The 68,880-nt window shown below is 43.9% G+C and overlaps 4 protein-coding genes, 1 long non-coding RNA gene and 1 pseudogene across 11 annotated transcripts; all 6 read left to right on the top strand.

Annotated features, from left to right (window-relative positions):
• Positions 1–2,502: 2,502 nt before the first annotated feature.
• Positions 2,503–8,957, top strand: LOC308058149. The gene is made up of 3 exons (XR_013925684.1): positions 2,503–5,132; positions 7,086–7,781; positions 7,944–8,957. It is a non-coding gene; the product is annotated as an uncharacterized lncRNA (long non-coding RNA).
• Positions 8,958–9,408: 451 nt separating this feature from the next.
• Positions 9,409–18,954, top strand: LOC308058139 (ankyrin repeat domain-containing protein 26-like). 5 transcript variants are annotated; one of them, XR_013925679.1, is made up of 6 exons: positions 10,936–12,415; positions 13,720–13,875; positions 14,297–14,431; positions 15,500–15,638; positions 16,018–16,159; positions 17,664–18,954. XR_013925679.1 is itself a non-coding variant. In XM_080412128.1 (4 exons), exons 1-4 carry the CDS (start codon positions 12,218–12,220, stop codon positions 15,632–15,634), a joined length of 624 nt encoding a protein of 207 aa, XP_080268254.1. In that variant the 5' UTR covers positions 10,936–12,217; the 3' UTR covers positions 15,635–15,928. The 5 variants fall into 5 exon arrangements, 2 of the variants coding, with proteins under 2 accessions (XP_080268254.1, XP_080268253.1); XR_013925678.1 differs by lacking the exon at positions 15,500–15,638; XM_080412128.1 differs by lacking the exons at positions 16,018–16,159; positions 17,664–18,954 and having other exon boundaries at positions 15,500–15,928.
• Positions 18,955–33,568: 14,614 nt separating this feature from the next.
• LOC308058129 (ankyrin repeat domain-containing protein 26-like) lies at positions 33,569–52,579 on the top strand (annotated as a pseudogene). The gene is made up of 6 exons: positions 33,569–34,143; positions 44,497–44,627; positions 46,581–46,794; positions 48,959–49,142; positions 49,600–49,746; positions 50,912–52,579. The product of its transcript is annotated as an ankyrin repeat domain-containing protein 26-like (transcript).
• On the top strand, positions 35,979–43,437 carry LOC308058141 (uncharacterized protein). The gene is made up of 4 exons (XM_080412129.1): positions 35,979–37,805; positions 38,497–38,582; positions 41,994–42,220; positions 43,067–43,437. Exons 1-4 carry the CDS (start codon positions 37,673–37,675, stop codon positions 43,236–43,238), a joined length of 618 nt encoding a protein of 205 aa, XP_080268255.1. The 5' UTR covers positions 35,979–37,672; the 3' UTR covers positions 43,239–43,437.
• On the top strand, positions 39,584–41,298 carry LOC308058138 (uncharacterized protein). The gene is given in 10 exon segments (XM_080412126.1): positions 39,584–40,233; positions 40,235–40,285; positions 40,287–40,572; positions 40,575–40,625; positions 40,628–40,668; positions 40,672–40,757; positions 40,759–40,825; positions 40,829–40,918; positions 40,922–40,953; positions 40,955–41,298. Coding segments are annotated over 10 exon segments (1,137 nt in total). The 5' UTR covers positions 39,584–40,077; the 3' UTR covers positions 41,232–41,298.
• A 770-nt stretch (positions 52,580–53,349) lies between the features above and the next one.
• Positions 53,350–61,203, top strand: LOC308058146 (uncharacterized protein). 2 transcript variants are annotated; one of them, XR_013925683.1, is made up of 3 exons: positions 55,590–55,624; positions 57,480–57,761; positions 59,434–61,203. XR_013925683.1 is itself a non-coding variant. In XM_080412134.1 (2 exons), exons 1-2 carry the CDS (start codon positions 53,767–53,769, stop codon positions 57,708–57,710), a joined length of 351 nt encoding a protein of 116 aa, XP_080268260.1. In that variant the 5' UTR covers positions 53,350–53,766; the 3' UTR covers positions 57,711–58,202. The 2 variants fall into 2 exon arrangements, 1 of the variants encoding a protein (XP_080268260.1); XM_080412134.1 differs by lacking the exons at positions 55,590–55,624; positions 59,434–61,203 and adding an exon at positions 53,350–53,886 and having other exon boundaries at positions 57,480–58,202.
• The last annotated feature ends 7,677 nt before the right edge of the window (positions 61,204–68,880 follow it).

Genomic DNA, 68,880 nt, shown 5'->3' with positions numbered 1-68,880 from the left:
GGCACGTCTGCAGCTTCCATTGAATACCCTCCTTTCCTTTGAAAGCCCTGCCTCCTTCTGGCGGGTGGGGTTTGCTCATTTCCATGGGCGCTTTTGCAGGTGGTGGTGACATGGGAAGGAAAGGGACATACAGTGCTGGAGGTAAAGAGCCGCTGCGCGTCTGTTTACACTGTGTTTGTACAGCTGAGGTGGATACAAATCGGGGGTGGCTTTGCTGGAGAACTTTGCCAGGGATATAACTGACCGCCTGTTTGGGAGTCCCAGAGCAGCACGTTCGGTACCAGGAGATCGCTGCACTGCCTGCCCTTGCCGTTGCTCTTGCGCATGCGGCAGTAAATACCTCCTCTGCACAAAACTGAGTCCGGGTAGAGTCCACGGAGACAGTTTTGGTAAGAATCCCAGGTGCTGCAGAAAAGCAGTCTGAGGTCTCAGCTGAGCTGTACTGCTTCAGAAGGGAGATTAGCCATAGATAGGTACGTGCTTTCTTTCTCAAAGAGGGGAAGGATGGTGTGGGATAGTCCTTTGCTCGGTGGTCCTGTGGGCATGTGTACTGGAGAGGAGCCATCACAGGCCACCTCTTCCTGAGCAAGCCACCACTGTGGGAGGCACTGAGATGCTCAGCAGAGGCAGTTTAGGAGCGACAGGGGTGGTCTGTCCTGCTGCTTGGAGGTAATCCCCTCCATACAACCCTGAGATGCAACGTACCCAGCTAGAAGGAATCCCAGTAGAGGTGGACAAAAAGATGAACACGTGCAGGTATTGCTCCCCAGCAACATGCGAAAAAATTCATCAGCAGTACATACCCTGGCATGTATCCGTTCATATGGAAGGTGAATATTTATGGTTTTTAGTGTAAGTCAAAAGTTGTTGGACAGTCTGGTTTGCCTTGGAACGAAACCATACAACTAAATTTCGCGAAGCAACCCGTGTTTCAAATCCGTGGACAAGGTGAAATGCCATGTGCATGAGAGCGTTTCTCATCAGCGCGGATCTTTGCTGTCTCTAAAGCAGTGCAGGCTGGGGCTGTGGGTGCTACTGGAGATACACAGCCCGCCTGCACTGCAGGAAGGTCATTCTGGTCTGACTGTCAGATGGAGCTGTATGTTGTACAATATTGTACGTGTTGTGCCAAGCTTTCTGCAGGTAAAGAAAGAAGCAGTCATGTGTTTGACAACAGCAATCATAGGTGATGCTGTGAAGAAATTCAGGGAAAATCTGCGGTGCATGGGATTTTGACTACAACCAAGCTGTAGTTCTGACTTGTCTTGGTCACTTTAATTAGTAATGTGTCATTAATTTAAAAATAACCGGTGCAGTTAAAGAGCATGGGTGTTGGTCAGAAATGCCTGGTTTCTCATGTGTAAATTCAGCAAGTCAGACGCACTGATGCAAGTGCCTGGATGAATCGGTAAAACAGGGCTGGGCTAGCCAGGGTTGGCACGGGCAGCGTGTGCAACATGTAGTTGTTTAGGCAATAGCTCTAATTCAGAGTTATGATGGAGGTGCTGAATGTGCTTGGTTTTGAAAGCACGCAGTGTTCGTTAGCTTCAATGGAAACTGCAGGATCCTGCTGTCCAAATCAATGAAACTGTGAGATACAATCCACTGTTCAGGAAAGTCAGAATATGTTTTTAAGGAAGTCTCTGTTGGTAGGTAAAACCGCTGCTGAAGCGATAGCAGCGATGGAGCGTGTGTAAAAGAGCCTAGGGAGACCTGCAGCCTTCTGGAGCCAGGCAGAGTATTTCCTGTTCACTTTAGCTGTTGGTCACAAAGGGAAGATGCTTCCTACAAATTGGGGTTTGTTCTAATGGAAATAGGTGACTTGTGAATAAAGAGGGCAGTGCAGAGTTGTCTTTTTTCCCCATTTTTGGAAAACAGAATGCATTATTGTTCCAGTTTAACAATAGGTTAAATGGTTCCAGTGCAAGTAGTTATCTCTTCATTGCCATAAAAAGAAATCCATAGAACTCTATCGGTTCTGATTCTGAATCAAAGAATGAAAATAGCTTCTGAACAGGGTCCTGACTAATAATTCATGTGCTGTGATATCTGCATGGTGTTTCTTCATTGCCTTTCACTAAAATTCCTCTTTCCTGTGAAACCAGTTGTGTTTGTGGGTTTGGGATCTTTTTTTCTTTCCTCCCCTTGTTCGCAGTTCCACTTGATTTTTTTCTGGTGGTGTTACAACGAACATTGTGCAGTCCTCCTAACGCTTTGTCCATCAGTACTGTTTTCACTTTTTTCTTGTTCATGTTTTAAGAGACACTATTGTTTTCTTTCTAAGGGCTGTATTTTTGTTATGTCTTGCATCATGAGTGAATTCAAAGTACTTTCAATGGCATAATACACTTTGTAGTGTAGTTTTGTGAAAATGCTTCTCTATGAATTAAAAAAAAGATCATTTTATATTATTTCATGGGTAAACCCTGAATTAATCAATCTTGGATGTGGTGTTTCTGTCTTCTAGAAATACGTGAAGCTTAACTTTATTTTTATAGGTTAAGAAGGAAAAAGACAAACAAAGATGTTCAAAAGTGCAGGCCGTGGCAAAACAGGAATGTGTGGATAAATTAAATAACATCACTAATCGGCAAATGAAACAAAAGATTACTGTAAGGAAGAATGACTGTTTGAAAATGGAGAATGAAAACACGATAGAAGAAAAAGACAAAAAGAGTTTTTCATCTGGGGAGAGCTCAAAATTGATTAAAATGCCAATGAAAGGGTAAGCTAAGGAAATAATCTCTAGCTCTTATTTGTAGTACTATGTAAGTGTCTTAGGTTTTCTGATACTGTGGTAGTTGAAGTAGTTTCCTTAGTGGTGAAAGCCATAGTGAGTAGTCCACTGCTTCTCAAAAAATGAAGAAAAATTCTTTTTAGACAAAATGAAGCGCACGATGGAGGTTCAAATTTATTGCCTGCTCTAAAAAAAGAAAAGGGGAAAACAAAAGAAAACGCCCACCTAAATTCCTGTGATTTCCATGTCAACACTGAGGTAAAATGCATCTTCAAAACCAGAACTGAAGACTGGAAAAAGCAGTTATTTTTGTAGGAAATGGCCACCTAGAAAAGAAAAGTAGGAACTTGGGGTTTGCTACTACTCCCTTTTCTAGGTGATTTTAGTGATCTCCGTGCAGTTGGTGTTTTCCTTTTCATTAAGTTAATATGCCCTTTGTCGGGAGAGGGGAAAAGATGATATTACCAAACCAATCTCAAAAGTCTAAAGAAGGCACACGTATTTTTATGCAGACCTAAGCAGGAGCTTTTTCTGTCTGTCCTTCAAAGGAATCTCTGCTCTAGATGCTTTCTGTAACGTGGCTGTTGGATATAGTCCAGCTTAACCTGGATCCAGCTCAGATTCCACGTGTCCCCCTCACTCTAGGGGAAGGGTTTTAAATACTTGGGCATATTCCACGATCTTTACAGTCAAGTCTGTGATTTTATCATAGCTATTTTTTTGTCTCGGTTGTTTCTGGACATCATCTTAAGTATGTCTGTTTCACAGAAATATTTTTTTATAAACCTACTCACTTGGTGTTTTGTTTTTTTTCTTTCTTTCTGTGTAATGCAGTAAAATTGCCCTGAATGCCAAAGGTGCAAAGGAAAGTAAAAGACAGCCTTCAAAGCAGAAGGCTCATCAGCAGATGAGCTCTTCCAGTGGCAATCATGGTCAAGTACCGGATGATAGCACTTCCAGTGAAACATCTGAGGATGAAGGAAGGTATGCATATAAGGAATGTTGAAAATAAAACTCACTTAATGATAAAAATTGGCCTGAGAGCTAGAGGCAAGTTTGGGTTTTTGTTGTGTGTTTAAGGTTTTTTGTAAACCTGATGCATATGAAGATTCTTGTTCTTTCGTGTGACCACCTGATGTTCTTTCTTGTTCTTTCTTGTTCTTTCCTGTGACTACCTGATGCGCTTTGTGTTGACAAACACTTCACTTCTGTTTAGAGTGCTTTTGAACATGCTGGCCAAGTCAACAATAAGGTCACGTGCACGAATTCTGATTAATTACATGAGTGTGTGTGCACAGGCATAGAAGTATTTCATGTGTTTAAAAAGGGTGAGGTATCTCAGTTTTTTCACTGCAGGTATCTCAGGATTTTTTGCCCTGCTCCCTGCTCCACCTTTTCTCTTGCAGCTGTGTACCCTCCTGACTTCTTGCCCACCCTGAACTTACTTGTGTGGGTTGTGGCAAAGTGAGAAAGAGAAGTTGTTGACACTGTTCAGCCCTAGCTAAAAATCTGGTGTGTTATCAACACTGTTTTGGTCAGAAATCTAACACACAGCCCTGTGTGGGCTGCTGTGAAGAAAATAAACTGCGTCCCAGCCAGACCCAGGACACCAGAGAATCCAAAATTACAGTTCTTTGACCTGTAGGAGAAGGATTCTCGGTACTGAAGAGAGCTAAACCCCTGGTATTAAACAGGGAATGCACGTAAGCGTATAGCTACATGTCTGTAGCTGTAAGATTTCTGTCACTTTGCGTGAAGTTTAGGGAACAGTTATTTCAACTATTTGCTTAATATCTTGCGGAAAAATTAGCCTTCCAGTAGACGTTAATAGCACACAATAATTGTTTCAGTCTTGAACTATATCTAGCAAAGTTACTATACCAGATTTTAGTTTAATTCAGTTCTGCAATTAAGTTTTCAAAGCAACTGTAGGTATTATTCATAATGCAAAGTAAGCATTTCAGTACTGAAATATATTTCTTGTTTTCTAGACCTGCAGCAACAACCAGGAGTGAAAGGAACGAGGTACTGTAAAACTAGTTTCTTGATAAACAGTCTCTATCAGCTTTTAATCACTTAGGTGGGAGCAGTGTTTATGTAGTGATCAACCAGATGTACAAATTGCTGCTGGTATGCAGCTTTATTGTATTTGAGACAAATCTGTGGGCTGTGAAGGAGAGAATGAATCATTCCTGCATTTGTAATGGTCTGTAATACTAGACAGTGGAATTACAGAAAGTACTGTATTTTTTGTAGGTCAGCATACCAGTGGAAGTAACTGATGACCCTGGTTTAACTCACTCATCTGACCCACCTTCAGAGGATGTCTGGTTACAAGCTTCAACCTACAAGGAGACTATGCTGCTGTTGGAAGAGCTTAGTGTGGTTCATATGGGTATGTTTTCAAGTCTCTGTCTTCAGCTGTTACAAGTTCCCCTTAAAACATGATTTCTTTGTATGCACTCCAAAGTATGTTAATTTCATATTTTGATATAGTATCTCTTTGTGACTAGAGATCCCCCTCAAAAGCTGTGAAACTGTCACTTAACCTGAGATGTTGCCTGCATTGCCAGCCGACGTGCCTTACGTTATCATTGGTTCTCTGTCTAGTCAGAGCTGGAGAAGCAGTTTCTTGCAAAGTACAGTTCAGCTCCTTCTAATGCGGTCATCAAAAGTCAGCAAGAGCTTTTTCTTCTTTATATCCCCTTGATGTGGTTTAAGCCCAGCCACACCTAAACACCTAAGCACCACACAGCCACTCACTTGTTCCACCCCAGTGGGGTGGGGGAGAGCATCGGAAAGGGAAAAGTGAGAAAACTCATGGGTCGGCATGAAAACAGTTTAATAGCAAAAGCCACGCACGCAAGCAAAGCAAAGCAAGGAATTCATCCAGCACGTCCCATGGGCAGGCGGGTGTTCAGCCATCTCCAGGACAGCAGGGCTCCGTCACGCATAACAAATACTTGGGAAGACAAAGTGCCATCACTCTGGATGTCCCTCCCTTCCTTCGTCCTCCCCCAGCTTTATATGCTGAGCATGATGCCGTGTGGCATGGCACGTCCCTTGGGTCAGCTGGGGTCAGCTGTCCCAGCTGTGTCCCGGCCCGGCTCCTTGCGTACCCCCAGCCTGCTGGCTGGTGGGGTGGGGTGAGGAGCAGAAAAGGCCTTGGCTCTGTGTGAGCGCTGCTGGGCCATAAGGAACACATCCCCGTGCTACCAACCCTGTTTGCGGCACAGCTGTAAAACATGGCCCTGTACCAGCGACTGTGAAGAAAATTAACACTATCCCAGCCACAACCAGCACACCCCTCAACAGCTAATGAGAAAGAGTACAGCAAAATAATGGCTTTGCTTAAAAATAATAAGTACATATATATAACAAATTTCAACTGTCATAAGATGCTTGCATATATGCACAAGGCATTATATAAACATAAGCATCACTTACTAGGGCTCTTAAACTATGCTAAAATTTCATTAGGCAAGTGTTAACCTTGGCTGAAGGCCAAACTCCCCGCCCAGTGCTGCCACTGCCCCTCATTGACGAAACGGGGTGAAAAAGCCTGTGGGTCAGTGTGAAGGCAGGGCTGTCACTTCCCAGTGACTGTCACTGGCAAAACGGACTCCACCGATTAAAATACATTTGGATAGTGAGAAACAAAGACCCAAAACCTGAGAAGGACACGTCGGCACCCCCCCTGCTCAAGCTCTGCTGCGCTCCTTCCCCGCCACCTCCCCAGGCAGCACGGGGAGGCTGCGGTCTGCAGTCGGGACGTAGCAGTTTCTCTCTGCTGCTCCTTCCTCGTCCCTTTTCCCTGCTCCAGTGTGAGTCCTCCCCCAGGCTGCAGTCCTTTGGGGAAAATCTCCTCCAGCCTGGGCCCTCCATGGGTCGCAGGTCCTTCGGGAAGGATCCGCCTGCTCTGGCACGGGGTCCTGCGCAGCACTGCGCTGTGGGTATCTGCTCCAGCATGGTTCTCTCAGGGGCTGCAGGGGAATCTCTGCTCTGGCACCTGGAGCAGCACCTCTCCCTCCTCCTTCGCTGACCTGGGTGTTCGTTTGCGGGGCTGGTTTTCACATGCTTTTCCCCTTCTCTGCCCGTGTGGTGGTTTCACCCTTTCCTACGTTTGTTTTTCCTGAGGAGCTGCCAGCACGGCTGAGAGGCTCAGCTGTGCCCTGCGGTGGGTCCATCGAAACCGTCCATGTCCAGCACGGGACGACCCCTGGCTCCTTCTCACAGGGACCTTCCCGCTACCGAGACCTGCCACCTGCACCTAATGCAGCAAAGCATTGAACAGCTTGTACATTGGGCAGTATTTGTGCAGCTTTGTGTCTTTTCTGTCTCAAAACAGGTTCTGCTACTTTGTTGAAAATGCAAAACATACTTCTTGAATATGAACAGAGAATAGAACGTCAGAAAAATCAGTATAAAGCGCTCTCAAGAGAAGTAAGGAAATTGGAAGATGAAAGGGAGGAGTCACAGTTCAGAGCGGAGAAGACTCAAGATTTGAAATCCGTATTGGCTCACCAAGCAGCAGAATGGAAAAGGGAAATCCAAAGCCTTAAGTATGTAAATTGTGGTCTGATAATGTATTATCTTGTCAGTGGTTTTGTTCCGAAAGACACTGATGGTGCAGGCAACAGGATGAGAAGTTTCCAGTCTTTTGGGTTTGGGTTTTTTGAATCCCGTGGGCCAGTTATGCTATGAAGTAGATAATGGGAGAGGGGAAAAACGTCCGGATACCAGCTCCATGTACAGTCTTCTGGATGTTGTTCTAACTTTGTTTTCTAGCAAGAAAAGAGCAAGAGAGTGTGTATGGGGAAATCAGATTTATAAGAGAGATTTGAGAGATGGTTGGGTGGTGGTTTTTTTTTTTCATTTTGTCCTTGCAGCTTCAGTGGGCCTATAATACTAGGATTTCTGGTAACTCCACCCAGTGCAAGTCAAACCAGAGCTTAGAGCATTTGTTTGCTTACCTGTTTGTTTGTTGGAAAGGTCAAGTTTGGGATTGCCCCTTTCCCCACACTCCTGAGCTAGACCCGGAGGTGTGAGGTTTCTCATCGTTGTTGACATCACGTCAGACAGGCGTGGCCAGCAGGCACCGTAGGCAGTTCAGCAAGGACAACTGCAGAGCCCTGGCCTGGGAGGGGAGATCTCCTTGTGGTGATCCCCGGTGGGACGGCGTGGCTGGGGAGCGGCCCAGGCAGAGAGCGAGCTCAGCAGGAGCCACCGTGAGCTGGCAGCTGGGGCGGCCCGCAGCGGCCTGGGCTGTATGGAGGGCAGCAGTGCCAGGGCCCTGGGGGCAGTGAGTGCCCACCCCTCCGCAGGGCTTGCTGAGCTGTGTCTCGAGCCCGGGGCCCGGTGTTTGGCCGCCCAGCCCAGGAGATCTTGCCCAGTCCGTGTGAGGTCGGCAGGGAGATGCCGGGCTGGCCCGGGGGCAGGAGCACCAGCCCTGTGAGGGGAGGCTGCGGGAGCTGGGCCTGGGGGAGTTGGGCCTCCCAGCGCGGGGGAGGGGGGTACGAGGAAGACGAGGCCGGTCCCAGCTTGACCTGGGTTTGACTTCAGCAGGTGTTCAAAATCCTCAAACATCTGTCAAGTATAAAGAAGTAGTATTTTCATTCTAAGTGAATTCTCCAAGCAGCGTTAAATTTATACTTTCAAAAGTTACACTTTTTGCGAAATTACACTAGAAATTACATGTAAAGCTTTCTCCTTGCAATATACGCCATTCAAATACAAATGTTTCTGTCAGTCTTTCAAGTAATTTTAGTGGTGGTTGATTCTTGTTTTGCGGAATTTCTAAAGCAGGCTTTCAATTGGCAGTTCTTCCCTTAGGTTGACACTTGATTTTTTTTAATTTTTTTTTTTTGTCCACTATTGTGAGTATATGGGAAAAAATAGTCAAAATAATGATCAAACGCAAAGCTGCTTTCTTGTTTGGGTACCGTGGGCACACCATGGACCGTTTTTTACCATGTCAGTGCTCATTGCTGATTGTTTCAGTTGGTAAAGAAGCTGACCTTCCATAAGGCTTTCCTTGTAAGTCAGCTTCAAAATGAAATTGCTGTAGTTTCTCCCAGAGGTAGATCCAACTGAGGTTTAAAACTGTTTTTAATCGTATTCAGCTTAAACCCCATGCATTTCTGAATCTGGTTTTGAACACTGACATCCTTCTTGAGTAAACAGAAGCTGCTTGTTCTGCCTGTGGGCAGCAGTTGTTTTAGACTTACAGAAGGCTGCTGAAAAATTGTCGGGTCTGCCATAGGTAAGTGGCGTGCTGATTCACCAGTATTACTTCTGGTCACTGAATCCGTAACATGTAGGCAATGCTAAGTATACTAAGAAAATGTATACTAACCATAGTAAGTTTACGATGCTTTGATCTGATGAGACAACAAACTCCTTTTTCAACAAAATGGCTGTAATATGAAGATGGGTTTTTTTAATTTTATTTTTCTAGTGTGCACACTGGTGTGTGTTTCCCTATACAAACTTACAAATAACGGATAAATCACTCAAAGTTTTTTTTCTCTATCTTGTACAACTGATACCATGCACAACGGAATGAAGTTAGAATTCTTTAAAAAGTTGAAAAGTACAGTAAAAATATGAACTCTGAAAACATTTAACATTTTTTATGGTTTGAGTTCTCTCTGCAAGTTCATCATGTTGGAATATCTACTTTTATATCAGTGCTTTTGTTTCTCAAATCCTCCGTTAAATCCCAGATGTTCTTTGAAACAACAAGAAGAAAAGAGGCTCAGAGTAGAAGTGCTGTGTGAGAAAATGAGAGAAGACCTCCGAAGGAAAGAAGATCAATATTGTAAAGAGATGGAGGAGAAACAGAAACTTGAGTTACACTCTAGGAATTTAGAAATGGAGTTAAGAACACTGAGAAAGCTCTTGAAACAGGTATATTAAATAATGAATTAAAGTCTTTGTCTTATTTTCTGCTTCTTTTCAATTGTATTCCAGTATGCCTAGAGAAGGAGGCGCTTTGTTCACGGAAGAGGCGTTGGATAACAATTGTCAGGTTTTGAGAACAGTAGGGTACAGTTGGTTCACAATTGGGCTGGTTTTTTTTTTTTTTTGCTTTGCAGTTTATTATTCCTTTTTTCCTTTTTCAAAATTGAGGTTTCATTTGTATTTCAGGCAAAGCCTTACATTTTTTTGAATTACTACAAAACATCCTGTATTTCGCCTTCTTAAATTTTCATAAGAAAATTTAAATTTATTTATTTATAGGTGGATTATCATAACGGTGGGGAATCAAAAATGTTTTCAAGTATGCAAGGGAGAATGGGAAGATGTATTGCTAGCTCTGTTTTTTCTTCAGATGCAAGCAGTTTTATTGTATTACTGTAGGTTGAAGAGGAACGTGATGAAACACAGAGACAGCTCTCTCAGGAAAAGAGGGCCAGAGCCCTTCAAGAAGGAATTTTGAACAACCACCTTGGGAGACAAATGGAACTAGAAGAAGGGACAAGAAGATCTATAGGAAAAAAATCAGAGGTAAGCAGATTTTTTTTTCTAATAATAAATTAAATTTCACCATGTTTGTTTTAAAGTCATAATAAATCTTACATAACTTTTTCTGTTTCTTGATGGTTTATTTACTGTTTACCAGTGTAACTTATCTGGGTAAATACCTTTCTTGTTTTCTCTTATGTCTAAAAGTTCTGGAAAGCAGCATCACTCCTGTATGTACCTGAATTACTTGTGCAAGTAGGAAACTAATAGAAGACACTGTTTACACCGTTTCTTAACCTATCTGTTATTTGTCATTTCACAGACATTTCGTCATCACTTTTTAGGCTTTCTAGCAGTGAAACACCTAGCTACCTATGGCAAGGTTGACCAGGAAGAAAGTTGTTTGACAGTGTTTGTGTTTCCATTGCTTTTTTTTTTTTTTTTTAAATTAGTTATTCCCTTATTGAACTTACTTCAAGTATGCCTTTCTTTTCCACCTCCACATAACTAAAATTTTATGATCGAATATCAGCAATGAATTCAACTCTCTGTAAGAGTTAGAGTAACTGGAGGAGAAAAAGCAATCATAAACACTGTATTAAAAAAGATCTTGAAAAGAGTTTACTGAATTTCCTAAAGAATGTGCAGTGCCTGGAAGATCTTGAAAAGAGTTTACTGAATTTCCTAAAGAATGTGCAGTGCCTGGAAGCCTTTTTGTTCTTGGCTGTGCTGCCCAATAAATGTAGAATGAATGTGTTTAAGTGGAAAAAAGTTATACATAAAATAAAGAGGAAATATACAGGACTATTGCATTCCGGGGGTGATTGAGTTTTATAGCTAACTTCCAGTAACACAAAAGGATAAGTGTTCAGAAGACATTTGAGAAGGAAAATACCCTTTCTAGCCTTGTGTTTACCAGATCTGTAGCACAACTAATTCAACCTTAAAGGCAGTATTATAAAGGCATGCACATACAAGAAAGCGCTGTCATTTTAAAAGCTTTGGTTGCTGGTTTAAGGGGGGAAAAAAACGTAACTGTATATTTGGGATGTTCATTTAGGTTTTAAGGATATGTTGCACTTCCGTTGTGTACGTACGTTGTACATGTGCATGGGTTCACAGAGTAGCTTATTGCCTGAAACTTCATCTTTGAAGTCATGCTTTAGTACTAGAAATGTTAAAATGCAGTTTATTGCTGCAGGTTTTTTGTAGATTCATTTCCCAATTGGCTCTTTATTCATTTTCCCTGTCCTTCAGGAATCCAGCACTGACAGAGAACAGGATCTGTTGTACAAGAATCAGTTACTACAAGATGAGATTGCTATGCTAAGGCTAGAACTCACTCAAGTAAGACTTAGGCACCAGGAGGAAGAAGGAAAATATTTAAAGGAAAATGAGACCTTGAAAGAAAAAAATGAAGCTCTCAAAAAGGAACTTAAACTGAACAAGGAAGCGTTAAGACAAATGTTTTTTCAGTTCAACACGGAGCTGGACTTACTAAAGACAGAATCTGCAGTGCTGACTTCCAAACTTGAGCAGACAAACAAAAGCAAAGACAGACTAGAGACAGAAATTGAATCATTTCGTTCCTCCCTGAACGCTGCAGTTCAAGAACTTGAACTTCATTTGTCATCAAAAAGCAATGCTGAACGAAGATTTCACAGAGAACGTGATGAATGCCTTTGCTTGCAAGTCGAGCTCCATCGTGACCTCTCTGGCGTGCAAGAAACCAACAAGAGCTTGTCTCTGCAGCTGTGTAAAGCTAAAAGCAAAGCTAATAGGCTAGAAAATGAGCTTCACCAGTTGAAGCAAATGCTCAGAGAAAAAGCTTTGCTTTTAGAAATGGCAAAAAAGAATTAAGTCAAGGCCAGTGTCGGGCAAAGGAATGTGATCATGCTCGACAACTTGAGAAAGATCCAGTAAGCAAACCTGTAATAAAACAGGAGTCCTTGCAGGAGCGATTGGCCCAGCTCCAGAGTGAAAACCTTTTTACTCCATCAGCAATGGGAAGAGATGCAGAACAAGAGGATCATGAAAGAAAAAATAGTGGATTATGTGCAGCACTGTTTTAATGACATTTTCAGCAAACTTAGAGCTGATACAGAAAAGCAAGTTTATCTAATAGAAGAGCGAAACAAGGATTTAAATGCCAAGTGTACTGATTTAAGGGAACAAGTCTTTAAATATGAGACTGACGTAGTAGAAAGACAGGTAAAGTATATGCATAGAAAGAACAATTTAAAGTTTGTCCATTCTTGAAATTAGTTTGTTCCTAATGTATCCGGTGTAAGTTCCATGCATGGGACCAAAGAATACTGATTTGTTCTGGTTTGTTATGTTTCTCTCGGAATTGCGGAAAGTTTTGGCAACGGGGATATTAGTCCTCAGATCTAAGCAGAGAACAGAAAAAAGGTATCCAAGTCTAAGCTTTGATCAAGAAAGGTGATTCTTCTCTAGAACTTTTTTTCATCTATTTTCCTTAGTCCATGTTATGCCCTATAGAATAGTCTTAAGTATTTGATGGTGTTGATGTAAGTATTGCACTGATGACATGAATGAGAGTGGTATAAAAGGAGGAACCATCCAATACACGAGGGCTGAGAAATGAAGGTACAGAGAAGTGAAGTGGTTGGGGATAGATTTATATGAAGCTTCTATAGAGGGAAAAAATAGGTTCTCTGTAAGCTGCTATCAAGATTGAAGAGTATTAGTAATGTCCAGCTGTTGATTTCTGTATGTGTTTTGAGGGTTCTGAGGGGCCTACCTGTTCCTCAAAGTTCATGTCAGACGGTGACCTTAAGCTTTCCCTTTTATGATGTGTAGCCACACTCCAGCAGTACTGTCAATCATTGTAAACTGTGACTTGCTTTGTATTCTTACTAGCAAAATAATGGGTTCCTTTTGAAGATCATGTGAGAGAGTGTGTGTATATGGATATAGCTATATATATATATGAGCTATGCAGATTTTTGTAAACCTAATCTATCAGTACTTCTAAAACGAGCTGAGTAAGAAGACTACAAGAGGATGTGATTCAACATACCCTTAAAGTGTATCTCAAAGGGGCTTTCAGATATTTGTATTCATTTAATTGTATTTGTATAGTGAAGAAACAGAAGAAAGAACAATCTAACACAAAGTCCTGCCTTCAGTCACCAGAGTAATATTTGCAGTCAAACTGTGGCTCTTAGATCACAACAGATTTCTTTGGGTTTTGTCAGGAAAAAAATACCTGATTGCAGTGTGTTCCTGTGTATTGTTCAAGGAAGAACGATACCTGAGCCTTTTTTATGTGTTAGGAAACAGAAATCCTCGTGAACAGCTGCTGATAGTCAAAGGTTCTCAGCTGAGAAAGATGACGAGAGGTCATCATCCATGCAGATGCCTGCTGCTGGCAGGCAAAATTTCATACTTTTGGGTTCAATCTAGACAGGTCTAATTGTATAATAAAATAAGTTAAAGGCGTATTTCATGTTCTTAGAACTTTCTTCATGCTAATTTAACTGTTTCATTAGGGCATGTTTGGACAACTGCAGCAGGAGCTTGCTGATGCACCTAAAAAGCAATCTATGCCAGAAGCTTCACTTGAAGTTACTACACGCTACCACAGTGACCTGGAGAGAGACAAGCTGCGCTTGCAAAAGGAGTTGGAAAGAAAGTTGAAAACTAAGGTACTTAATGTCTGTAACTATATGAATAAATCTGAGTGTAGCTGTTTAAAGTAGGAGCGAATGTTGTCCTTTTGCACCACCTTTTGCAGTGTTCTTACGAAAACTGAAGTATAGAGGGAACCAGAGGAGCTTTGCAGGAAAGCTGTAGGGTGATTTTGTGTGTGTGTGCATGTCATCTTATCCCCCAAAGTTGTAACCTCATCCTGTCGCTTCTAGAGTATTCCTTCTTCCCACCAGCTCCAGCTGCTGTTCTTGGTTATGGTTCCTAAGGTGTGTTTTACACTCCACATCAACCTTGGCCATAGGTCTTGGATGGGTGGAGGAGAGCTTAGGCCTGTTTCTGTGTAAGTTACTGCATTCTCCTGCGCTCTTGTCTTTTCCGGCCACCTTACTTTTTCTTCTGCCACTGTTGCCTTCACAGACGCAGAAGCAGAACATGCTGGCTCTGACATCCAAGGACTTGCACAGCACGTGGGAGGAGCACTTGAAGTCAAGATCCCACCTTGAAGAGCGCGTTGCTCAGCTGGACGAGGAGAAGGCTGAACTGTTGCAACAGGTGAGCCCAGAAAATTCTCCGGGCACCGGGCCAATACCCAGGAGAACCACATGCACCTTCTGGTCAGGTTCTTACATATCATTGCTTTCTGTTATCCCTGCCATTCAGGCTGCGAGTACCTTATCGTTTGGGGGTCACGGAGGAAGCAAATAAAAGCTAGATGGGTATCTTTGTGTAAGTTCTGGAGTGGCTCTGTTGGGAAGAGTTCCCAGTGTGGTTTGCTATCAGTTGAGCACATCGAGCAAGGCCACAGTTCCCAGTTCTTCCTTGGATTTTGTGTGGTCATCTTCTGACCCCTTGGTTTCTAGGCAGGTTTATGTTTCCAGTGCGTGTATGGAGGAGCTGCTGTATGTTTTCAGCGTAGCGGGAGCTTAAAAGCCTTGCAGAAAAACATACTGAAGGAATGCTGGGTAAATGAACGAGTGCTTGGGAAACAAGCAGCGCCTGCCAGTTGCCAAGGGGCAGCCTTCCCCTTTTCTCCTTTTCTGTAGAGGGAAAATGGAAGAACAAAGTCAAAACAGCTGCCAGCTCTCCTCTGGTGTGGCTGAGAAAACACCAAGAGGAGGAAAACCAGCATGTGGCTAAGTAAATGCCCACACAGAAGAGGTGGAGGTAATGGCCGAGGGGAATAAAATGTTGAAGAACTCCAAAAGATCAGATTCCTCCACAAGCCCCTGCCTGCTGGTTGGTGGAAGATCCCATGAAAGCTTTGGATGGATTGATGTTCTCCCATGAAGTGCATACCTACATAATCCCTACTATGAGCAGAGGCACTGCCAAAAGTGTTCTCCAGCATCTTTTCCACCTGTTATGTCTAGAAGAGGATGGCCTTTGCTTCAGGCGAGGGCATCTGTTTCTGTAGTTACATATTGGTCTGTTTGATGTGAAACCTGAAGTGATGGATGGAATAGCCTCGGGAATTCCGTCCCATGGCATTCTGTGGAACGTGGCTAACGGATAGAGATGTCCAGCAGCTTCTCTGTGGAGAGCGCTAGATGCACAGACTGTACGTAGGTATTTTTCCTGTGCTCTGTGTGCGTGATACATCTTTCTTTTCTCTTTTGAAAGTGCGAGAGTGAAAGAAAGGAAGTGAAGAAGCTGGTAGAGTTGAAACGCCCAGTTGAACTACGTCTGGCCCAAGTAATGAAAAGAAACCTCGATCTGCAGAAAGACTGTAAGAGGTACGGCTTTTTAGCGTGGTGAAGAGGTATCCCTGCGTAGGAGTCATGTTTTATTAAACTTTAGTGTAAAAATAGGTGTACCTAACTGTGAGCAGATGCCAGCCTCGTGTTAGTTCTTGCAAGGTACTTCTGTACACCAGCCCCTGGTTTTCAATAGCTGCCAAAACAACTGCAGATGCAGGTTGCCCTGCAGTTCTCCTGGGAAAAAGGGAGTCTTTCATTCCTCTTTTCAGGTGAAATCTGGACTCTCCAAGTGTATGTGGCACAGGAATACTGTTTTTTCCTGGTAATTCCTGGTGCGTCAAGTACATTAAAGATAAAGCAAGCTGTGTCTGTGCTGTTTACATGAGAGTATGTGAAAAAGTCCAGTTTTGTTTCTTTTTGCTTCATTGTTTTCATGACTAGTTTGCTGTGCAGGTTGAAGAGGCTGCTGAGCAGAGCTACGAAGGAACTAAGGGTGTATGAGGCGAGAGGGGGACTGTCCCAGCTTAATTTGCAGGGAGAAGTGAAGAAAATGGTCAATGAAATTGGCAGATTAAGAACAAAGGTGAGCTTTATTTTGTTTGGGTTATTGTGGTGGTTTTTCTTTTGTAACCTTTATTCTTTCTTTATACTTCTTTTCATGTTGTTGATTTTGACTACTTTTTTCTTGGCTGTATTTCTGAAATTATTTGGCTGGTTTTTGATGTTCCTTCTATGGTCACAGTAGTAGGCGACTGTAATACTGATGTAGCTCTTAGGGGTAAAGATGGAAGTGTTACGTACACAGCAGTATCTGCGAGGGCGCATCAGGGGTAGGCTGTCCTGCAGAGGAAGGGCAAAGCAAGAGCCACAGCAAGGCTGGCAGGGTCTGTGACCACACAGGCCAGGGATCAGCCCCACAGGCCCTCACCAAGAAGAGCAGAAGAGTTCTGGGGACAGTTCTGGGGACAGTAAGCAGAGTCCTCCAAGAGTGCAGATCACCAGGCCGGTCCATAGGGATGGGCAGGTCTGCAGTCCTACTGGGACGTCACGTCCATGGGTGAGGGCCAGGGCTGAGAGCAGTGAAGGCCCAGCACAGGCCTGGCTGCAGCTTGAGGCCGTGGCAGCATCGTTGGGCTCCGACGGATGCATTCCCTCTCGGAAGAGAGGGGAGTAACGCCACCATCACTCGGAACAACTCTGTGCAGTTGGCCTTGCCCAAGGTCACCCCCTGAAGCCTGTCTCGGGCACGAGTTGAGCAGGAGGCAGGTGGGGGTTTGCTTTTCGGAATGGTGTCTTTGCTTCCCAGGGCACGATGCAGTGTGAGGTGATGCGGAAAAAACCCTGTAACTTGTTGCTTACTAGTAGCTGACTCAGTCCGTCTTTCCCTTGTCATGGAGACCCAGAAGTAGAGTTCCCAGAAGTGGTTCTGAGGTTGCTCTGGGTAATAGATTCTAGTTTTTAATTTTGCATCCTTTCTGTCTAATAATAAACAAACAGTTCCTGTTGTGCCCATAACACTATATCCACAGGACCCATCAGCACTCTCTTACCTTCCAAGCCTGAAACTGAATTTCAGCCCAGCCAGCTACCAAAGTCCCTACCAACTAAAACTGGGTAATCACAGGGGGGTTTAATACCATTCTGAAACATTTGACATTGCACAGGAACTGTAGGGTCTCCTGGTCTTGGCTGGGGAGTGACCTGTAAAAAACCCAAGTTTTTGTGGCTGAGCATGCGTGCACTTGGAAAAGGACTGGAGAAGAAATACTTCCTCCTGGAAAGAGCACAGAGATGGATTGTGTTTACTCTGTATTGCCACCTTGTATATAAATTCCTGCCTTTCTTCTAATGTTTGGAAGAAAACAAATACACCCAATTAAAAAGTGCATTTTGCTCTCCATTCCCCCATTAAATGGTCAGACTGATTACAGAAGTGCTCTTGAAATGGCTGCTGCTCATAGCCATTTCCCAAAACTCATACAATTCAGGTTTTGCAACCTGAATTTACTTGGCTGTGTTTTCAACAAAAGTCTTTTTTCTGTCTTTTTAAAATTATTATTATTATTTATTATAGCTTTTCCTTCTAGAGATCACGTCTACAATAACAGATCGCTGCTAATACATTGAGGATCAGCTAAGGAAAGTGACTGTACATCAGCCACTTTGGTCGGGAGAACACTGCCAGAGTGAACAGGCTTGATAAAGCTGTGAAGGCTCATTCCAGAAAGGAAACTGAAGGTTTTAGGAGCTGTACCATTATTAGCAATGAAGAAAAAGAAGGTATTTCAAAGGGCTGAATCTTCTCCCTAAAAAGTGGTACCAGATTCCTGTCCTGTTGTAATCAATATTTTCAGCGCTAATCACAGTGAAGTGTGTCCCTCTCTCTGATTTAGGATTTCTTTCCCATCTCTCTGTTTTTCACAAACTCATTGGCAAGAGACAGTTTCTAAGAGGAAGTAGTGTGCTGGCAAGGTGTTCCATGAGTCAAACCATCTAGGGTATACTGGACTGTGACATCACCCCAAAACCTTATGGTACTTATAATAAGGTTTCACCACGCTGAACTACCTAGCGGCATCACCGCAGCAGTACAAAAGTTGGGAACCATCCTCCTAATCTATACCAAAGGCATGACCTGTCTTTTGATTTCTGGACCACGTTTCCATACCCTCAGTGCGCGTTTGTGTTCTTTTGTGGCAGTGCCAGCTCAGCCACATTTACTGGAAAGTAACTTTCTGACCCTGTCCTGGCAAGGCAGGTAACTAGATGATGCCTACAGCCCCCCCCCCAGCCCCCCTCCCGCTATATTAACCCTTGCTGTTCGTTCCTTTGGCATCCATTTGCCCAGGGCTAACGATGGCACACAAGCAGGACTGCTCAACAAACTAGGAGGCGAATTGCTCGCAGAGCTGTTTTGGCCATAACTCCCTGACGAGATGCCCTTGCCCTGAACGACAAGCGCTTTCCCAGTTTGAGCCATTTTCTTTTAAAACCAACTCGCCCGAGCCCCCCAGCGTGCTCGCAGCGCGGGCCCCGCCGGGGGCCAGCGGGGAGCTGCTGCTGCCCGGTACGCCGGCACCCCCCCGGGCTTCCCGACAGCGGCCCGAGTGCTCTGCGGGGGGCGCAGCGCCGCCGCCACCCGCCGGGCCTCTCGCTGCCCCCGGCCCCGCTCGGCAGCGCCGCGGCCGGGCACCGCGCGGGAGCCGCCGGGCACCGCGGGGCAGGAAGTGACGTCACTCGCGCTGGACTCGCGCTGGACACGCGCCGGAGCAGACCCCGCCCCCGCCAGCAGAGCCCGCCGGCCGTTTAACCGCCGCGCTCGCCGCTGAGGGAGGCGCTGTCCGCCGCTGCCGCGCTGAGGAGCAGCCTGTGCGCTCGGCTTCCTGCCCTCTGGTGGTTCGCTCTGTAGACAGCCGTACCGGGCCGCTACCCGGGGCCCCGATCCCCCTGCCCCGGGGGCCCCCCGATCCCCCGTCCCTGCCCCGGGGGCCCCCCGATCCCCCGTCCCTGCCCCGGGGCCCCCCGATCCCCCGTCCCTGCCCCGGGGCCCCCCGATCCCCCCCATCCCCCGTCCCTGCCCCGGGACCCCCCCGATCCCCCGATCCCCCGTCCCTGCCCCGGGGGTCCCCCGATCCCCCGTCCCTGCCCCGGGGCCCCCCCATCCCCCGATCCCCCGTCCCTGCCCCGGGGCCCCCCGATCCCCCGTCCCTGCCCCGGGGCCCCCCGATCCCCCCATCCCCCGTCCCTGCCCCGGGGCCCCCCCGATCCCCCGTCCCTGCCCCGGGGCCCCCCGATCCCCCGTCCCTGCCCCGGCCCACCGGCTGCCTCCCGCCGTCGCTTCGCTGAAGCGGGACCGTGCCGCGGGATGAAGAGGTTTTTCAGGTTCTGGAGGAAGAAGAAGGGGCGTCCGGCAGCGTCCGGCAGCTCCGCCAAGCCCTTCCCCACCGGTGCCTACGAGCTCCGGCTGAAGGACCTGGGCAAGCTGCACCGTGCGGCCGCCCGTGGCGACCTGGGTCAGGTGCGGCAGAGACTGAAGAAATACGGCATCGACGAGCGGGACACGGCGGAGCGGTAAGCGGCGGGGGGCAGCAGCGCCGGGCGGTGCTGGGGCGGGGTGTGGGGGGGTTGCGGGCAGCGCCGGCACCCTCAGGTGCAGCTGCAGCCACCGGCAGCTCAAGGGCGCTGGGAGCCAACGGCAGCATCGCTGCGGGGAGCCTCAGCCTGGGCGGGGAGCCAGGGCTGTGCTGCCAGGTGCCCTTGGAGTCGGCCGAGCATCCCCCGTCTTGTCCCGGTCTTGCCCCGGCCCCCTCCGTGCCCTCGTTCCCGGGGGTGTTGCCTTGCCTGGGGGCGCAGGAGCTGCAGGGGGCCGGCAGCAGCCTGGCCAGGGCGGGTTGCAGAAGGAGCCTCACGGCCATTCTCCAGGCACACTTGGAAGGCAGAGTGCAATTGCATTACCCCTCTGAGGCCTCAGCATGGGGGGTTAGTAGTTGAGCTGAGCAAGCTGCACTGCCTCAGCTGGGAGTAAAAGAGGGGTAAGCACTGCGTTTAGGAAAGGGTAAATGTGCTGTGTATTGGTGCTGTGTGGACGGTTGCCCGATGTGCCTTTTGTGACTCTGATGTTGCAGCCAAAGCAACATCAGTCTGATTTTAGGTGGCAGTTACTTTGCTGTTTGCTCTGTGGCCTTGGTACAGCTAATTAGTGCCTTGGTTTGGAAGATCTGGGCAGTGCCATGCAGAGGAAGCTGCTGCTTCTGGCAGGTGTTAGGATATGTGCTTTTGAGTCGAGCACAGCAAGTACTTGGCAGTTGTATCTTAAGGAGAAGCCCTGGGCTGCAGCATAGCTCCTCATGATCCACCGTAAGCCTAAGGGAATCAGCTGAAGGTTTTGGGTCTTGTATGTGTTGAGCTGTTAATGCCTTTTCTGAAAAGACTGAGTCAAAACATCCATGACATTCAGAGGAGATGCTGGTTTAATCAGAGTACTTCAGCATCCTGGGCTGTCTTTTCTGAAGACTGGACTTTTGCCAGCCAGCTAGCTTATTGCCCTGAAAACACCTGGAACTGTCTAGATTTGTAGGAAAAGCAATGAAGAATGCAGTCCGTCAGCACGTGGGCTGTGTGCCTGAGTGTTGCCAGCCAGTATTAGTTTATGCAGCTGGAGGGTGGGTGATGCTGGCTAAGGTGGCTCGAGTGCACTTTTGTGCATACTTAAGCTGCCAGAGTCAAGGTGCTCGATGGCATTTATGGAAATAGTTCTGAAAGTCTCTCTCTTTTTCTTCTTACTGCCTTCCCATTCACTGTGGCTGATTCAGTCATCAGTCAGTCACCAGCTCTTAGCAGACCCTGGTATGAAATTGAGCTAGTTTTTGTGTTTCAAGCTCATCTTGTCTAGAAAGCTTTGTTTCCCCTGGAAAGGTTTCCTTCTGTGTGCCAGGCTATTGTCAGTGTTATAACAGGACAAATAAAGTCACAAACGGTAAAAAAAAACAAGCCAGGGCCGGGGGGGGGGGGGGGGGAGGGTAGAAAAGGCAGTGTACTATGATGAGCACTGTGGTGGTTTTGCCATGATAATGCCCAGTGCTGAAAAGCTGCTGAAAAGCGCGGCTGAGAGCAATTCAGTGGACAGAGCCTGCCTGCTTGCTGCAGCCACTGCCCTCTGTACCAGCCATGGGGGTTGCAAGGCCACCTGTGCCCTCTTAGTGCTTGTGGGTGTGATGTGTGTTGTGAGTGACCACTGGATACAGCTGCATTTCAGGGCTTCATCGTGTTGGAAGACTTGATATCATTGGAAGTAGAGGTGAAGAATAGGAAATAATGCAAAGTAACGGCAAAAATGTGTGCATTGGTTGTATGACTATCTCAGGTTTGCTCCTCAGGATTTCCAAAAGCAAAATCTTGCACCAGGAACATGGCAAGTATCACACATACAAGTTCCTTCCATAAAGTGGGTCCTGTAGCCCATAAGACCTCCCGAAAGTGTGCTTGATGCAGCATCAGTTAGGAGCAGGCAGCTTTCAGAGGTGGTCTAGCAAAACCCTCAGCCTCACTGACAGAGACGGGCAAAAGTCAGCACAGAGTTGGAAGCACTGCAGGCACAATGCCAGCTAGTCACGGATCCTGGGTCAGAGCTCATCGCTAAGGGAGATTTACCCTGTCAGCTGCCTGTCAGACTGAACTCCAGCGCTTTCATTGCTTGGCTTGTAGCTGCTGGGTTGTCGGCTCAAGGGCCATTCAAAGTGCGTACTGCCAACCTGCTGTTTCCCAGTGGGGTTGTTTCGTGGCTGCTCAGCATCAGCAGTTCTCTTCTACTCTGTAGGTGATCAGCGTAGCAGCAGCAGGAGCAGGAACAGAATCTGGGCAGTGTCCCCAGGGTTGGGTGGCAAAAGAAGTTCGGTGTTACTGGAGGCCTCTTGCAGGGACAGGCAACCCTGAACACCGGTGTTCTCTGCCAGCCTGTTCCCTGAGTGGATCTTCTGTGGAGCACAGCAGGCCTTGCTCCAAGCAGAGCCGTCTCCTGTTGACAGACTGAGAGGCTTGGTTGAGGAGGACAGCAACAAGTCCACAAGTTTTCTGAAGGCTTTTCTGTTTGCAGAGCTGATAGTGACTACTTCACGTCTGTCATGCTTCCTAGTGGTTGGTAGTAGCAGCTTTCAGATGATTGTGGACTCCTTCATAACCAGTCCTGGTTAGCTTTCAGATAATCTCAGCCAGTCATTTCTTCAGAGATGAAGGATCCTGCATGTTTACATGGGAATTTCTCAAAAGTGGTGGTAGTTGCTCTTGAGCTACTCCTCTGTCAGTGCTCCAGTCTGTTCCCTGTCTGTAGCAAGACATTACAAGTGCTTTGAAGTTTTATGTATTTCTCTCATCCTCATCTTTGTTGCAGTGGAGGAGGCTTTTCAGCTGCCCTGTAACAAGTATCTGTGTTACAGATTACTGTGTTTCTGCATCACCTGCCACTGCATTTGTGTACCTCTCCCTTTCCATTCCCCCGTAGCCAGGGAGCTGTTGTGCTTCTGCCTCAGCAAGGTTGGTTGAGCTTTCCTAAATACAAGAAGGACCTACCCACAGTGATGTGGTTCAGAGCCAGTGCTGGTGTTCCCCTCAGTTCTTGAGGAACTGTGGGATTGTTACTGCATCACCTTCAAGGGAGGAAGGTCCCAGCTGTTTTCTAGCTTGTCTTCTGCTCTGTTGGGACAGGTGTCCTGCAGAGCAGCAGGTGCTTTGCCTTTGCACAGAGTGAAGCTTGTGCTGATTTGTGCCTCTGACTTAGGGGGAAACACATGCAAGGACTTTCTGGGCAATTTCTTTCAATATAAGTAGGCTGGTTAATTGACATCAGACCCAAGATGTTCTGTGGTTTGAAGGAGTCCTTTTCTTTCTGGCAAGCCTTTAACTTGAAGAAAAGAGTTTCATTTTCTTATGCTGGTCATGTATTATGGAAACACAGTATTCCCTCCCTGGAGAGGACTTCCTCTGTAGTAGGCTTATTATGACTATTGTAGTTATACATATCTGAAGGATCAGGTATTACTTTCCTGTACTCAGGATTACAGTGTTCTGTCTGGTTTGCTGCATGTTATGGGGGGCACTTTGGTGCAAGTGAGTACTTGGTTTTGTTGCAGTAGTAAGCAAGCTAGAGAAAAAGCAGAAATTCTTGAAGTGCAGGGAAACGCTAATACTCTTTATATAAAGCCCATCTACATCTCTGATACTTCTGGCACATGAATAATTACAGAACTTAGAGGGTTGCTTGCCATAGTTCTCAGATTCCCAAACTTTGGTCTTTTTTGCTGCACCACAGGTGTAGTCCTGCTGGAGGCAGTGACCAACACCTGGGCACAGGAATCTGTGCAGATTAAGTTCTAGAGTGAAGGAAATGGCACCTTACTAAGCAGATGCTGCGGAGGGGTTTTGCTGGCCAGTCTCGGGTGTTTGGTGCGCAACTGCTGTTACTGGTAACGGAATGAGAAATCATTTCTTAAGCTTGCTTTGTGCAAAGTGAAACTTGTGGTCATATCAATTTATCAGAGCCTGAAATTATTTCTCTAGTTGTCTGTTTGTGCTAATTTAATATGTTTAATTTTTAGGACACCTCTGCATCTTGCTTCTGCGAATGGCCATGTGAATGTTGTTACATATCTCGTAGAAAACAAGTGTAAACTAAATCTTACTGACAGTGATAACAGATCGCCGCTGATGAAGGTATTTGGAATATGTTATGCTCTTTCAAGTGGGGCTTGCCAACTAAATGAGAGGTGGCTGGTAGGATTCTTTACACAGCTCAGCGTAGAAGCATGCATCTGGTAATCAGCGTGGAATAGGCATATGTTAGCTCAGCTTTGTAGGTGCTCTTATTTTCCAGCATTGGGAAGCTGGGGCAATTGTAACAGAGTGCTGGCAGTTCTTCCTTTTTTGCGTGTTGTTCCCAGGCAGTACAGTGCCAGCAAGAAGAATGTGTAGCTATTCTGCTAGAGCACGGTGCCAACCCACATCTGGCAGATGCTGACGGCAACACTGCCCTTCATCTTGCTGTCTGATCTCCTAATACAGCTGTAGTGGGGCTGTTACTTGAGCATAATGCCAATATTGATGCTCGGAATAAGGTAAATTTTTGTATTTGTTGAAGAAGTTCTTTCAAAAAGTTGTACTAGTATTTCTCTTGTAGGGTTGTTTTTTTTACTTTTATTTTTAAATGTATTTATCTGTCCTTTCAGGAGGGAAACACTCCGCTTATTCTTGCTATCTCTGAACGTCATGAAGATATAGCAGAGTTTCTTCTGCAGAGAGGAGCTGATGTGCATGCTCGAGATCACTGTGAAAGGTGAGTGGTTTGTCAAAACTCTGCATGGGTCTCTTCAGTATTCTTTAGGTTGGATTAATCGGAGGCCTGAGAATGAGCTCTGAAAAAAAAAACAACCCAGGGAGCCACATAGCAGCTATTTCTGTGTGACTTGTGAAAGAACATCTGCACTTGGCTGTTGTCATACCTCGGTGGGTGCTTTCCTCGTAGAGGATTACAAGAAGGCATTGTCTGTGGTGGCCCTTCTGGCAGGAAACATGCTGTTAACTCAGCAGCACTGCCTCGGTTTGAAAAGACATCTCCTGCATAGTGGCATAGTTTGTATGTGAGTGTTGTCTATGTGGAAGCTTTGTCTGAAGATTGAACGTTTGGTTGTTTTGACTCCCTCTTGCATTTTATGGTTGCTGTTAATATTTAATGAAAACTGCGTTTTCTTTTGCTCATTCAGTAATGAGGACAGTAGTTTTTGAGAGCAAATAGGAATAAAAATAATTACAGTGTCTGTGTCAAATGATCTACTTCATAACATATTTTTGGTGTTTCAGAACCCCACTTATGACTGCAGCATCTAGTGGACAGCTTAATTTAATAAAAGTTCTTCTTCGATATGGTGCTGATCTTTTCCATAAAGACACTAATGGATGGACAGCTGAGGATTATGCTGTTATTCATGGATATTCTAGGTAAATTTTTGACTTTATTGTTAGAATAGGTTGTCAGTTGTCAGTGTGGCTTTTGAATGTTTTCGGTAATAGCAGCACGGTTTAATGGTGTGTTGAAAGCTGTCCTGAAGCTGTGCTCAGTGGCGTCTTCTGATACATATCGTTCCCTGTGTCTAGTATTAATCTGGATGTTGAAGAAAATTTCCGCCCTGAATTGTCTGTAGATTTTAAGTTTTGACGCTAAGCTTGCACCTGCCCAATACAAACTCTAAAACATGTCTGTATCCTACAGTTACCCAGAGGTAGAACGTGGCAAACTGAAATGCATGTCAGTCCTCTCCTCAGACCAGCACCATTGTCCTTACTGACTTCCACTACAATGAGCAGGAACTACCAGCCTTTTGTTTCAGAGATCTAACATATCCCTTTTGTTAAAGTCTTAAGCAGTTTCACCCCTCTTATGGATAGCTTTGTACCTGTGCGTATCCCTTCTCTAAGGTGGTTATGTGTGCTTAACAGCTAAGCTGAAAATACTGTGCCGAGCGGGAGCTAATAGCTTCGTAGGTGTGGATATGCACCTCTAGAGTGAACATGACTGTAGTGAATATTGAAGTATGTAGTAGTCGTGCAGTAAGTTCTGTGTGTATTACTCTCAGTGAATGCATACAAGTATATGAATTCATACGGCTATGAATATGTGTAGGGTGGATAAGTGGCTGTTAACTGTTCTATTAAACTGTGTAAGCAAGTATGTGGTTGTTTTTACCAAATATGTTTCTTCTCTTTCCCTATATAGTCTTTGTAAACAACTGGTGGAATACGCATTCTGGGGAGACAGAGACGAAGGTGGTGCACAAGGCGACACAGTACCTGGCATTCCTCACCGGGCCAGAGCTGCTGGCTTGACGTTGGGTGCACCTGCTGTGGACAGAGGAGGTAGGATCTTTAATCACGCAGGAGCTCACGAGGAAAATCACTGTGGCCTTTCCTTTAGGGGGTTTGTGTTGTCAGCGCTCACTGTGTTTGCGGTTGACTTTAGTGGAGGCATCAGGTGGGGTAGCGCAAGAAGCTTTGTGAATATGCTGACTTGTTGCTGGTTGGAGGTGCTTCTTGTCAGGGGTGAAGGCAGCTGCGGTTTGTGTGCTACGGGCCCACTTACCGGGTTGTTGCGTTCTGCCTGCCAGATTGCCCATCTGTATAGGTTTTCATACAGAGAGAGAAGGGGGACAGGGAAGGAACTAGGTGAGAGTGGGTTTGGTTTTGGGGTGTGTACTTGTACCTGTAGATGGCCATTCAGATTGTGAAAATGAATTGGAAAAGCAGTAGGTTCGTCCTGAGTAGTTGTTCATCTTCCTGTAGCTGGGAAGCAACAGATGAGTTAGCAGGGCCGTACATGTCTTGTTGATTTCCACTGAGTTTGTGCGGTGGTGTTTTAATATTAATAGTTTCACCTGCACTAAGCTGCCTTTAGTGAGTTGTCTTATTTCTCAGCATCAGTTACGATTGTTGCTGTGTAGGTGCTGTAGAGACATACTTAGGAAAAATCGTCTTGGAAAAGTCACTTTGTTAGAAACAATAATGCAACTTCTGTGTGTACTGTATCTTCATGGACATAGTTTGATTCCAGTAAAAATAAAAACCACTTCTACTTCCAGTAATTTTATGAAATAAACATTAAAAAGTCCATATTAACTTGTGATCCAGAAAAACAATTGAATTGCCTTGTTATCAAAAAATTAGCTCCTTCAGTGAGTTCATTTTAAATTAAAAAAACCAACTCCTTAATTTTTAAGATCCAGTCTATGCTTACGAGCTCATATAGCCCTAGAGGAATCTTAGAAAACTAATCTTTTAATATAGTACAAGACAGTTTGATCTTTACCTCTCAGGCCCTACAGTGGGAAGTTCTATCCTTTCTGGTTTTTTTAAGGGTGTTACATCAGTACTTTGTGGCAAATGGGCAGCAGACAGTGTTCAAACACAGTTTATTACTCCTTTTTTAAATATGTCATGAAATATGAGCAAAACATGGGATATTTTTTCCGAATTCACTTTTCCCAGATAGGGGAGTTTAATTTAGAGCCAATCTTTGTTCCTTTGACTTGGAATAGTTGCTTTGATCTAGTCAGAGATTTGTAAAGTTTCTTGATAGACTGAAGGAAGATGTAGAGGTTTTTATTTTTTTTTTTATTTTGTTTTTGGAAAGCGCATGGTACAGGTAGTTTAATCAAGAAAATGTTGCTTTTACCCAAACAGCACTCTGTGGCTGCCTCCTGTGCACATAGATAATTGCTGTGGTACCACATTGTGATGACTGACAGGCCTGGGTTATGTTAAAGTATGTGGCTTGAAGAATAATACTGTTGTATATTCATTTTGGAATCACACCCTCAGGGAAATATGGCTTCTTGAACCAAGTAATTTGCTCGGTTCCTTGAAAACAGTAATACTACTAGCATAAGTCAACAATGTTACGGGAAATCCTCACTTGAAGAGGCCTAGTAAGTGTGAAGAGCATATTTATGTGGGTTAAGGACTTGGGAGGAGAAAGAGTGCGCTGTGGTCTCAGACTGTTTATAGTAGGGCTTGTTTTTCTTGAGTAGTACGAATCTTTTTCTCCTTGTGCTCAGTCTCCTAGAAAATGACCCCGGCCTGTTGAGTGAGAGGGATTAGTAGCATGCAGGGAACACTTGGTGGCATTGATTCTGCAGTCTCTTGCTTGCACACACAAAGCACAGGTCCTGCATCCTGAGTCCCTTTGATAGGCTGCAGTAAAAGCTTTGAAGCCCCTGTTAGAGGAGAAGCTAGACTGATCTTGAGACAACGCAGGAATACCCACTTTGAATTCTTTGTTTTAATCTTGCTCTTCATTCCTGTTTTTCTGGGATCTTCAATGTAGTCCTTATTCCTTTTGCACTTGTTGAACATTCTTCAAAATACTCGCTTCTAGTGAGCAAGTCGGTATATTTAAGAGGTTGGCTCATGCTTATTTGAGTGTTTACTTTTTGTCAGAACATGAACCTTTTCGTTGATTACAGACAGACTTGCAAAAACCTCCAAATGAATGGCTTCCACCTCTAGCATATCGAATGACAGACTTTTCAGATTTGAAGCTGGAATTTCTTTGGCAAAAAGTAATTATGCATTTTTTCTAAAAGCGAAGGTTCAGATTTCTAGTATGTCTTCAGTGGCAGCTTTTTTTAGCTGCCACACTGCATATTGGTGTATTGTTCCTTCAGCGTTTCCCTGAGTCCCTACAGAAACCATTGGTTTTTCATCATAGAGCTCTTGGAAAAGAAACAAGTGCTTCAGTGTGTTTCACATTGCTTCTTCATTTCTCGATTTTTGTAAAAAGTGATACAGGAGATATAAATCAATCTTGAGGTCCTTTTTTTAACTCTTACATGTGTATTTTCGATAGGAGTCCTCTTGCCACATCCATTCCATGTATTTGTGGTAACATCAATATAAGCAGGACTCCCTGTTGCTCTGAGGCAAATGTTATGGCCTTGTCACAAAGACATTTGGGTTGGGTAGCTGCAATAACAGAACCACACCATTCATTGACATAAAAAATAAAATTTTACTAAGTAGGATGGGTAGAGCAGGTGCATGGTGATTTATATTCTAAAGCTTCTGTTCCACAACATAGACACGCGTACACACACAAGCACACATGCATGACACTCACACCAGTCAGTGCACCCGTTCTGGCCCAGTTGTGGCCTGCCCTATAGCCCTGGGGGAACAGGATATTCACTCTGACTGCTTGTCATGCCTGCGTTCTGGCTGGTGGCATAGCTTCTCTATGTGAACAGTTCAGCATGGTCAAATCAATATATGCAGGGCTTTTACCTTCAGACTGAGGTAGGAGGGGGCTGTGTTTGCTTCAGGCACCATCTGACACAACTGGCTAGCATATCTCCAAAGTTTGTTGGCACCTACAGATTTTTGGGATGCTTAGAGGGATTTTAAGTGTGCCGTATGTATAAAACACTCTACAAATACGAAGGAATTGCATTGGCAGTCAGTGCTGGGCAAGGACCAGTCAAGCTGAGAGAAATTCAAAGTTGGCAGTACAGTAAACTGCCAAGAATCTGTTTCAGTGTTTCAAAATATTGGAATATAGGTATTCTACAATGGAGCAAGTAAATTAAGTTACACTGTTTGACACTGTCCCTTAAGAGTAGAGTTCTGTAGGTTGTGATAGGTTTGGCTTCTACTTCTTGTAACTGTAGAGTAGGCTGATGGTCACAGTACATTCTCCCATTGCTACAGCTTTGTTAGTGTACTGGTTAGGTTTTCCAAATTTCTGGGAATTCACATTTATTCTGGTGTCCTTGTTTGGTCTGTCCTTGACACGCCTTTCCCTAAACGGATATAGGAATGCCACAATCTCCTAGCCAGACATCAAGAACAGGAAAACCAAAGAAAGGTATTCTATACAGTAGCATTTCAACTGTGAAACATGTTATGTGATGTACAAATACTAACACACCTGTGATGTTTATTATCTTGGAGGTCTCTATTCTGATGGTTTTGGTTTTATAAATCAGGTTTGAGAGCAGGGTTTGGGCGCTTTTTGTTTGCGTGTTTTGCACGGGTCCTTTACTACTGAATTGAGTGATTGCTTTGTGTCATTAGTGATAGTAAATAATATTATTTAAAAAAAAAAAGCTCTTCTGTTACTCCAAAATTAAAATGGACTTCAATTAAAGTAGAAACAAGTGATCCCCAGATACTGCTTTTCTAGATACCATTTCTACTGTAGGGCATCAAGATCTGTCTGAAAACTATCTCATAGACTTTCTCTCTTGCTTTCCAAAGAACAATGGGAACTGTTTTTGGTCATTGCTTAAAGTTACTATACATGGAAAGCAAAAGTTCAGGTAACTTACTCAACATGATATGCCCTTTGTTTTCTTTTCCTTTTAATGATTTTGTCCAAGACCTCGGTTTGGCTGTCATCATACAAATTTATGGAAGGCCACCAATCTCCTATTTATAAGCAAGTTCGTTTTGTGATGATAGTTAACGAGAACTAATTATCGAGGAATTGAGGAATGCTGAAATGGATACGATGTGGAGGTTCTATTTGTTGTTTTTTTTCCTTTCTGTCCTGGGAATTGAAGAGGCCTTTTATTTCATCTTAGTTGTTGGTAATTGAGAGGTTTTCGCACTCTTCAGGCTGGATTCCTAGAGTTCAGGTTTCTTTAGTACATCAGTGGTGTGCTAGAGTGCGCTGTCGTTGAGTTTGCAACATGTGCATCTGGGCCACGCTGCCATTCAGAGGGATCTTGACAAGCTGGGTAAATGGACTGTCAGGCCTGTCTTAACAGAATTCAACAAGGGCAGATGCGAAGTCCTGCACATGGAAAGGAACAACCGTTTGCTACAGCACGTGCTGGAGCTGCCTGGCTGGAGAGCTGCTTTGCTGGGAATAGCCAGAGGGTCTTGGCAGAAAGTGAGCTGAGAATGAGCCAGCAGGGTGCCCTGCCGGCTGAGAAGGTTAACGGTGTCCTGGGCTGTATGAAGAGCAGCATAGCCAGGGGACTGAGGAAGGGGATTGTACGCTGCTACCTGGCAGTCCCTGGGTTGTGTCCAGCTCCCTGGGTATAATTTTGAGGCCCCAGTGCAAGAGAGAGTGGTCTTTCATCCGTGAGCGAGTTCAGTGGAGGGCCATCAAACTTTGCCAGGAGCAGGACTACTTGCCTTTTGGGGAGAGACTGGGGGAACTGGGCTTGTTCAGTGTAGAGAGGAGATGACTTTGAAGGGGACCCAGTGGCAGCTTCTAGCACGTATAAGGAGAAGACAGAGACAGGTGCCTCCCAGTGGTGGGTGACAGGAAGCAAAGGTACAAGAGGCATAAATGGAAACAAGAGGATTTCTAATGGAATGTGGGCAGCTTCACCATGGTGAGAACAGTAAAACAGAGGTTGTGCAGTCTCCCTCCTTGAATGGTTCAAGATCAGAGTGGAAAAAGCCCTGTGCAGCCTCATCTGACCTCAGAGCTGAGTCCGCTTTGAGGAGGCGGTTGGCTGAGAGACTTGCCGAGGTCCCTTGTGACCTGATTTATCCTGTGATCCTGTGTGCAAGTTGCTTTCTTAATTGATGAAAGCTTGGAGCGTAGTATAGATTGTCCTGGTTACGCCTGTCTTGCCTGTTGAATACCCTTTTTGGTGCAGCATAGAGAACTGCTGGGGATTTTTCTGCCTGAGGATAGGCATTAGATCTTGGTTATGCTTTTTGATGTTTTTTACCTTTTCAGGATAACCTGTAAGTGGGTAGAGCACCAGCTAGTATAGTATATAAACCAGTAAAATCTCTGTCAACAGTGTGTGCTTGTGTGTGCAGTATGAGTACTTCAGCAGTTCATTTATTTACTGTCTTGCTAAAGCACCAGTATTTTGTTAACTGTTTATTAACGTAGCATATTCATGCTATGCTGGGCTTTTTTTAGTTTAGAGATAGTTCTTAAACTTTTAGGTATAAAAGTTCAAAGGAGATATAACTCTAGTCTTTTTTGTTTTGTCAATTCAGTGTGACTTGAAAAAGCAGTTGTTTGGAAATGCATGCATTCATTCATGCTGTCTTACATAAAGTTGACTCCCCAAAGTTTCATTCTGCTATGACATGTAGAGTTGTCCAGGTTAAATGTTTGTATGTGCTGGTTGATTTTTGGCATGCCAAATCTAATTTCAACATGTCAATTAATGTTTGAACAGCAATAGACGACTTGTCGCAAGGAGACTCAATCAGGTAAGACTTTAAACATACCCAGCACATACCTGAGGAATGATTGGAGAGACACAGTACTCATTTTGCTTTACTTTTTAAGAAGCTTGGAGAAGGAGGGGAGCGATGTCAGTTGGCATGCTTCTGAGGAAGAACTCGATTTTTCTCCCAAGGTATGGTGTACTTACAGTAAATGTCCTGTAAAAATAAGTGATCTGAAGGCAAGTTTTCTGGGGGGTTGAAAGAAACTACAGTTCTAGCCAATATTGTTTTCTCCTTAGAAGCAGTCTCTGACCTGCCAGCCTTTTTTTGTGCTGTGAGTTTTTCCTAAAAGACCTGTAGCTGTGGCAGATCATGCAGTAGATTTGTGGTTTGAGGCAAAAGAGCCATAGGCAACGAGATAAACCACCACAGTTTTGTTTGTTCTTGGTCATTTGAGTCAGATTTTCAGTTTATAAGTTACTGATATAACCTGTTCTGTTCTTCCCCAAACACTGTTAATGTTTCCTGTAGATTTCGTGATAGAATCCTAACTGATAACGGGCACTTTTTAATGAAGATGTACTGAAAGCCTTCATCACCTCATTCTCCTTTCCTCCTCATCAGGTTACTCAAGAGTGCTCAGCGGATGAGTTACTCAAATGGGTCATCTTTTTTTCTTCTATTGAGATGGCATTCTGTGCTTGCACGTAATCTCACACTGCATGTTTTCCCTCTTTTTTTTTTTTTTCTTTTTTTTTTTAATGCTTAGGCAGTATTCTTTTTGTCAGCTACAAGCTCTCAGGCCTGCTTTTTTTGCTAGTGTTCTGAAGAACTATTAACTTCTGCAGTGATGTCTGGAGCATCTGTTCTGTTGCTCTGGGATTCTGCAGCGATGAGGAACCGGTGTTCTAGTTCAACCTACTCTGCAATACTGGAGATGCAAGCATGTTTAGTTTTAACATGATTTCATTTTCTTGCACTGATTTAAATTATGCATTTTTTGGCATGTTTTTGAAATGTAAGGATATTCTGGTAAGTGTACTTGCAGGGACTAATTAATGCATTAAGTCTAGGGTTCTTAACAGTTACTTCCCTTGTGCACACTTGCAAGTAAGCATCCAGAAGCTGCGATCTTAAATATAACTGAATTTTACTGAAGTACTGCAAATACTAAACCCAGATTTTTAAAACTGCTATGCATGTAACCATAGTTTTGGAAACAATTTTCAGAAGGGTGCCTGCACAGTATTTTGGGGGTGAAATACTCACTGAATTGCATACGTGAGGAGTGTTTTTGTACTTAGAAGTACGGGATGGAGCCAGCACCTGACCATTATCAAAAGGACAGCCTGATTACATTTAGCGTTCAAGATTTGATGTGAACAAAAGATTTGTTGTTGTCGTTAGTGTTTTTTTTAAAAAAAGTAATCGTTTTTGGCTTCTTTATTTACAGAAGCTGCAGAAGCCAAACTTGACATTCTTAATGAATGTTTCCCAGCAGTTCAGGAAAAACAGTAAGCTATTTGGAAAAGATTGCATAGTATACTAATATATAAATAAGATGATTTGCTAAGTAGTTTTTTTAACATTTCTTTTCCTATAGTAAATGAGAAAAGTAGCATTTTGAAAACACAGCACTTGGTCACTTCAGAAAACATAAGTCATGTTGTTAAAATGAAGCTATTAATCCCCTCCTAAGCCTTTGTCCCTGGCCAAGTCCTTCCTCCATCCTGCCCATCCTTGACTTGGTTCCTTTTCCAGACGTTCCCAGATTACTCCATTCATCTGGTAACATGCCTGTTTCCATTTACATAACTCCTTTTGTTGTTTTGACATAACTGCCATGTCTCCAAAGACGGTGAATAATGAAGTATCTTGCAAGTCGGTACCAAAGCAAACTGTCTTTCAAAATCTAAATAATTTGCAAGATAAACAAGAAAGTTGGAACAAGAAAAGCATGATTGGGGTGAAGTTTCACAGAAATGATGACTCCCTTTTTGCAGAATCTAAGATGACAAACTGGAAAAAAGAGACACCTCAGCTTCTCTCAGATAGTTGTGGTCTTAAGGAGAAAAAGTCAAGCTTCAGTAATGGCTTTGAAAGTGATAATAGTTCTTTGTCAGCAGGAAAAAACCCAAGGCTTGAAAGTCAAAGACCAAACTTTGACTTTCTTGAACATGTGGATGATGAAGATACAGAAGAAGAGCAATATGAAGTAGATAATAAAGTCTGTGAAGCACTGAAACAAGAAGGTGAAAACTTGTGCTTGAATAGGCATGAAGAAAATGTAAGAGCAGCATTTCACTCAAGCACCAAAGTAAGTTATATAAGGATGATTCAATCACAAAGGTATTTTCTAAGGGTAATAAAGGTAAGAACCAAAAGGTAAACTGGATTTCTGTTAATACTTCACGTATATCCATCTTTTGATCTTCCTTTTTTTATATTAGAAAATGCCTTTACTCCTAGCCAAAGCAGTTTCTTAGGTATAAGAATAGTGTTGGGCAGTATTTTCAATATTTTTTTTTATTGGTTGCAGTGGTTTTGCAGGAAAACAAATAGGCAGTATAATTTTTCTGAAATAAATTCATTTTTTCTCAGTTGTATGTACAGTTTTTATCTGTCAAGATTTATTGCCATTTAGTAAAATACATGGTGTGATGGCTGAAAGTGAGGAACCAAAAAGTTTGAGTAAGATTGAGAGCAGGAAGTTAGTGATTTTCCTGGAGCAAAGTAGAGGAAGAAGAGCGTGTTCCGGTACGATGTACTGAAATGAAAGCTAGAGTTAGGCTGACATGAAGAATTGCTTCTCCGGAGCTTTGCAGAACCAGGGGTGAGACTTAGGGCTAATGTCATTGCTGTCTACTCATAGAGTCCCATGGAAAAACTGAAGGCATTGTAAAACAAAGCTCAACAAAGTTTCCCTGTTGTCTTACACAGGAAAAGCATTTTTAAAGTTGTCGATGGATGGCTAAGAAGGTGCTTGTTTCTGCTATTTCCAGCTGTTTGGTCAATATCTTCTAGGAAAAATCACCTGAACGGGAAGAAGAGGAGAAGGAGCAGGAAAAGGAAAACACTGGTGAAGAGCTACGAACTGCAGTTGTTGAGGGTGTGAAAAACTCTATTTGTAATGATAGCCATCAAATCCACAGTGCTTCCAAAGACAACACTGGTGAGAGAAGTGAGTTAGTGAATACTGATCCCAGTTCTTCCTCTATAAATATTAATGCACAGTAAATGAACTGAAACGGTGATTGACTTCTGAAACAGTAAGTTTTTCCCTTGCCTGTGAACCTTAGTGAGCATTGGCAAGGAGGAAAGTAGCTTTTGTTCCTTTTCATTCATTCCTGAAGAACAAATTGTGGCCTTGGATTCCAAACGATGCTACATGGAGCAGGTGTCATTCTTGGTTTTGTTGCTGTGTTCTCCCTGAAGCGATCAGAACAAAACGCACAGTTGAAAAAGAGGAGGATTAGAGAGTCTTGGGTGTGACAGTAGTATTCCCCTTTCTGGCCCGTACTGTCAGACTGAAAAGTTGTGATTGCTCTTGGCTGAAGCCTGGGAAAGATTTGAGTCCATCTGAGAGAAAGCTGTTCTGTTCCAGTGCCTCACCTTGTCCAGTTTTAAAACGTAGAAAGTCTCTCCAGTGCCACGCTTGAGTGTGCTCGAAAGCATTGCCATGTCAGTCAGGGCTGAGCACTCTGGTACTCACCTCAGGTCTTGGAGCAGGAGGAGAAGGCACACTTTCCACTGTGTGTCTCCAGAGAGTAGAGTGGTGTGGTAGATGTTACCAGAGCGTGTGTAGCTGCTGATCAAATGCTACAGAGCGGGCCTGGCAGAACCTGCTGTATTCCAGGTGTTGTGCCTATACATGCTCTTCTGTCTGTGCATTTTGCCATAAGCCTGCATTTGGCACAGTGTGAGTAGTCCTAGCTGAGGCTGGAACCAGCAGTTCCCCTCTGCTAGGACGGGTGCCCTCACTGGTCTCTAGCTCCTTTCCCGGTTTTTGTGTGCATGTCTCCACAAGAGCGAATACTGAATCAGTTTTACCTAACGGACTAGCTTAAAAGAGAGAAATGAAGATAGTTTAATCTGGCCAGGAACCTACTGAGACTGAGCCTTGCGTGTGCCTAGTAGAGAAGAGATTCGGATGTTAGCCCCCTGAGATAGAGACAAGTTGTGTGTTTGGGGTGAGATTTTGGGCGGTGAATCTCTCCTCTTTTTCAATGGCAAAGCTTAGGTGTCTACCTTCTGGGAAGGTGCAGGGTAAAAACTGCTAGTCAAGGAAGATCTTTTCTGGTAGTGCTACAAAAGGAGCATTGTTTCTTGGTGATTTTAGCGTGAAGATGTGTCGGGTGGTGTTTCTATGGTACTTCTTGTACAGTGGATAGTGGTAGTCAGTGGAAAATTCTGGAGCTGTGGATTGGAGAGCAGGTGACCTAGAACACTATGCCACAGGGCTGCAGCATGCTGGAGCCTCTTCCTGAGCGTGACACAAACCCGTGTTCAGTGCTGCTTGTAGCTGTGTCAGCTGTTGTGCATAGCCATCTCCTGCTGGAGAGGAGGCAAGAGAGGTGGCGATCCAAAGGAAGTACCGTGGTCTGTTGTGTGCTGGGTGTGAAGAAACCCTTGAATTCAACACTCACTGCTTAGTTTGTCCTCAGCAACAGAACCGCTGTGCATCTTTTGGGCGCAGGGGTGATGGGGAAAAGCAGAGTGAAATAGAAGGGCTCAGTGTCTCACCTCTTACTGCCTTTGTAGGTGCCCTGACTGCGGTGGGAGCAGAGGAAGAGGAAGGTGCTGAATCTCCCTGGGATTCTGAGGTATTTCCTGTGAAGGACACCGGGGTTCCCAGTGGGGCGGGGGTGGGGAGCGAGATCCAGAAGCACTCGGAGCTTGGGCCCTGCCGCGGCTGAGGCTTATTTCCCCTTCTCCTGGTTCTGCTGTATGTTTGTAACTGGGGGCCCTTGAAATACTTGTGCTGTGTGCTAGCTGTTCAGCGAGGCTTGGGGTGAAGGTAGGTCGAGCTAATGATTTGGGTCTCATGGCAGCTGGCCCTTGGAGTTGGGTTTCTGGTACAGTATTGCGGCAGTGAAGTTTCTTGCTGCTTAAAATAGTCTGAGCTTCTCAGCGGGGCTGGCGGGATTGTTGCTTTTTCACCACACAACTCTATTCCGCTGACGTGTTCAGTGGTTGCCCTTAGGGTCTGCAGCCTAGATGATGAGCTGCTTTGGGAAAGAGCCTTTCTACCGTTTTGGCCCTTTTTGAGAGTAGCGTTCAACAGAAATACCACACGTGCTGGCTGTGTTTGCCCTTTTAGTTCTTCCTGTCTGTGGGAATGGGTTAGAAGAAAGCGGGCAGAGTCTGTAGCTTACGCCCTCTGACTTCTCTTGTGAGGAAGAAGGAACTCTTCCCCACCCGCTTCTTAAAAATACAAGGCTAAAACGCTGCTGGGTTGTTTTGGGGTTTTTTTTTTTGTAGCCTTGGTTTCTGTAAGCTTTGTCTTGCTCGTCTTTGTTCAACCCTTGCAACTGGGAGTAGCAATGTGTTCGCTCCCCACTGCAGGACGTGTGCCTGGGGAACGTCAGCACAAATTTGAGTATCGGGTACCAGTTCAGTCCGAAAGTTGGGTCCCCCCCAGACCTGCAGTTACGGGTTGGCAACCCACAGCTCGAGTTACCGTGTTAATTCTCCCTTGCGGCTGTGCAGTTTGCCAGCGTGACAGACTAGTTTAGATGAGTTGTGAGGTTTTTGCCTAAGATCTGAAAACACACAAGTCTGCTGTGATTTTCCAATATACTGTGTCTTGACGTGCCCTTTCCAAGGGGCTGATCAAAGGCTTTTGTGATTCCATGCTGTGCAAGTTGGCTTAGCAGGAACATTTTGCGTAGAAATGAGTTGAGAATTTGTACCGATGCTCACGCCCGTGTTTTATGCTCTACAGACGGATTCTGAAAGTCCGGAAGAAGGATCACCTGGTGTGTTGCTTCCAGCTGCAGACAGACACGGAGCGCGCTCACGGATTGTTTCAGGGGAGCGCCACACCGGTAACTTCCTGGTGGACTAAATGTTTGTCTGTAAACACGTACAGGCTGAAGTGAGCTTTTATCGATGTCTGCCTTAGGAATGCACTTACGGTGTGGGTGCGCGCTATAGCAATGAAGTGCTTAGTATTTGTTAATTAACACCAGCTGTCACGGCGCTTGCTGGCAAGTTGTAAAGGAAGTTACCTTGTTTGCGTTACGTGTGCCCTTTGGATGTGTTTGTATCTCTTTGGGTTCGGGTTCTTGTGGCATAGTGCTGAAAGTGTATGTGGTTTAGGGCTGACCTGTCTGAACACCTGGACATTCTTGGATGATAACGTAGCAGAAGAAAGCTATGATCTGGCCAAGCACTTTTCCCCCCGTCTTAATTTTTGATACCTTACTGTTACGCTTTGCCTAGGAGCTAAAATGTGACTGAAAGTTCAGGGTTTGTTGTGAAGGGCTTCTGCCTGTAGTTTGCGACGCTGTCTCTTGAGCATCTGGAGTGTAGAATGGCAGGGAAGTTTTGCTGTTGGCGTAGAACTCTCATCTGAAGGATTTCTCCTTTACTAAACGGTCAGTCCTGCACGTAGTATTTTTTTTTATTTTGTGTTAAGTTTTTTGTCACAAGTAGGATGATTCAGGATGCACTCTAGGTGTAAATAAGTAATATGAAGTCTTGATGGTTATAAAAATGTGTGGTTTTTCACTGCAGGTGAGAACTCGGGATCTACCTTTCATATGTCATCATCAGCTGAAAAAGAAGACATGAAAGATGGCATTGAATATTATGGTGTGCGGGTATGTAAACCCAAATATTTTGGATTGCAGTCTGATTCAGTAGGCTGTATTATACACTAAGGTAAAGAAAACTTACCAGTCAATGAATAATGCAGAAGGGACGTCCTGTAGGTGAAGGCTGTGTTTACCGTCTGAAATAAAGTTGGATACAGTCTTCTTATGGTGGGGTTAAATCCTTGTCACTATGTCGGATGCTTGTTGTTTTCAGTTGGTTTGCTTAAATTTTGAGCGGTGTTTCTCCTCTTGTGCACTGCTGAGAAACAGTGCCACCAAATGTGGGTTTTATTGCCTGTGCAAAATGCACGTTCAAGTGAAGAGGGAGATTTGTCTATAATATGCTGATCTGTTTGATGAAACATGCCGGTCTGTAAGACAAAGATCAAAGAGAACACCTTGAAATATCGCGACCTTTCTGATGCTTCCCCAGCCTCTGCAAAATGTGCTCTTGTTTGGCCACGTGAAGTGTTTGAAAAGGGTTTTCTCGGAGGGTATCCTAGAGGGGAATAAGGCAGGCGTCCTGCTTGTGTTGGGCATGCGGGGCAGGGCTGCACAGCGGGGTCTGGCGTCCTCTGGAACACCCGAAGGGACAGCGTAGCAAATGATTTCCACCCCACAGCCGGGCGTCACGAGAGAGGGACGTGCCTAATTCCAACAGGCAAAGCGCAGGACTTAAGCCTGTTGCAAGGTGGTAGTAGTTGGCCAGTGAGCTTGGGAAGGGGGAGGGTGAGACAGGTGGTGTCTGGCTGAGGTGCTCCTTCCCTCTTGTGAGCGGAGGGGTCTTTGCCGCGGGAGAACAGGGCCTGGCTGACGAGAGGAGCGTGAGGAGCATGACGGTCTCAGCCCGCTGGGACACCAAGGCTGCAGGCCCTCTTCAGGAGGCACCACGAGGGAAAGGGGCGTGTGGGCAGGACTGTGACACGGGGCAGAAGCCGTCGGTGCTGTTGAGAAACAGAGCGTGGGGACAGGGACTTGAGGGGGCTGGGTAGGATTAAGGCGTGGTGCGGTTTTCCTGCGAGCTTGGGTTCCTGATTTCTGGGATGAGGGCAGGAGCAGGCAGGTTCCCCTAATAAATCCTTTCCTTTGCACCTTGGAGTGGAATTCATTATTTCTGAAGCTTGGGTGAAGAAATAATCCTCCCTTAGCCAGTTCTCTGTGTGGTGAACGGTAAGAAGCTTGTCATGTTCATTCCCGTTGGGTTAGCTTAGGTGGCCGGGGACTGTACAATGCCAGACGGTAGAGCGCGATGGAGGGAGGAGGGTAGGTGAGGAAAATGTTGGCAGTTTTAATGAAAAATGGTATTAAAGCAATAAACCGTGAAAAATAAACATGCTCTGTGACAAATGCCGGCAGTTACAGCAAGCAAGCAGGCTAAAAGGTAAAAGCAACCCTAATGCCTAGGCAAACCTAACCCAAGAAACCGCTGTCTCTGAGTCCTTCTCTTGTTAAGAAGATGGTGTGCAGTGAACCTTTCATTTAGTGTCCCTTGATTTTTTTAATGAAAATGGCTTTCAAAATGCCTTATTTCTATTATAGGATGAGTTTGCAACAGAAATTGCATAGATTAACTGTAGTAATTTTTCTTGATAATCTTTCTGTCTGTACCTGTTTACTTAAGGATAAATATATTTTAGAAACTACCAACTTGATAGAAAAAAACAGCACATGAAAATCACACTGGTAAGGCAGAAGTTTTACATCAGAAATTTCACAGCAGAAAATGAGGAATTGCACAGTGCTGACAAGCAGTTAAGTCCAAGACCTTGGAAAGAAAGATATGCAAGAATGTGGGTTGAAAATGAGAAAAGGGAATTGAAAACAAATTGTAAAAATGTTACAGCAGAGCTAAAGCAGCTGCTTGGTGAAATTAATGAAACTGGGAGAACTACTTCCCTTGTGGAAGAAATGTCAGAAGATGGCTTCAGTGCTGAATTGAAGAGTTCTCATGTTGTTTCATCTCATGCAACGGAATCAAGTAACAGCTTAGAAAGTAAAGTGAATTTGGAGATATTAAACTTATGCTAGGTGGAAAAGTACCCAAAATGGAAACTGTATTCCGAGTCTTGGTGTCCTTTCTGATCAAGATAACTGAAATGCAAACATGGAAGATACCTGGAGTACAGATGAAGAAGATTGCACAAACAATATCGATGATACAAAGATGCCTCTAGCAGAAGGAGGGAGAGAGAAAGAGAGAGAAAAAAATGCCTTCTATGGAAATGGAAGAGAATGAAACTGAAAGTAGTTGAAATGCAGTGGGAAGTCCTGAATACTCCCTGAGATACAGCTTTAAAACAAGTCTTTTGGATGACATTTCTAATATTATTCCTAAAATAAAATAAGTTTCTACATGTGATGAAAATGCACTTTTTGTAACAGAGGAAACTTGGAAAAGACTCTGGATTTAGTGATGATTTTCCCAGGAACTGCTTTATTAACAACAAAATAGGAGAAACAGAAATGGAAAGACTTTTTGCAAATGCTCAGCAATCATACGTCATGCTGAAAAGGAATCTTGATGAAGAACTAAAACAAGATACGGGAAGATTTAAGGGTAGGGTAGGAATGCTGCAAATAGTATTCCTGGCTTTGGAGAAAGAGAAGGTACAGCTGCTAAAAGAGGTGGTTCACCTGCTACTCTTTATTCTTTAATCTCGCTCTGGATCAACGGTCCTGTTCACTTTAGCTATTCATCATTAAAGGAGGATGCTTCCTACAAATTGGGGTTTGTTCTAATTAAATTGGTGACTGGTGAATAAAGAGAGCAGTAGAGAGTTGTCTTTTTTCCCCATTTTTGGAAAACGGAATGCATTATTGTTCCAGTTTAACAATAGGTGGCACTTGGTTCCAGTGCAAGTAGTTATCTCTTCATTGCCATAAAAAGAAATCCAGGTTCTGATTCTGAATCAAAGAATGAAAATAGCTTCTGAACAGGGTCCTGACTAATAATTCATGTGCTGTGATATCTGCGTGGTGTGTCTTCATTGCCTTTCACTAAAATTCCTCTTTCCTGTGAAACCAGTTGTGTTTGTGGGTTTGGGATCTTTTTTTCTTTCCTCCCCTTGTTCGCAGTTCCACTTGATTTTTTTCTGGTGGTGTTACAACGAACATTGTGCAGTCCTCCTAACGCTTTGTCCATCAGTACTGTTTTCACTTTTTTCTTGTTCATGTTTTAAGAGACACTATTGTTTTCTTTCTAAGGGCTGTATTTTTGTTATGTCTTGCATCATGAGTGAATTCAAAGTACTTTCAATGGCATAATACACCTTGTAGTGTAGTTTTGTGAAAATGCTTCTCTATGAATTAAAAAAAGATCATTTTATATTATTTCAGGGGTAAACTCTGAATTAATCAATCTTGGATGTGGTGTTTCTGTCTTCTAGAAATACGTGAAGCTTAACTTTGTTTTTATAGGTTAAGAAGGAAAAAGACAAACAAAGATGTTCAAAAGTGCAGGCCGTGGCAAAACAGGAATGTGTGGATAAATTAAATAACATCACTAATCGGCAAATGAAACAAAAGATTACTGTAAGGAAGAATGACTGTTTGAAAATGGAGAATGAAAACACGATAGAAGAAAAAGACAAAAAGAGTTTTTCATCTGGGGAGAGCTCAAAATTGATTAAAATGCCAATGAAAGGGTAAGCTAAGGAAATAATCTCTAGCTCTTATTTGTAGTACTATGTAAGTGTCTTAGGTTTTCTGATACTGTGGTAGTTGAAGTAGTTTCCTTAGTGGTGAAAGCCATAGTGAGTAGTCCACTGCTTCTCAAAAAATGAAGAAAAATTCTTTTTAGACAAAATGAAGCGCACGATGGAGGTTCAAATTTATTGCCTGCTCTAAAAAAAGAAAAGGGGAAAACAAAAGAAAACGCCCACCTAAATTCCTGTGATTTCCATGTCAACACTGAGGTAAAATGCATCTTCAAAACCAGAACTGAAGACTGGAAAAAGCAGTTATTTTTGTAGGAAATGGCCACCTAGAAAAGAAAAGTAGGAACTTGGGGTTTGCTACTACTCCCTTTTCTAGGTGATTTTAGTGATCTCCGTGCAGTTGGTGTTTTCCTTTTCATTAAGTTAATATGCCCTTTGTCGGGAGAGGGGAAAAGATGATATTACCAAACCAATCTCAAAAGTCTAAAGAAGGCACACGTATTTTTATGCAGACCTAAGCAGGAGCTTTTTCTGTCTGTCCTTCAAAGGAATCTCTGCTCTAGATGCTTTCTGTAACGTGGCTGTTGGATATAGTCCAGCTTAACCTGGATCCAGCTCAGATTCCACGTGTCCCCCTCACTCTAGGGGAAGGGTTTTAAATACTTGGGCATATTCCACGATCTTTACAGTCAAGTCTGTGATTTTATCATAGCTATTTTTTTGTCTCGGTTGTTTCTGGACATCATCTTAAGTATGTCTGTTTCACAGAAATATTTTTTTATAAACCTACTCACTTGGTGTTTTGTTTTTTTTCTTTCTTTCTGTGTAATGCAGTAAAATTGCCCTGAATGCCAAAGGTGCAAAGGAAAGTAAAAGACAGCCTTCAAAGCAGAAGGCTCATCAGCAGATGAGCTCTTCCAGTGGCAATCATGGTCAAGTACCGGATGATAGCACTTCCAGTGAAACATCTGAGGATGAAGGAAGGTATGCATATAAGGAATGTTGAAAATAAAACTCACTTAATGATAAAAATTGGCCTGAGAGCTAGAGGCAAGTTTGGGTTTTTGTTGTGTGTTTAAGGTTTTTTGTAAACCTGATGCATATGAAGATTCTTGTTCTTTCGTGTGACCACCTGATGTTCTTTCTTGTTCTTTCTTGTTCTTTCCTGTGACTACCTGATGCGCTTTGTGTTGACAAACACTTCACTTCGGTTTAGAGTGCTTTTGAACATGCTGGCCAAGTCAACAATAAGGTCACGTGCACGAATTCTGATTAATTACATGAGTGTGTGTGCACAGGCATAGAAGTATTTCATGTGTTTAAAAAGGGTGAGGTATCTCAGTTTTTTCACTGCAGGTATCTCAGGATTTTTTGCCCTGCTCCCTGCTCCACCTTTTCTCTTGCAGCTGTGTACCCTCCTGACTTCTTGCCCACCCTGAACTTACTTGTGTGGGTTGTGGCAAAGTGAGAAAGAGAAGTTGTTGACACTGTTCAGCCCTAGCTAAAAATCTGGTGTGTTATCAACACTGTTTTGGTCAGAAATCTAACACACAGCCCTGTGTGGGCTGCTGTGAAGAAAATAAACTGCGTCCCAGCCAGACCCAGGACACCAGAGAATCCAAAATTACAGTTCTTTGACCTGTAGGAGAAGGATTCTCGGTACTGAAGAGAGCTAAACCCCTGGTATTAAACAGGGAATGCACGTAAGCGTATAGCTACATGTCTGTAGCTGTAAGATTTCTGTCACTTTGCGTGAAGTTTAGGGAACAGTTATTTCAACTATTTGCTTAATATCTTGCGGAAAAATTAGCCTTCCAGTAGACGTTAATAGCACACAATAATTGTTTCAGTCTTGAACTATATCTAGCAAAGTTACTATACCAGATTTTAGTTTAATTCAGTTCTGCAATTAAGTTTTCAAAGCAACTGTAGGTATTATTCATAATGCAAAGTAAGCATTTCAGTACTGAAATATATTTCTTGTTTTCTAGACCTGCAGCAACAACCAGGAGTGAAAGGAACGAGGTACTGTAAAACTAGTTTCTTGATAAACAGTCTCTATCAGCTTTTAATCACTTAGGTGGGAGCAGTGTTTATGTAGTGATCAACCAGATGTACAAATTGCTGCTGGTATGCAGCTTTATTGTATTTGAGACAAATCTGTGGGCTGTGAAGGAGAGAATGAATCATTCCTGCATTTGTAATGGTCTGTAATACTAGACAGTGGAATTACAGAAAGTACTGTATTTTTTGTAGGTCAGCATACCAGTGGAAGTAACTGATGACCCTGGTTTAACTCACTCATCTGACCCACCTTCAGAGGATGTCTGGTTACAAGCTTCAACCTACAAGGAGACTATGCTGCTGTTGGAAGAGCTTAGTGTGGTTCATATGGGTATGTTTTCAAGTCTCTGTCTTCAGCTGTTACAAGTTCCCCTTAAAACATGATTTCTTTGTATGCACTCCAAAGTATGTTAATTTCATATTTTGATATAGTATCTCTTTGTGACTAGAGATCCCCCTCAAAAGCTGTGAAACTGTCACTTAACCTGAGATGTTGCCTGCATTGCCAGCCGACGTGCCTTACGTTATCATTGGTTCTCTGTCTAGTCAGAGCTGGAGAAGCAGTTTCTTGCAAAGTACAGTTCAGCTCCTTCTAATGCGGTCATCAAAAGTCAGCAAGAGCTTTTTCTTCTTTATATCCCCTTGATGTGGTTTAAGCCCAGCCACACCTAAACACCTAAGCACCACACAGCCACTCACTTGTTCCACCCCAGTGGGGTGGGGGAGAGCATCGGAAAGGGAAAAGTGAGAAAACTCATGGGTCGGCATGAAAACAGTTTAATAGCAAAAGCCACGCACGCAAGCAAAGCAAAGCAAGGAATTCATCCAGCACGTCCCATGGGCAGGCGGGTGTTCAGCCATCTCCAGGACAGCAGGGCTCCGTCACGCATAACAAATACTTGGGAAGACAAAGTGCCATCACTCTGGATGTCCCTCCCTTCCTTCGTCCTCCCCCAGCTTTATATGCTGAGCATGATGCCGTGTGGCATGGCACGTCCCTTGGGTCAGCTGGGGTCAGCTGTCCCAGCTGTGTCCCGGCCCGGCTCCTTGCGTACCCCCAGCCTGCTGGCTGGTGGGGTGGGGTGAGGAGCAGAAAAGGCCTTGGCTCTGTGTGAGCGCTGCTGGGCCATAAGGAACACATCCCCGTGCTACCAACCCTGTTTGCGGCACAGCTGTAAAACATGGCCCTGTACCAGCGACTGTGAAGAAAATTAACACTATCCCAGCCACAACCAGCACACCCCTCAACAGCTAATGAGAAAGAGTACAGCAAAATAATGGCTTTGCTTAAAAATAATAAGTACATATATATAACAAATTTCAACTGTCATAAGATGCTTGCATATATGCACAAGGCATTATATAAACATAAGCATCACTTACTAGGGCTCTTAAACTATGCTAAAATTTCATTAGGCAAGTGTTAACCTTGGCTGAAGGCCAAACTCCCCGCCCAGTGCTGCCACTGCCCCTCATTGACGAAACGGGGTGAAAAAGCCTGTGGGTCAGTGTGAAGGCAGGGCTGTCACTTCCCAGTGACTGTCACTGGCAAAACGGACTCCACCGATTAAAATACATTTGGATAGTGAGAAACAAAGACCCAAAACCTGAGAAGGACACGTCGGCACCCCCCCTGCTCAAGCTCTGCTGCGCTCCTTCCCCGCCACCTCCCCAGGCAGCACGGGGAGGCTGCGGTCTGCAGTCGGGACGTAGCAGTTTCTCTCTGCTGCTCCTTCCTCGTCCCTTTTCCCTGCTCCAGTGTGAGTCCTCCCCCAGGCTGCAGTCCTTTGGGGAAAATCTCCTCCAGCCTGGGCCCTCCATGGGTCGCAGGTCCTTCGGGAAGGATCCGCCTGCTCTGGCACGGGGTCCTGCGCAGCACTGCGCTGTGGGTATCTGCTCCAGCATGGTTCTCTCAGGGGCTGCAGGGGAATCTCTGCTCTGGCACCTGGAGCAGCACCTCTCCCTCCTCCTTCGCTGACCTGGGTGTTCGTTTGCGGGGCTGGTTTTCACATGCTTTTCCCCTTCTCTGCCCGTGTGGTGGTTTCACCCTTTCCTACGTTTGTTTTTCCTGAGGAGCTGCCAGCACGGCTGAGAGGCTCAGCTGTGCCCTGCGGTGGGTCCATCGAAACCGTCCATGTCCAGCACGGGACGACCCCTGGCTCCTTCTCACAGGGACCTTCCCGCTACCGAGACCTGCCACCTGCACCTAATGCAGCAAAGCATTGAACAGCTTGTACATTGGGCAGTATTTGTGCAGCTTTGTGTCTTTTCTGTCTCAAAACAGGTTCTGCTACTTTGTTGAAAATGCAAAACATACTTCTTGAATATGAACAGAGAATAGAACGTCAGAAAAATCAGTATAAAGCGCTCTCAAGAGAAGTAAGGAAATTGGAAGATGAAAGGGAGGAGTCACAGTTCAGAGCGGAGAAGACTCAAGATTTGAAATCCGTATTGGCTCACCAAGCAGCAGAATGGAAAAGGGAAATCCAAAGCCTTAAGTATGTAAATTGTGGTCTGATAATGTATTATCTTGTCAGTGGTTTTGTTCCGAAAGACACTGATGGTGCAGGCAACAGGATGAGAAGTTTCCAGTCTTTTGGGTTTGGGTTTTTTGAATCCCGTGGGCCAGTTATGCTATGAAGTAGATAATGGGAGAGGGGAAAAACGTCCGGATACCAGCTCCATGTACAGTCTTCTGGATGTTGTTCTAACTTTGTTTTCTAGCAAGAAAAGAGCAAGAGAGTGTGTATGGGGAAATCAGATTTATAAGAGAGATTTGAGAGATGGTTGGGTGGTGGTTTTTTTTTTTCATTTTGTCCTTGCAGCTTCAGTGGGCCTATAATACTAGGATTTCTGGTAACTCCACCCAGTGCAAGTCAAACCAGAGCTTAGAGCATTTGTTTGCTTACCTGTTTGTTTGTTGGAAAGGTCAAGTTTGGGATTGCCCCTTTCCCCACACTCCTGAGCTAGACCCGGAGGTGTGAGGTTTCTCATCGTTGTTGACATCACGTCAGACAGGCGTGGCCAGCAGGCACCGTAGGCAGTTCAGCAAGGACAACTGCAGAGCCCTGGCCTGGGAGGGGAGATCTCCTTGTGGTGATCCCCGGTGGGACGGCGTGGCTGGGGAGCGGCCCAGGCAGAGAGCGAGCTCAGCAGGAGCCACCGTGAGCTGGCAGCTGGGGCGGCCCGCAGCGGCCTGGGCTGTATGGAGGGCAGCAGTGCCAGGGCCCTGGGGGCAGTGAGTGCCCACCCCTCCGCAGGGCTTGCTGAGCTGTGTCTCGAGCCCGGGGCCCGGTGTTTGGCCGCCCAGCCCAGGAGATCTTGCCCAGTCCGTGTGAGGTCGGCAGGGAGATGCCGGGCTGGCCCGGGGGCAGGAGCACCAGCCCTGTGAGGGGAGGCTGCGGGAGCTGGGCCTGGGGGAGTTGGGCCTCCCAGCGCGGGGGAGGGGGGTACGAGGAAGAGAGGCCGGTCCCAGCTTGGCCTGGGTTTGACTTCAGCAGGTGTTCAAAATCCTCAAACATCTGTCAAGTATAAAGAAGTAGTATTTTCATTCTAAGTGAATTCTCCAAGCAGCGTTAAATTTATACTTTCAAAAGTTACACTTTTTGCGAAATTACACTAGAAATTACATGTAAAGCTTTCTCCTTGCAATATACGCCATTCAAATACAAATGTTTCTGTCAGTTTTTCAAGTGATTTTAGTGGTGGTTGATTCTTGTTTTGCGGAATTTCTAAAGCAGGCTTTCAATTGGCAGTTCTTCCCTTAGGTTGACACTTGATTTTTTTAAATTTTTTTTTTTTGTCCACTATTGTGAGTATATGGGAAAAAATAGTCAAAATAATGATCAAACACAAAGCTGCTTTCTTGTTTGGGTACCGTGGGCACACCATGGTCCGTTTTCTACCATGTCAGTGCTCATTGCTGATTGTTTCAGTTGGTAAAGAAGCTGACCTTCCATAAGGCTTTCCTTGTAAGTCAGCTTCAAAATGAAATTGCTGTAGTTTCTCCCAGAGGTAGATCCAACTGAGGTTTAAAACTGTTTTTAATCGTATTCAGCTTAAACCCCATGCATTTCTGAATCTGGTTTTGAACACTGACATCCTTCTTGAGTAAACAGAAGCTGCTTGTTCTGCCTGTGGGCAGCAGTTGTTTTAGACTTACAGAAGGCTGCTGAAAAATTGTCGGGTCTGCCATAGGTAAGTGGCGTGCTGATTCACCAGTATTACTTCTGGTCACTGAATCCGTAATATGTAGGCAATGCTCAGTATACTAAGAAAATGTGTACTAACCATAGTAAAAGTTTACGATGCTTTGATCTGATGAGACAACAAACTCCTTTTTCAACAAAACGGCTGTAATATGAAGATGGGTTTTTTTAATTTTATTTTTCTAGTGTGCACACTGGTGTGTGTTTCCCTATACAAACTTACAAATAACGGATAAATCACTCAAAGTTTTTTTTCTCTATCTTGTACAACTGATACCATGCACAACGGAATGAAGTTAGAATTCTTTAAAAAGTTGAAAAGTACAGTAAAAATATGAACTCTGAAAACATTTAACATTTTTTATGGTTTGAGTTGTCTCTGCAAGTTCATCATGTTGGAATATCTACTTTTATATCAGTGCTTTTGTTTCTCAAATCCTCCGTTAAATCCCAGATGTTCTTTGAAACAACAAGAAGAAAAGAGGCTCAGAGTAGAAGTGCTGTGTGAGAAAATGAGAGAAGACCTCCGAAGGAAAGAAGATCAATATTGTAAAGAGATGGAGGAGAAACAGAAACTTGAGTTACACTCTAGGAATTTAGAAATGGAGTTAAGAACACTGAGAAAGCTCTTGAAACAGGTATATTAAATAATGAATTAAAGTCTTTGTCTTATTTTCTGCTTCTTTTCAATTGTATTCCAGTATGCCTAGAGAAGGAGGCGCTTTGTTCACGGAAGAGGCGTTGGATAACAATTGTCAGATTTTGAGAACAGTAGATTACAGTTGGTTCACAATTGGGCTGTTCCTTTTTTTTTTTTTTTTCCTTTTCAGTTTATTATTCCTTTTTTCTTTTTTCAAAATTGAGGTTTCATTTGTGTTTCAGGCAAAGCCTTACGTTTTTTTGAATTACTACAAAACATCCTGTATTTCGCCTTCTTAAATTTTCATAAGAAAATTTAAATTTATTTATTTATAGGTGGATTATCATAACGATGGGGAATCAAAAATGTTTTCAAGTATGCAAGGGAGAATGGGAAGATGTATTGCTAGCTCTGTTTTTTCTTCAGATGCAAGCAGTTTTATTGTATTACTGTAGGTTGAAGAGGAACGTGATGAAACACAGAGACAGCTCTCTCAGGAAAAGAGGGCCAGAGCCCTTCAAGAAGGAATTTTGAACAACCACCTTGGGAGACAAATGGAACTAGAAGAAGGGACAAGAAGATCTATAGGAAAAAAATCAGAGGTAAGCAGATTTTTTTTTCTAATAATAAATTAAATTTCACCATGTTTGTTTTAAAGTCATAATAAATCTTACATAACTTTTTCTGTTTCTTGATGGTTTATTTACTGTTTACCAGTGTAACTTATCTGGGTAAATACCTTTCTTGTTTTCTCTTATGTCTAAAAGTTCTGGAAAGCAGCATCACTCCTGTATGTACCTGAATTACTTGTGCAAGTAGGAAACTAATAGAAGACACTGTTTACACCGTTTCTTAACCTATCTGTTATTTGTCATTTCACAGACATTTCGTCATCACTTTTTAGGCTTTCTAGCAGTGAAACACCTAGCTACCTATGGCAAGGTTGACCAGGAAGAAAGTTGTTTGACAGTGTTTGTGTTTCCATTGCTTTTTTTTTTTTTTTTTAAATTAGTTATTCCCTTATTGAACTTACTTCAAGTATGCCTTTCTTTTCCACCTCCACATAACTAAAATTTTATGATCGAATATCAGCAATGAATTCAACTCTCTGTAAGAGTTAGAGTAACTGGAGGAGAAAAAGCAATCATAAACACTGTATTAAAAAAGATCTTGAAAAGAGTTTACTGAATTTCCTAAAGAATGTGCAGTGCCTGGAAGCCTTTTTGTTCTTGGCTGTGCTGGCCAGTAAATGTAGGGTGAATGTGTTTAAGTGGAAAAAAGTTATACATAAAATAAAGAGGAAATATACAGGACTATTGCATTCCGGGGGTGATTGAGTTTTATAGCTAACTTCCAGTAACACAAAAAGGATAAGTGTTCAGAAGACATTTGAGAAGGAAAATACCCTTTCTGGCCTTGTGTTTACCAGATCTGTAGCACACCTAATTCAACCTTAAAGGCAGTATTATAAAGGCATGCACATACAAGAAAGCGCTGTCATTTTAAAAGCTTTGGTTGCTGGTTTAAGGGGGGAAAAAAACGTAACTGTATATTTGGGATGTTCATTTAGGTTTTAAGGATATGTTGCACTTCCGTTGTGTACGTACGTTGTACATGTGCATGGGTTCACAGAGTAGCTTATTGCCTGAAACTTCATCTTTGAAGTCATGCTTTAGTACTAGAAATGTTAAAATGCAGTTTATTGCTGCAGGTTTTTTGTAGATTCATTTCCCAATTGGCTCTTTATTCATGTTCCCTGTCCTTCAGGAATCCAGCACTGACAGAGAACAGGATCTGTTGTACAAGAATCAGTTACTACAAGATGAGATTGCTATGCTAAGGCTAGAACTCACTCAAGTAAGACTTAGGCACCAGGAGGAAGAAGGAAAATATTTAAAGGAAAATGAGACCTTGAAAGAAAAAAATGAAGCTCTCAAAAAGGAACTTAAACTGAACAAGGAAGCGTTAAGACAAATGTTTTTTCAGTTCAACACGGAGCTGGACTTACTAAAGACAGAATCTGCAGTGCTGACTTCCAAACTTGAGCAGACAAACAAAAGCAAAGACAGACTAGAGACAGAAATTGAATCATTTCGTTCCTCCCTGAACGCTGCAGTTCAAGAACTTGAACTTCATTTGTCATCAAAAAGCAATGCTGAACGAAGATTTCACAGAGAACGTGATGAATGCCTTTGCTTGCAAGTCGAGCTCCATCGTGACCTCTCTGGCGTGCAAGAAACCAACAAGAGCTTGTCTCTGCAGCTGTGTAAAGCTAAAAGCAAAGCTAATAGGCTAGAAAATGAGCTTCACCAGTTGAAGCAAATGCTCAGAGAAAAAGCTTTGCTTTTAGAAATGGCAAAAAAGAATTAAGTCAAGGCCAGTGTCGGGCAAAGGAATGTGATCATGCTTGACAACTTGAGAAAGATCCAGTAAGCAAACCTGTAATAAAACAGGAGTCCTTGCAGGAGCGATTGGCCCAGCTCCAGAGTGAAAACCTTTTTACTCCATCAGCAATGGGAAGAGATGCAGAACAAGAGGATCATGAAAGAAAAAATAGTGGATTATGTGCAGCACTGTTTTAATGACATTTTCAGCAAACTTAGAGCTGATACAGAAAAGCAAGTTTATCTAATAGAAGAGCGAAACAAGGATTTAAATGCCAAGTGCACTGATTTAAGGGAACAAGTCTTTAAATATGAGACTGACGTAGTAGAAAGACAGGTAAAGTATATGCGTAGAAAGAACAATTTAAAGTTTGTCCATTCTTGAAATTAGTTTGTTCCTACAATGTATCCGGTGTAAGTTATATGCATGGGACCAAAGAATACTGATTTGTTCTGGTTTGTTATGTTTCTCTCGGAATTGCGGAAAGTTTTGGCAACGGGGATATTAGTCCTCAGATCTAAGCAGAGAACAGAAAAAAGGTATCCAAGTCTAAGCTTTGATCAAGAAAGGTGATTCTTCTCTAGAACTTTTTTTCATCTATTTTCCTTAGTCCATGTTATGCCCTATAGAATAGTCTTAAGTATTTGATGGTGTTGATGTAAGTATTGCACTGATGACATGAATGAGAGTGGTATAAAAGGAGGAACCATCCAATACACGAGGGCTGAGAAATGAAGGTACAGAGAAGTGAAGTGGTTGGGGATAGATTTATATGAAGCTTCTATAGAGGGGAAAAAATAGGTTCTCTGTAAGCTGCTATCAAGAGTGAAGAGTATTAGTAATGTCCAGCTGTTGATTTCTGTATGTGTTTTGAGGGTTCTGAGGGGCCTGCCTGTTCCTCAAAGTTCATGTCAGACGGTGACCTTAAGCTTTCTCTTTTATGATGTGTAGCCACACTCCAGCAGTACTGTCAATCATTGTAAACTGTGACTTGCTTTGTATTCTTACTACCAAAATAATGGGTTCCTTTTGAAGATCATGTGAGAGAGTGTGTGTATATGGATATAGCTATATATATATATGAGCTATGCAGATTTTTGTAAACCTAATCTATCAGTACTTCTAAAACGAGCTGAGTAAGAAGACTACAAGAGGATGTGATTCAACATACCCTTAAAGTGTATCTCAAAGGAGCTTTCAGATATTTGTATTCATTTAATTGTATTTGTATAGTGAAGAAACAGAAGAAAGAACAATCTAACACAAAGTCCTGCCTTCAGTCACCAGAGTAATATTTGCAGTCAAACTGTGGCTCTCAGATCACAACAGATTTCTTTGGGTTTTGTTAGGAAAAAAATACCTGATTGCAGTGTGTTCCTGTGTATTGTTCAAGGAAGAACAATACCTGAGCCTTTTTTATGTGTTAGGAAACAGAAATCCTCGTGAACAGCTGCTGATAGTCAAAGGTTCTCAGCTGAGAAAGATGACGAGAGGTCATCATCCATGCAGATGCCTGCTGCTGGCAGGCAAAATTTCATACTTTTGGGTTCAATCTAGACAGGTCTAATTGTATAATAAAATAAGTTAAAGGCGTATTTCATGTTCTTAGAACTTTCTTCATGCTAATTTAACTGTTTTGTTAGGGCATGTTTGGACAACTGCAGCAGGAGCTTGCTGATGCACCTAAAAAGCAATCTATGCCAGAAGCTTCACTTGAAGTTACTACACGCTACCACAGTGACCTGGAGAGAGACAAGCTGCGCTTGCAAAAGGAGTTGGAAAGAAAGTTGAAAATTAAGGTACTTACTGTATTTAACTATATGAATAAATCTGAGTGTAGCTGTTGAAAGTAGGAGCGAATGTTGTCCTTTTGCACCACCTTTTGCAGTGTTCTTACGAAAACTGAAGTATAGAGGGAACCAGAGGAGCTTTGCAGGAAAGCTGTAGGGTGATTTTGTGTGTGTGTGTGCATGTCATCTTATCCCCCAAAGTTGTAACCTCATCCTGTCGCTTCTAGAGTATTCCTTCTTCCCACCAGCTCCAGCTGCTGTTCTTGGTTATGGTTCCTAAGGTGTGTTTTACACTCCACATCAACCTTGGCCATAGGTCTTGGATGGGTGGAGGAGAGCTTAGGCCTGTTTCTGTGTAAGTTACTGCATTCTCCTGCGCTCTTGTCTTTTCCGGCCACCTTACTTTTTCTTCTGCCACTGTTGCTTTCACAGACGCAGAAGCAGAACATGCTGGCTCTGACATCCAAGGACTTGCACAGCACGTGGGAGGAGCACTTGAAGTCAAGATCCCACCTTGAAGAGCGCGTTGCTCAGCCGGACGAGGAGAAGGCTGAACTGTTGCAACAGGTGAGCCCAGAAAATTCTCCGGGCACCGAGGCAATACCCAGGAGAACCACATGCACCTTCTGGTCAGGTTCTTACATATCATTGCTTTCTGTTATCCCTGCCATTCAGGCTGCGAGTACCTTATCGTTTGGGGGTCACGGAGGAAGCAAATAAAAGCTAGATGGGTATCTTTGTGTAAGTTCTGGAGTGGCTCTGTTGGGAAGAGTTCCCAGTGTGGTTTGCTATCAGTTGAGCACATTGAGCAAGGCCACAGTTCCCAGTTCTTCCTTGGATTTTGTGTGGTCATCTTCTGACCCCTTGGTTTCTAGGCAGGTTTAAAATGCTTGATGTTTCCAGTGCGTGTATGGAGGAGCTGCTGTATGTTTTCAGCGTAGCGGGAGCTTAAAAGCCTTGCAGAAAAACATACTGAAGGAATGCTGGGTAAATGAACGAGTGCTTGGGAAACAAGCAGCGCCTGCCAGTTGCCAAGGGGCGGCCTTCCCCTTTTCTCCTTTTCTGTAGAGGGAAAATGGAAGAACAAAGTCAAAACAGCTGCCAGCTCTCCTCTGGTGTGGCTGAGAAAACACCAAGAGGAGGAAAACCAGCATGTGGCTAAGTAAATGCCCACACAGAAGAGGTGGAGGTAATGGCCGAGGGGAATAAAATGTTGAAGAACTCCAAAAGATCAGATTCCTCCACAAGCCCCTGCCTGCTGGTTGGTGGAAGATCCCATGAAAGCTTTGGATGGATCGATGTTCTCCCATGAAGTGCATACCTACATAATCCCTACTATGAGCAGAGGCACTGCCAAAAGTGTTCTCCAGCATCTTTTCCACCTGTTATGTCTAGAAGAGGATGGCCTTTGCTTCAGGCGAGGGCATCTGTTTCTGTAGTTACATATTGGTCTGTTTGATGTGAAACCTGAAGTGATGGATGGAATAGCCTCGGGAATTCCGTCCCATGGCATTCTGTGGAATGTGGCTAACGGATAGAGACGTCCGGCAGCTTCTCTGTGGAGAGCGCTAGATGCACAGACTGTACGTAGGTATTTTTCCTGTGCTCTGTGTGTGTGATACATCTTTCTTTTCTCTTTTGAAAGTGCGAGAGTGAAAGAAAGGAAGTGAAGAAGCTGGTAGAGTTGAAACGCCCAGTTGAACTACATCTGGCCCAAGAAATGAAAAGAAACCTCGATCTGCAGAAAGACTGTAAGAGGTACGGCTTTTTAGCGTGGTGAAGAGGTATCCCTGCGTAGGAGTCATGTTTTATTAAACTTTAGTGTAAAAATAGGTGTACCTAACTGTGAGCAGATGCCAGCCTCGTGTTAGTACTTGCAAGGTACTTCTGTACACCAGCCCCTGGTTTTCAATAGCTGCCAAAACAACTGCAGATGCAGGTTGCCCTGCAGTTCTCCTGGGAAAAAGGGAGTCTTTCATTCCTCTTTTCAGGTGAAATCTGGACTCTCCAAGTGTATGTGGCACAGGAATACTGTTTTTTCCTGGTAATTCCTGGTGCGTCAAGTACATTAAAGATAAAGCAAGCTGTGTCTGTGCTGTTTACATGAGAGTATGTGAAAAAGTCCAGTTTTGTTTCTTTTTGCTTCATTGTTTTCATGACTAGTTTGCTGTGCAGGTTGAAGAGGCTGCTGAGCAGAGCTACGAAGGAACTAAGGGTGTATGAGGCGAGAGGGGGACTGTCCCAGCTTAATTTGCAGGGAGAAGTGAAGAAAATGGTCAATGAAATTGGCAGATTAAGAACAAAGGTGAGCTTTATTTTGTTTGGGTTATTGTGGTGGTTTTTCTTTTGTAACCTTTATTCTTTCTTTATACTTCTTTTCATGTTGTTGATTTTGACTACTTTTTTCTTGGCTGTATTTCTGAAATTATTTGGCTGGTTTTTGATGTTCCTTCTATGGTTACAGTAGTAGGCGACTGTAATACTGATGTAGCTCTTAGGGGTAAAGATGGAAGTGTTACGTACACAGCAGTATCTGCGAGGGCGCATCAGGGGTAGGCTGTCCTGCAGAGGAAGGGCAAAGCAAGAGCCACAGCAAGGCTGGCAGGGTCTGTGACCACACAGGCCAGGGATCAGCCCCACAGGCCCTCACCAAGAAGAGCAGAAGAGTTCTGGGGACAGTTCTGGGGACAGTAAGCAGAGTCCTCCAAGAGTGCAGATCACCAGGCCGGTCCATAGGGATGGGCAGGTCTGCAGTCCTACTGGGACGTCACGTCCATGGGTGAGGGCCAGGGCTGAGAGCAGTGAAGGCCCAGCACAGGCCTGGCTGCAGCTTGAGGCCGTGGCAGCATCGTCGGGCTCCGACGGATGCATTCCCTCTCGGAAGAGAGGGGAGTAACGCCACCATCACTCGGAACAACTCTGTGCAGTTGGCCTTGCCCAAGGTCACCCCCTGAAGCCTGTCTCGGGCACGAGTTGAGCAGGAGGCAGGTGGGGGTTTGCTTTTCGGAATGGTGTCTTTGCTTCCCAGGGCACGATGCAGTGTGAGGTGATGCGGAAAAAAACCTGTAACTTGTTGCTTACTAGTAGCTGACTCAGTCCGTCTTTCCCTTGTCATGGAGACCCACAAATGCTTTTGAGGTTGCTCTGGCTGTTCGGTAGCATGGAACCTTTTAGCTGCTTCTCCGCTCATTACTGAGATAGCTGTGTTTCAAAGTTATGCTCCTTTTTAGAAGATATTATTGTAGAACGAGTCAACTGCCTTGACAGTGGCTCACTTGTAGTTCACAGGTTAGCAGCATATTTGTGTTCCTGTTGGAAGAGCTATTTTGAATGACAGGGAATGGAATTACGTTTGGGCAATTTTAAATAAGTGTAAAGTTTCTACGTATTTTAGAGACTTTCAAGTGTTGACTCTGGTGGTTTCCCCCTCTTTTTTAAAAATAAAAGATGATGGGATATCATGTTTTATGGTTAATAGGTATAGACGATGGATGTTTCTGGAGGGGGAAAGAAGGGGATAGAAGCTGTAGTTGACCATTGGGACCTATGGGAACTCTGATATTTCCTGGAAATCTTTTGAAAACAAACTGTAGCTTTGACCTAAAGAGACTGTCTTCTGCCACCAGTGCTGTAAAAGCGGTGTTCTGAACCACTATTTCCAGATCTGTTAGCGTAATGGAAGGAAAGGGTATCCGTTTCTTGCCTTGTCAGTTCTGTGACGAAGCTTTGACCGTGTGACAGCATGTGAGAGTTCCTCTGAAGCATGATACATGGGTTTTTTTCTGATGAAACCAGAATGTGGCTGTGATGTAACTGGGTATGGGTGTGTTTGATTTCCTATGATCGTATGAACATCTCGCAGAAGAATAGCCCTAGTGCTTTTCAGCCTAGCCCTGCGGGTGTAATGCCGCTGGTTTGGTACCTCTTGGTCTGTGACCCACTGCAGAACTGGGGAAGGATGGGAACCTGAGGAATGCTGTCAGAAATGATGTGAAAGCTGTTCTTGTTTTAAAAGAAGAGCCTGGTTTCACTTTTGTTTTAACACTGAATCAGCAGATGATAAATAGTCTTGATGGCCAACTCCTTTACCAATTTTCACAGATTTGACTAATTTTAGATCCCTCTGAGTTCCCTGTTTTTTTCCCCTTTCCTGTCTACAGGTTGATGAACTTTCCCAGCAGCTGGAGATAGAGTCTAAAAAAGGCATGCAGCTAGAAGCACAAAATCATGATTTGCGAGAGGAGTTGTCCACCATGCGTGGGAGCCATGAAAAACTGGAAAAGAGCAAAAGCCAGCTGAAAGAAGAGGTGGCTAATCTCAAACACCATATGGAGACTAACATGGTGGATCGCAGCCAAATAGAACAATACAAAAGAGAGGTGGAAGAGTGAGCTGAACAAGAAATAAGACAAAAACTGCAAGAAGTCAATCTGATTTTGCAGGTAAGTTAATTTCTTATGTGTGTCTGTTACAGACTTCTGTTTTGGTTGTCATTTTTAGGGGCGGGGGGTGGTGCCTGATTCCATGTGTTACGCTGTACTTCTGTTTTTCCTGAAGGGCAGTGGGAGAAGGGAATATGGTTGGGCAAGATGCTTTCATGTGCGTGCAGTGTGCCTGCAGGCCCTGAATCAAAAACTTGCCAAGGTAGGTTTTCATTTTGCAGTTCTTGGAGGGGTATCACTGTCCACTGGTCTGTTCTCATTGTTTATCCTTGAATGGGTATTGCAACTTAGAGTTGTCACAGCCAGGCATACACATCTTCCTTAGTCATTGCACAAGGGGCAACGCTCAGAAAAGAAGTCACCAAAGCTGCAGGGTGGGGGCTGGGGGTGCGGCATCTCCATGATTTCTTTGAGGAATGCTATGCCCTGTCCTACAGAGATAGTGTTCCTTCATCAGCAGCTTTGATAAGTAATAGTGCTAAGATGGGGGTTCTTTCTGAATGAAAAGAATCATTTAGTGTGGTAGTTCCAGGGTTCTGCCCTGGTCGCTGATGGCAGTGAGGAGGCACAGTTGCCTCGCTGAATAGAGCTGGGCCCTTGAAATTGGGTGCACGCAATTGACTGGCGAGGAGAGTTCTCTTTTTCTTTGCGGTGGTTGAAGGCGTGTATCTACTTCATATGCAGGCAGCCTCCCAGGACAGATTAGAACAAATCAGAGCCAGTCGTCATGCTTTGCTGACAAACCAGCTAGACCACAGAATTGGAGACCTCGAACGTGAATTGGACAGGATAAAAAATACCCAACGAGACAGTATTTTTCAAAAAGAATCTGTACAGGCAGAAGCGGAAAAGTACAAAGACCTGTACCTGGAGGAAGTTAAAAATGGAAGATGCCTAGGAAATAAACTAGAAGGGTAAGTCCATGCATTTTTGGGGTGATAATAAGATACTACTTCTTCCTCAAGCAGTTTTCTTCGTTAAATACCTTTTCTACATCTGGTCAGCATTATGCATAAGATAGCATATTTGTGATGAAAGTACCTTAAGGGTCCCCCCTGTTCATTGGAACTATCTTCATTTCTCTTCAGTGTTCCAGCAGTAACACCACCGATCATGGGCATTAATAGGATATTTTTGAAGTTGAGTTTGTTTTAACAGGCAGCCTTTTTGCCAGTCTCTAATCTCCTCTTCTTACTCTAAGTATGGCAGAAAAGATAATGTCATGTCCTTTACTGCTTGAATAAGGATAGGCCCTTCAGAGAACAGCATTTGGTGCTGTGAAGAAGAACAACAAAAATCTTTTGGCTTCCATTTTAGCCGCATGTCATAGGTTTCAGCTTTCTTTGGGAAAGGAAGGGTAGCCCAGAGTTCTTATGCAGGTGATGTACCTTTCAGGAAGAGCTATGTAAACACACGGTGTGCACAGACTGCTTTGAGGCCTTAATGCTGAGAAGTCCAAAGTATTGGTTAACTCTTGCTGCTTCTTGCAGGTAGTGTGGCTACCTAGAAATAGGCTCTTCAAAAAAACTCAGATCAAATTATGGACGTTTTTTTTGGACTCTCTTAATCCCTTCCACTTTGAGAAGTCAAATAATAGTCAAAGACCTGGAGGGTAACTTTGCGGAGGTGTTATTACCAAAGATAATTCTTTGTATGCTTCTGAATGTTTCAGAGCTAATGAGAGACGAGCAGAAGCCAATGCTAAGCTCCTTCAGGAGTGCCATAGAAGCAAACCTTTAATTGCAAGCAGCGCTGTCAGTGGTCCAGTTCTGTATTCAACTGAACTGGGACATACTAGCAACGATCTGGCACTGAATAGAAGTCTAAATCTAGGAGGAAGCTTCCTAACCCCAACCGTGAATACGTTACCATCAAGAAACAGAGTTGAAGCCTATGTGGCTAAGGTAAGCGTTTTTAAATACTGTTCTCAACTAGTGTTGAAGAGTATCTGTAAGCAAGGTTGTGCTTTTCAGTCTAAAGTCAGAATCCATTTCTAGTTCCAAACCATATGCTCTAATATGCTAAACCAAATTGCTCATCAAACCAGTATACAACTAGGTGGTAGAAATGAAGACTTCTGGTCATTAGGGTTATAAAATTTCCAGAAGCGCTCAAAGACCAAAAAATACTGAGTTCTAAATGATGAACTGCATAACAGGTTTTTTTTGCAAGTTCTCTTTTGCAAGAGAAACTGTGATGAAGAATACTGTGGCATAGGAAGCTGCCAAAGAAGCTCTTCAGTAAAATTTAGTGCCGATGCCCCATCCCTGGCAGTGCTCAAGGCCAGGCTGGGTGGGGCTTGGAGCAACCCGGTCTAGTGGAAGGTGTCCCTGCCCATGGCAGGGGGGGTGGAACTGGATGATCTTTAAGGTCCCTTCCAACCCAAGCCATTCTGTGGATGACCTTTTTTAAAACAGCTAACTTTATGATGAGTGCAAAATCCCATCAGACATCTTTGTTTGAGACACCTTTTCCTCCTTCACTGATGTTCATGCTAGCAGTTTCTTCACTAGAACTTGTTTTAGTACAATACCAACAAAGGGATGCTTCAAAACTAGGATGGTATGAACAGGACACGTAACTTCTCACTTGAGTGTGGGACGTATGCTGTGCATAGGAGGCATTTGATTTTGTGGGTCCTGCTATGTGGTGTTATATGTAACTGCTCCTCAGGAAGTCTACAGAGCTTTCTGATTTTGTACAAAAGCTGCAACCTCTGCAATACCTCTGGTCAAAGTGTGCCCTGTAATTAGCAGTCAGCATGATAGCACATCCCTCACAGAATGGTAAACGTGATATCATGAGACTTGGAAACAGATGTCAGTCGTTGTAATCCGTTTCCCACCTAGCATAGGACTGAGGCATGGGCAAGCTTGCCTGTTCAGTCAGTGTCTGTCCCTCGCGTATTCTGTTGTTGAATGGATGTGAGAAGCATTCGCTCACTTTTAAGCCTTACCCTGGTTCACTGGTCCCACCTACACTGGGAAGAATCCATTTAAAATAACGTGTCTACATACTGCACCTGGTTTAAGAAAAAGAAAAAACCAAACCAAACAACAAAACAAAAATAGACAAAGCGGTGTGTAGGTAATGCGTAGCAGCGGCAGTTAAGAGATGAACTTTTCTGTATCATTGTGAATGTGTTTTTTGTGTCAGAGGGGCGGACAAAACACTACCTAAAGAACGTGGGAGGCAATTAGTACTGTACCACCTGCAGGGATTATTCTGCACGCAAGCAGCAGAAAGGAGGCGAAATTCAGGGATCCACTGCAAAACTGAAGTAAGGAGAAAGCCAGGACAAGGGAACAAGAGGGACAGGGAGCAGGGAGCACGTGAGGGCAGGGGAAAATGAGAGAGAGATGGGAGCGAGATGTTACAAGAAGAAAAAGGCAAAGGAGGAAACCATCCCACTTCTAGGAAAAAAGCTGTCCTAGTTTAAAAGAAAAGGATTTAACAGTTATGGTTTATTTTTTTGAAGAAGAAACAGGAAAAAAAGAATAACCTCCCTGTTACTAAATCCAGCTGCACATCTCTTTATGATATTTCTTCCTGTAATCACCAGTTAGGGAACAACTGAGACTAATTGTAGTGGCACTGCCTGTAGCCTCAAGTCACCTGACGTTCAGTGTATTCAGGGAAGTCTTAAAACCTGATCTTCTCTGGAGTCCTTCAGAAGAAAGGAACTGAGTTCTCAGAGGTGCAGTAGTTGCTAGAGGACTAGGTGAGTATTTCACTTAGAACTGCGGGCTTAATTGTTCTCAGTCGGGTGCAGTATGTCATGTGCATAACATGCATCTGAGAAAAGAGGATTGAATTGGAACGTAAGACTTTGAAGTCAGGAAGTAACAAAAGGGAAAAACTGCATGTATCCCTCTGCATACAATAATGGGTGGCAAATCTCAATCAGTTTCCAAATGCAAAATCACCAGATGCACAGTCTGTGCTGTCATTTCCGCAGGAGTCCCGTGCCATTCAGGAGGCAAGTTGGAGCATGAGGGAAGAAATCAGAGATTATAGTTTTAGTCTGTTTTGAAATGCTTTGCTGGTTGTGCTGCCTGGTATTCTGTCTGTTCACCAGACTGTTTCAAAACAGAAGAATTTCTCTGACTCTAAGCCTTTTCTTCACTTCACTGTTTACTTCAGTTATGCCTCAGCTTTGTTTTCCCACTAACCTGGTTCCCTTCTACAGAATTTGCCTTGCCTTTAAATTCAGGATGCTGCCTTGGCTGGAGATGACAAATGCTTCTGCCACTGAAGCTCTAAATGACAGGGAGTTAAGAAGCTGAAATTGCAGCGTGCCTCAGGCAGTCCTTTGAGGCTTCTTTTTTTAGTCAAAGCTCTCTGCAGATTTGGTGTTCCTTGTAGTAGCTTCCTCAAGGTGAGAAAGGCTATTGGAAGTAGGGAACATGCCAGCCATTCTGAAGAGGAAGATGTTTGTGTAAATTTCGTTTGTGCAGAAGCTTTGAAATAGCTTCAGGGGCAAAGAGGTGAAAATAGTTCACACTGCTATTATTCAAAATGATGGTAATCGTTGGTCCTGCAGCTGTTGGAAAAAACCCTGGTAAATGATGCTGACAAGAGGAAGGAGTGCTCCACTAGCAAGTGGACACAGTTTCTTCTTTAGACTTAACTAAGGAATTTGGTGTTTAAAGGCTTGAAAGATTGCACCGTTTTCCTAAACATTAAGCATGACTATCAGTGATTACACATAGAGCCGTACATGTTGAAGATGGTCATATCACAAGTTCAGCAAAAAAATGAGCGTGTTATTCTTAAAAAAGCATAAAGAAATGTGTTCCATCACAGTATAGCCCCTTCCCCTTTATCAAATATATACGCTACAGAAATGAATAACCTTGAAGTGCAAAAGGATCTTTAAAAATACAAAAAAAGTTCATATTGGCACAAGCTTATTAACCAGTAGAATCCCAATCACATGCAATGTCTTCGGGTTTTTTTGGTGGTTTTTATTTGTATTAGAGCTTCAGTAATGTGGAATAAATTACAAGTACTTGACAAATTCTGTGCATGTAATTAGACAGTGACTGTAGCAACTAGCAATTCAGTATTTCAGACCTGCTCCCTTAGTCCATAGACTAAGGCAAGGAATGTCTCCTGCAAGTGCTGCAAGGAGGTTTTGGGACTGGAGTCCTGTTGTTAGGTTTAACAAATGTCAAGCTTAAATCCTCAGAGCTGTGCAAAGGCTGGTGAAAATGAACATGGGTGTCTTGACAGACAAGAACAGTGAACTCTGCAACCAGGGTGAATCAGTGGATAAATGAAACCAGTTTAATGTGGGAAGGGAAATGTCTGCTTCCTACTTCATCTTCCAATTTCTGTTCCATTTCTGATTTGGCTTTCTGCACTCTTGTAGCAGTCTTTGTTGTTAGCTTTTTTACTTGCTTCATTTACATGTAGGCCACGTTCTTGTTTCTCACTGAAGACCTGTGAACTTCAGGCCGTTTTTCTTTCTTCTTCAGCTCCTTCATCAAAAATCTGTCCGTCTCTCTTCTCTGCAGCCAGATACATGGCAAGGTTTGCAGCCAGCATTGTTTAATGTTGGGATGGTATTTTATACTGGAAATGTTGTTTATGCTGTTAGGTTTTGATTAAAACTTACTGATGTATTCACATTTTCCTAACACTGCACATATTTTGAACTTTAGTTTGTCCAAGTGAAAGAATGACTGCTGCAGGGGACTTCTCTGCTTTATGTATTTGTAATGCAATGGCTTCTGTGGTAGTTAACCATCTGTGAGATGTAATGCAATGGCTTCTGTGGTAGTTAACCATCTGTGAGATGATAGTCTATGGATTTAATCTGTTATAATGGAACTTTGAGCTCTAGGAGTAGGCTGGTTTACCCTCCTTGCCACTTCTGATATACAAAAAGTTCTTGGTGGTCGCAGCAGTTGTGTCTAGGAACTCAACTTCAGAACAGTACTGGTACTCCAGACTCGGAGCATCATCTCACGGAGTCTTACAGGATCCAGCTTACTCTGTGCTAAAGCAGCCTGTGTGGATAAGTAGTAAGTCAACACCACTTTCTGAAAAAGAACTGTTGAGAAGGTGCCTGCTGCAAATGAACACCTGGTGTGTTACCGCCTGAAGAGATGTGCAGTGAGGTGAGAAGTACCTGCTCAGGAGGTTTGGGACACTCAGCTGTGATGCCTTTCCCAGGGGTTTGGGGGGAAGGAGAAAAGTGGAGGCAAGTTAAGGTCCTCGGAGGTGTATTTTGCCTGGCTCTTCATTCATTCCCTTTTCAGAAATCAGTGTGTTGGCTTTATTTCCACCTATTTCTCTTCCCTCAGACATGGATGAGAATCACAAAGACATTGATGGAATGGATAAGAGGAAAACAAGACCTTTTTCTTCTCTTGATTGATTTGTACATGTTGCAGAGGGTCCTGTGGACCTTCTAGTCATTGTGAAGACTCAGGAAACCAGGGAAAGTGGTTTCTTCTAACACCTCAACTGCTACTTATTTGCTTGGGATTGGTCCTGGGTTTGGGCCGTATTTTGGTCTAGGCATTAGTTTTCCTGCTTTTTTCTGTTACCTGTGTCTCGTCTCAGGAGTTAGGGGGTCCTTTCTCCCTGGAATTTTGCTTCTGCTTGTACCTGCTGGAAAACAATTAGAGATTTGGGGGGTCCTTTTCCATTGTTCATGCAGCTCTGTTGGCACAGAGTATTTCAATGAAGTATCACAGAGTGGTGCTTCTCCTGCAGGATCTGGTGAATTTGGTCCCAGCTATCCCTGTGTTCCTGGAGAGAGAGCCCTTCCCTCCGCTTTGCTGGTTTACAGCCCCGCTCCTTTGACCCTTGCAGTTACTGCCTGTTACTGCTCCTCTTGTGAGGGTAAGCGGAGTGGTTTCCTTCCTGAGGCTCTTGCTCTCTGTGTCCTGTTGAGTACCCTGTGCAGTGTTTCCGTTCTTCTTGTTGTTGTTATGCTGCTAGGTGGGTCTGCTCATTTCATAAAATAAATGCTCCTTCCCCCAGGAATTCAGTACTAAAATCAAGAGAGTTGCAGAATGAGTGAGGGGAAGGGGCCTCTAGAGATGGTCTAGTCCAGCATCACCCCTGCTCAAAGCAGGGTCAGCCGTAGCAGGTTTTGTCACTGTTCTGTCAGCCAGGTGTTATACATCTCCAAGGATGGACACTCCACAACCTTTTCTGGCAACTTGTTCCAGTGTCTGTCCATGCTTACAATTTTTTTAAAAATAATAATTGTAAAAATCCTTGTGTTAAAATTTCCTCTATCTGGATTTGTGCCTATTCCTCTTGTTCTTTTGCGTGGCACTGCTGAGAAGAGTCTGGCTCCATCTTCTGTACTCCCCCCACCAGGTATTTATACACATAGATAAGGTCCCTCTGAGTTTTCCTGTTCTCCAGTAAAGAAACAGTTGCAGCTCTCAGCCTCTCCATATAGCTCACGAGGTCCAAGCCCTGCAGCATCTTCATGGCCATCGTAGCCCTGGAAGCTGTATGATATCTGTTTGGAAATTCACTTCTGCGTGTCACAAATTTAATGGAAAAAATGTAGGAGTAGCAGGTATCATCAAATGTAAACAGCAGCATATAGCGCTTGGACTGTGACTCTTAAATTAAGAGATGTGATTCCTTCTTGTGAAGGCTTCTGAAGGCAGAATCATAAGTGAGAATAACTTAATTGGTAACAATACCCACTTTCTAGGGGAGAAGAGGCGTAAGTGCTCCTTTGTAGTGATCCAGGCTGATTCCAGCTACATAATAAACCCCACAGCACTCGCTGCGTAGAAGCTGTAGCTGTGGTTATCTTTTCTTAGTACACAGTTTGCAAGAAAAAATTGTGTGTGCTTTTATGTTTTTATAAATGCGTGTCGTGGTATTTGCAATAACAATAAAGAAGTTTTGGCATCATCTGTAGGAGCTCTTTCAATTTCCCATCTTAAGGTGGAGAAAAGAAGAATATTGGCACACGCTTTTTTCTATACAAATGGTGTATGTCAATCCTGCAGCAGCTGCTGGTGCAGCTCTTCTCTCTGTGAAGTTGCAGAAGCCAGCCTCAACTGGCTGATTTGTCCCTGTGGGTGGCATTTGTACCTATCTCGGCATGTAGCTGACATTCTGTTCGTGTGTTTGATGATAAACTTCAGCCATACCTTCACTGCAATAACTGCGCTAGGCTTTCTTGCTTTCTTCCTGTGTATTTTGTTAAATGCCCAGTAATAATCCAGCTGGTGACTTACAAATTGTTTTGTTAACGTTGCTGAGCAATGAGGCAGCTGCAGCCCGACGGACCAAAAGTTTCTCTTCAGTAGAAATCAAACCCCAAACCAAGATGTGTCTACTTGGAATTATATTTTTAGGTTTTCTCTCATTATGTGTGGATTTTAAGAATGTTTTAGAAGTTTAATATTAGAAAAACGTAACTGTTAAAATATTAACTGTATTTTCTGTATAATTCTAGGTATGGCAGGAACTAGATGAAAAAATCGCTAAAGAACTTAAACAAGGTAATGTGTCACTATGTTAGGGGCATTTTTAAGGAAAAAGAGGAGTGTTCCTACTCTTGAACATAATGGCTTGAAAGCTGTGAAGTTCCTGTGCTAAGCACAGGGAGGTTTTTCTGCTAGCTTTCCAGTTTAGACTTGAATGTGAAAACTTCCAGCTTACCAAAAGATTGTGTAGAATGTTATGCAGTTGCCTGAAAAAGACAAGTGCAGAGAAAACTAACCCACTTCCTCTACAGGGGTGCACTTGGCTTAAGCTGAAGTCACGTTTTTCTAGAGTGAATCCTTGAGCACAAACGTCAAACGTAAAAGAAGCCCCGAGAGAAGATGTTTATAGACTTCAGCCATCACTGCTTCTTCCATGTGCATCAGTTGCATTCCGCACTAAATCATACCGTGCACATTCTCTGCTGTTGGACCTTGGTTTTTTGCTATTTCTTATTCATTGCTTGTATTTGTAGCTTATGTTGCAGTCTTTTTTGAATAAGCAAGAAAAATATAATCAGTGATGAAAGATACCCTTTCTTTAGGAAAAAATGATTTAGTAGCACTTAGGCAAACATAAGATGAGTTGAATGCTTTTAACACATAGCATGAAACATGCTCTATAATATGAGGCCAGGTGTCCAAAGAGGAATTCCACCTGTTTCAGGGTAGTCGTTCCTCCAGAGTCACTGCTTTGCTTTGCAGTGACTGGTGCTATTTCAAAGCAGGTGGCCCCTGCGAGAATTTCCTTCTGTTCCTGCATGCTTTTGGTAATACAGAGAGTGTTCAGCTGTAGCTTCACAGCTCGTTCCGTGTGTCCGAATGGACACAAAGCCGTTGCATTTCATCCGTGTGCATTTTGAACCTGACTGTGCATCTGCTAGGTGTCATAGAGTGCGTTTGGTTTCAGGACCTTGTCTGAAAAATGTGGCTGGAGAAGAACAGTAAAGGTGGGCTTGCTGTCATTGAGTATGTGTTTTTGTGGAGGAAAGAGGGTTTTGCCAGGGTGAGTTACAAAGACGCCCCTCAAAGAAAGTGCCAGGCTAGGAGACTTGTCCTGGCCTGACTGCACTGCAAAGGTGTTTGCGTTTTCACCGGCGGATTCTTTTTAAGTTTGTCACAGAGAAGGCAGAAGCTGGTTTTTAGGAGTAGAGTTCCAATAAATCACTGCTTTGAACATTCAGGGAAAACAGATACTGGAGGTTCGAGAGATCTGCAGGGGGGCTCAGTTTAGCACTGGTGTAAGCAGGAGTCATTTGTGGATTCCCTGAAGACGTTCGCTGTGTAGCCTATAGAATTTCTTTCACTGGCTTTAGAAATACTGTTGACTGGTAAGCAAATGTGGAAAAAGATTGTTTCTTCCTTTGTGCCTAGCCCTTTGATTGTTACGATCCCTTGGAAGTTTTCAAATCTGTTTCTGGATTATAGTCTCTCCAGTTATCCATGATGTTTTCATAGTGACTGATTTGGCCCTGTCTAGTGTAAAAGCAACACCGGAATCTTGTTTCTCTTCTCCCTAGCCACTGCTGAACTTGAAGCTGGATCTGCTGGAGCTTGTCCCATGGTATTTTCTGATGGATCTTCAAAAAGTATCCACGTTGACCAGGATCCCCTTTGCAGGGCAGTACAGGAGTACCGCGATGTTTTAACCAAAAATTACCTGATTTGAACAAAATGCTAGGAAAAAAGCTCCGGAAAGGATTTTGTTTACATAGCGCGTCTATAGTTTCTCATCCCACAGTTCAGATGTGCATATGTGTTTATTGCAGTCCAAATGTGAATTCTATTAAATGGATGTCAAGCACATTGCACTTGCCTGTTGGTTTATTGATGCATAGGTGTTTTATTTTGCACTCACTCTAAGAAGCACACCTGTTTTTTTCTGACTAGCAGAATGACTCACCTTGATTCTTGAGCGTGACAGAATTGTCAGAATGTTTCTTATTAAGGTAGAAGCATTATTTTTTCTCCACTGATGTTCTGTGTTTTAACGAAAGCATTCCCTTTGTTCTGCTTAATCCTTTCACCCTATGTGTTTTTAATGTTTCCAGTGTTACTTTAATGCTTAGGACATTGTTTGATGTGATTTGAGCCTGCTGCTTCAGTCCAGATGCCGTGATTGTTTCTGCCGATAAAGTGAAATCTTTACCAGTGGTCATGCTGGAGGACAGGGCACTTTACGTTGCTGTCACCTTATGCGCCTTAGGTTTACCATTACTGTGAGTGTGTAGCAGTGCCAAGAGAGTTATGTGGTGGGTTTGGTATGTTTGTTTTGGATCACAGAACCACAGAGCGGGTGAGGTTGGAAGGGACCTCTGGAGGTCATCCGTTCTAGCTCCCCTGCTCAGGGAAGACCACCCAGAGCTGGTTGCCCAGGACCGTGCTGGCTTTTGAGCATCTCCCAGGATGGAGCCTCCATGGGCAGCCTGTGCCAGTGCCCAGTCACCCTGATCGGAAAGAAGCATTTCCTGATGTTCAGCCCCGACCCTCTGTGTTTCAGTTTGTGCCCATGGCCCCTCACGGTATTCATCTTGGGGTTCGTATTAAAGGTCGCTGCAGCTGTAGACATTCCCAGTTACTACATCAGCAGCTGCGCTGTACCTGAAACACTTCATGTGCGGGAAAAATGAATGTTAAAATATTAA

Source organism: Falco punctatus (assembly GCF_963210335.1).
Source record: "Falco punctatus genome assembly, contig: scaffold_25, whole genome shotgun sequence".
Classification (NCBI taxonomy): Eukaryota; Metazoa; Chordata; class Aves; order Falconiformes; family Falconidae; genus Falco; species Falco punctatus.
The sequence above is the reverse complement of the archived record's forward strand: the minus strand, read 5'-3'. Positions and strand labels throughout refer to the sequence as shown.

Coding starts and splice junctions, on each gene's coding strand:
- LOC308058139 (XM_080412127.1), top strand. CDS start 12,218: ATGCAGAACAAGAGGATCATGAAAGAAAAAATAGTGGATTATGTGCAG. Junction 12,416..13,719: donor CTGACGTAGTAGAAAGACAG/GTAAAGTATATG, acceptor CTGTTTCATTAG/GGCATGTTTGGACAACTGCA. Junction 13,876..14,296: donor AAAGAAAGTTGAAAACTAAG/GTACTTAATGTC, acceptor TTGCCTTCACAG/ACGCAGAAGCAGAACATGCT.
- LOC308058141 (XM_080412129.1), top strand. CDS start 37,673: ATGCTCACGCCCGTGTTTTATGCTCTACAGACGGATTCTGAAAGTCCG. Junction 37,806..38,496: donor TTCAGGGGAGCGCCACACCG/GTAACTTCCTGG, acceptor TTTTCACTGCAG/GTGAGAACTCGGGATCTACC. Junction 38,583..41,993: donor TTGAATATTATGGTGTGCGG/GTATGTAAACCC, acceptor TTGTTTTTATAG/GTTAAGAAGGAAAAAGACAA.
- LOC308058146 (XM_080412134.1), top strand. CDS start 53,767: ATGCTGGCTCTGACATCCAAGGACTTGCACAGCACGTGGGAGGAGCAC. Junction 53,887..57,479: donor AGGCTGAACTGTTGCAACAG/GTGAGCCCAGAA, acceptor TCCTGTCTACAG/GTTGATGAACTTTCCCAGCA.